Source organism: Crocuta crocuta, unplaced genomic scaffold (assembly GCF_008692635.1).
Source record: "Crocuta crocuta isolate KB4526 unplaced genomic scaffold, BGI_CrCroc_1.0 scaffold235, whole genome shotgun sequence".
NCBI classification, from domain to species: Eukaryota; Metazoa; Chordata; class Mammalia; order Carnivora; family Hyaenidae; genus Crocuta; species Crocuta crocuta.
This window is the reverse complement of record NW_027531285.1, coordinates 10483559-10555647: the sequence shown is the minus strand read 5'-3', so window position 1 is coordinate 10555647 and position 72089 is coordinate 10483559. Positions and strand designations below refer to the sequence as shown.

Sequence of the window (72089 nt, the reverse complement as noted above, 5' to 3'; positions counted from 1 at the left end):
TACCAGCCAGTTGTGGTCTGGCTGGGCAAGATAAGCCTGGCGTTCAGAATTCTCTCTTGAGAGAATGAAGTTGCTAGTAACAGGAGCAGGAAAGGAAAGGATGCCTAGAAAGACTGAAGACAAGTTAGAATTGGGGCCGCAAATGGTAACAGCAAGTCAAATTTTGAGCAGAACAGATGCACACAGAGAAACAATGTTGCTATAAGAAACAGCGACAGAGTAGCCCAAGAAAAAGAAAGAAAAAGTAGCTTTGGTTCCTGATGGCTTCCTAGTTTCTGTTAACAAATATCTTTATCATAAATACCCTTTATCTAAGGACTTGAGTGAGTCTTTGTTTCAGTCAACCAAAGGAGCCTGACCAAGACAGCTGGCCATGCCTGTAAACAGACCTCTAGCTGAGAAACAGTACACTATTGCTGTATCACAAAATACTCCTCTTCCAGAAAGGGACCACAATGTGGGCATAATCATCTTAATCACCCTAAGGAACCAGAAAGTTGCCTTTACTTTAAAAATAAATTTTGTGGTATGTGAATTATATCTCAATAAAACTGTTGATTTTAAAAAGTGTCTTTTAAAGGGACGCCTACATGGTTCAGTAGGTTAAGCATATGACCTCAGCTCAGGTCATGATCCCGCGGTTCATTAGTTTGAGCCCTGTGTAAGACCATGAGCCTGCTTTGAATGCTGTGTCTCCCTCTTTCTCTGCCCCTCCCCTGCTTGTGCTCTGTCTGTCTGTCTCTCTCTCACACAACTAAATAAGCGTTAAAAATTTTTAAGTATTTTTTAAATTTTTTAAAATGGTTTATTTATTTCTGAGAGAGACAGCATGAGCAGGGGAGGATCAGAGAGAGAGGGATATATAGAATCTGAAACAGGCTCCAGGCTCTGAGCTAGCTGTCAACACAGAGCCTGATGAGAGGCTCGAACCCACGAACCATGAGATCATGACCTGAGCTGAAGTCGGACACTTAAGCGACTGAGCCACCCAGGTGCCCCCAAATTTAAGTATTTTTGAAAGAAAGCTAATGTAATACAAATTATTGAGTTTTTTGAAGGTACCAGGGAAGTCATTAAAGACAAATGTAGGGGACAGATTGAGTCTGCCTTTAAGAAACAGAAGGAGCTTGGGAGTGTATAGCCACATGCCCTGGGTCATTTGGATTTGTGACCTGAGGGCTTGGACAGTCCTGGGGGAAACCTGAGGGGACCAGGATGGCCCCTAACTGTGATATTAAATAGTCTGAGCCGCAGCTGTCTAGTTAGGTTGTATTGACAAGCCCTCCCACTCAAATGATCTTAACATCTGCTGGTGTTAACATCCATTAGGATGGCTATTAACAAAAGAATAGAAAACAGCAAATGTTGGTGTAGATGTGGAGAAGTTGGAATCCTGTGCTTTGCTGATGGGAATGTAAAATGATGCAGCCACTAGAGAGAAATCACTATGCTATTTTCTATAGAAAAGGAAATCCAGTTACATGGAGGTTGGTGTCCTAAGTGGTGAGTGTGGAGTGGAGAATGCCTAAGAAAGAATGCAGTGAAATTAACCCAGAGAGGGCCTTAGATGACACCAGAAGCAAAATAAGGCTTTTTCCATGTAAGAAAGCATTTGGTCTTCCAATAAGGCTGATTTAGGTCACTGTCTGCAACCTCCTTACCTCTTTTGCTGATAGGGAAACAAACTTTAATTTGTGAAATAAAAGTGACTTATCCAAGACTATGTGGGTAGGGCCATCTCTGCCTCTTTTTATGGAATATTTTGCTACACTTCCAAACAATCTGAAGTTGTGTATCAGTAGGTCTTTATAGAGATTCTTCTTTTCTCTATTTTCTTTGAATTACCTATATCCAGCACCCTGAATGATTATAGAATGCATTCTTTCCAATTCAGGAAGGGGGTTCTAATGTTGCCCATTGAGTTGAGGCAGTTTCTCCAATAATGATGCCCTTAGTCCAATAGTAGCAAATAATGGTGGCCATGTGGCCTTAGGACTAGTGGTATATACCTCAGAGATGGTTAGAGAAGCAAAGACTTCAGCTGGGAACCATGCAACAGAATAAACATATTTAATTCTACAGCTGTGGTCCCATTAGCATCTTACCTAACCAACAAACCACACACCAGACAGAATATGCTTCAACCTCCTACCCAGCAACTTTCAAGATGCCTTTGCGAAACTCTGTATCAACAGACACAATTTCATTGCTCTGTGATGTATGTATCATTCACGGGTGCCATTTACTTTAAGAAGCCAGACAGGCTGTTTAAGCAGTTTCCACTATCAGTGGAATGTGTTGGACACATTCCAGTAAAATTAAAACTAATACGTGTTAAGTGCTTGCTATGTCCCAGGCACTAAGTGCTTTTTAATTTTTTTAAACATTTATTCATTTTTGAGAGACAGAGAGAGAGCATGAGTGGGTGAGGCACAGAGAGAGAAAGAGACAGAATCCAAAGCAGGCTCCAGGCTCTGAGTGTTGGCACAGAGCCTGAGCAGAGCTTGAACTCACAGACTCCAACTGAGCCACCCGGGCGCCCCTCTAAGTGCTTTTTATATATTTATTCATTTAATTTTCAAAACAACCCAGTAAGGTAGAGGCTATTATTATTCTGATAGAGCAGGTGTAGAAACTAAAATAAAGAGCTGTTAAGTCACATGTCTAAAAGCAGCACCTGTGGGACACCTGGGTGGCTTAGTCAGTTAAGCGCCTGACTTCAGCTCAGGTCATGATCTCACGGTTCATGGGTTTGAGCCCCGTGAAGGGCTGTGTGCTGACAGCCAGCTCAGAGCCTGGAGCCTCTTTCAGATTCTGTGTCTCCCTCTCTCTCTGATCCTCCCCTGCTCATGCCCTCTCTCTCTCTCTCAGAAATAAATAAAACATTAAAAAAATTTTTTTAAAGCAGCACCAGAAAGTGGCAGAACTGGGGTTTGAGCCCAGAAAATCTAGAGTCAGAATCTGTGCTTTTAAATCTTTACATTATTCTGCCTCCCCTGTACTATATGGTTTAATATAATGGATAATTGTACATCAAAACCACATTGTCTTCCAGTCTCCTGAAGGACATTTTGGCCTTCTTTAGGGTTGACTGGTTTAGTTTTATTTTTCCCCCCACCCTTTATCAAGATGTCATTGGTTAATATCCTTTCTGGATCCCAATGCTTAGTGTCAGTTCTATAATTTGTGTTGCTATGGAAAAATTCTGGTTGAATGCAGTTTTTTTACACTGATTAATAAATAACTTATAACTTTTTCAGGCAATGAGTTTCTGGAAAGGAATTATTATTAAGTAATTTCTACACCCAAGATAGGACTTGAACTCGCAACCCCTAGATCAAGAGTCACATGCTCTACCAACCGAGCCAGGCAAACATCCCAGAAAGAAATTGTTATCCCATCTCTCTAATCCCCTACTTGGAGGTGAAGCCTGGTGGGCTGGCCTGACCCAGAGTGGCCTGGGCAGTCAGCTTGAAGTCTCACCCATGACTATGAAGTTGGAACCAAGACTCTCAGACAGATTGGGGACATACAGACAGACAGACAGACAGACAATGAACTCAGGAGTTTTATTCTAGAAGAGTCACCTAAACAAGGTAGCGTTGAGGTGAGTAAAAAGAGCTAAAGCAGAGAGGAATGGGTTGAGAAACCTAGTGAAGACAGGAACAGGAAGAGGCAAGCCAAAAGGAATCATTAGAGGGCTTTCCAGGCAACTTTGAACAACTCTATGCAAGATCAGAGAAAGGAAGTTGTTGCCAGAAGCACTGCCGTGTTTGAATAAACTTCCCAAATTTCAGAGAATACCTAAAACTCTATTCAAATCTTTATTAATTTTCATATCCCTTAAATATGCATGGAATCAGTATGAACAACTCTGTGAGCTCTTTTACTTAGTGTTAATAAAGCATTTCTAGGGATCAACACAGTCCACGTTCTTGGATCATTTATGCCATTCCTTTCTATTGCTCTTTGGCCATTTCCTTACTCTTGAAGCAGTTCCAGTATCTTTCTCTACTGGGCAATGCTTGGCAAGTTGCTGTGGACCTGCACCAGCTAAAGCAGCATTCTCCTACGCACGTGTACACCTGGGCTCGTGCTCATCATGGGCATAGAATCCTGAATCCTGAATGGTCATCCAGGTCTACCATGCCCAGCTAGCTACCTCCAACAATAACTCAGGGTCTCATAAAAACCATAAAGAATTAACTAAAAAAAGACCAAACCCAGACTACAAACGAAGAAAAACTTATTATATACCAGTTATCCTACACATAACCAGATATCAGATATTGTCTAGAGTGATTCTGTGTTCACTTTAAGAATCCTCTGGCCACGGTTAACACTTCTGTCCCCGCAATCCAAAGTGATTCTTCTTCCACTTCTGTCTCCCTAACTCTGTTGATTCCATTCCCTTGCTTAAAACCCACCAGTGCGTTCTGCTACGCTTAGCAGGAAACCCAAGATCCCAACTCTGGTGGACAGAATCATGGCCCCACTGAGGTTCACATCCTAATCCCTGGAGCTTGATTATATTATTTTACATGGCAAAAGAGACTTTGCTGATGCAATAAAATAAGGATCTTGAAACAGGAAGATTACCTTGGATTATCTGGGTGGGCCCAACATAATCATAAGGATCCTTATAAACGGGAAACAGGAGGACCAAGAGTCAGAGAAAGAAGATGTAAACAGGTAGCCTCTAGAAGCAGAAAATTGAAAAAACAGATTCTCTCCTAGTACCAGAACAGAAGAATCGTGCTGAGGAACATTTTTGAGTAAGTGCCAAGGTTCCCACATTATCCTCTTTGATGTCATAGGATTACAGTCTTCAGAAAAGCTGTAGACATATATCAGCCACAATATTTATTAAGTGCTGTCTGTGTACAAAGATCTCTGCTTTAGTATGTAATTATAGTTGGTTGAATAGTGGTGCCCCCAAAATATGTTCAAGTCCTAACCCCTACAACCTATGAATACTACCTTATTTTGAAAAAAGTTCCTGGGGCACCTGGATGGCTCAGTTGGTTAAGTGTCCAACTCTTGATTTCAGCTCAGGTCATAATCTCACAGTTCATGAGATTGAGGCCTGTGCAGAGCTCTGTTCTGACAGTGCAGAGCCTGCTTAGGATTCACTCTCTCCCTCTCTTTCTGTCCTTCCTATGCTCTGTGTGTGTGTGTTCTCTCTCCCTCTCTCTCAAGATAAATATATAAACTTTAAAAACAAACAAACATAAATTTTTTAAGAAGAGAAAGAAAAATATTCTTGCAGATCTAATATAATTCAGGATCTTAAGGTAAGATCATCTTACCTTAATGAAGAAATTGAAGTGGCCCTTACTCCAATAACAGATGTCCTTATACGAGAAAGACAGAAGGGGGGGCATCTGGGTGGCTTAGCTCGTTAAGCGCCAACTTGGGTTCAGGTCATGATTTCATAGTTCATGAGTTGGAGCCCGGCGTGGGGCTCTGTGCTGACAGCTCAGAGCCTGGAGCCTGCTTCGGATTCTGTGTCTCCCTCTCTCTCTGCCCCTCCCCTGATCACAGTCTGTCTGCCTGTCTGTCTCTCTCTCTCTCAAAAATAAACATTAAAAAAATTTTAAGAGAAAGACAGAGGAGATTTGAGGCACAGAGACACACAGGGACAAGGCCATGTGAAGAGAGTGGCAAAGAGTGGCATTACGTTGCCACAAGCCAATGAAAGCTTGGAGCTGCTAGAAGTTGGAAGAATCAAGAAATGATTCTCTACTAGAGCCTTCAGAGGAGCACAGCCTGGCCAACATCTTCAGAGGGAATCTGGACTTCTGTCCTTCAGAACTGTGAGAGTCACTTTCTGTTGTTTTAGAGATGGTTTTGTGGTCATTTGTTATGGCAGCCACAGAGAAATACTACGACCTTCCCTACACTTCTCTATTATGCTGTAAGCCGCTAAGATCTTGTTTGCCTATCACACTACAGACAAAAGACACCTTTCCATCCTGCTCCTTCCCATCCCTCCATGCTTCTGCTTGTGGTTCCTGTCTCACCTCTCCTGTGCTTTAACGACCTGTTAGTACACACTTCTCTGTGTGACTTTGCTTTCAGCACAAAAAAAAACGTTTGGCAACCTGGATGATGCAGTGCTGACCAGCCATAATGGACTCTGGCTGCAGTGATGGGGCGAAGTCCAGGAGGCCCCTGCTGTGTCAGGCATAACCCTTTTAGGTGCTGGATCATGGCTAGCAGATATTGGCAAGAGTCCCGATGGGAATTCTTGCTGTGTACCCAGAACTGTGCTAAGTGGCCTCTCTCTCTGAAACCCCACCACAACTGGATGGGTGAGGAAACTGAGGCTAAAGAAGGTTCAGTGATGTGACGTAGGTCACTGGTTAGCAAGCAAGTGGCAGAGTGAGGGCTGGAAGCCAGGCAACTTGACTCGAGCTCTGTTGTGGAGCAACTGAGAAACTGCATGTAGCGGGTCATTTCTCTACTGAGTAGGGAATAGTTGGAAAGAAGTGACATCCAGTCTGGGACCCTCAGAAATAGGAGTTATTTTTTCAGAAAAACAGTATCAGAGGGGATACAAGTTCACTCATTATTCAGTCTCAGTTGGAGCCTCAGAGCCAAGGAATGCATCAAACCCAAGGGAAAGTGGGCAGAGGTATGGAGAGCTCTCCCATTGGTGCCCCAGGGAGAGGTGAGCTCCAAGCTCATGATACAATCATGGCAGAGAACTCAAAGTACATGGAAGGCTGAGGGGCTTCTGGGGAAGCTGGGAATGACAGCCAGGACCCCAAAGGTGGGAACTCGGTAAGATTCCCTGAGCTAATCCTGTGAAACCTTGACATGGAAGGGACATATGCACTTATGTGAGCAATCTCAGAGACTGGGTAAAATAAGCCAACCTTTGTCTCCAGCCTTGGAGTGGAGAAGTGAAGCCAGAGATACAATGGGTGGTGTTGCCCTTGAAAGAGGGAAGGGCCCTCAGCAGCCCAAGGCCTGCAGTAGAGAAAATGGAGAACCAGGGAGACCTACCTCAGCCTCAGCCACAGGCATAGCCCCTGGGGCTTCACTCAGTGTTCCCTGCACAGACAGGTGGAGGAAGAGTAAAGGGGGCCGACTTAAAGCGAAGAACAGCTGGTACCATGGAACTTACCAGTGCATGACCTCCTTGCTTTTATTCCCCAACCCCCCATATACTGATGGCTGTTTTGCTGAAAGTCAGTGGCCCTTTCTGGTACTGCATAGGTAGGTGGACCTTACAGGAACTTTTAAATAAACCTAGTCCCAAGTGATTCATTACTCTATTACATGAGTTAGTTGTTGGCAGATCTGTCACACCATATACAAAAGCTGAGCTATTTTGGTGCTTGTGCCTATGAGTCATCTTGCCAACTTTCTGTATATATTTTCTACCACTGTTCTATAATCACATTCTTTCATTCACCGAATACAGGTGTTAATTATGTTTTTACTTTCTCCTACATTCTTTTTATTCCAAGACCAAAAGAGCAAAAACAAACAAAAATATCTTTCCCATCTTTATGTCTTTAATATCCCATGGAGATTTCTAAAACTGACTTTGATACCAGTGCTGCAACTTAGATCTGAAGTTGCAAATAAGCTACTGTAAATATTCGTCTGAGATATACAATAAGCAAAAGTGTATCTCAAGATAGCCTTGCATTTGTGGGGCCTGTCATACTGTGTGCTCATCTTACCAAATGACTAAGTCTTCAAAAATTCTTTTTTTTAATGTTCATTAGATCTGCCCTGTCCATCATTGCTACTGAATTCTAAAAAGTTCATCTTGAGCCCTTAATATGTGTTTGCACCAAGGGGGTTGAGAGAGAGAGGGAAAAATATACAGTGATCAAGAAAAGATGGATTTGTACTGCAGAGAAGACTACAACCCATGCGTTTCACTTACTACACTATTTCTGGAAGGTGTCCCTTTGGCAACTTTAAAAAAAATTTTTTTTCAGGGGCACCTGGGTGGCTCAGTAGGTTAAGCATCCAATCTCGACTCACGGTTTGTGGGTTCAAGCCCCATGTCAGGCTCTGTGCTGACAGCTCAGAACCTGAAGCCTGCTTCAGATTCTGTGTCTCCCTCTCTCTCTGCCCCTCCTCCACTCACTCTCTGTCTCTCAAAATTGAATAAACATTAAAAAAAATTTTTTTTAATTTTTTCAAGATTATTTGTTTTTGAGAGAGAGAAAGAGAGAGAGAGAGAGAGCACATGTGCAGGGATGGGACACAGAGAGAGGGAGAAAGGGAATTCCAAGCAGGCTCCCTACTGTCAGCACAAAGCCTGACCCAGGACTCAATCCCACCAACTGCAAGATCATGACCCAAGCTGATATCAAGAGTCAGTTGCTTAACCCACTGAGCCACCCAGGCACCCCTATCTTGCCAACTTTTAAGTGTTGTTATATCATTTCTTGGAGGCTTCTCTACCTGTTCAAATTTGGTGAAAAATTGAGAGAATTGTAATATGAAGGTAAGGGAAGGTCTGGCTCCTTTGATTATAAACCGTTCCTCTGTTTTCTTCTTTTATGTCACCTTGAAACCCTGTTTAGTTGACTCAGTCACACTGGCTGGAGCTGCGTTGCATATACTTGAAGGGACACACACTTCCCCATTCATATGACCACATCGGGAAGTTAGAAGCGTAACTTTGACTCAACAGGAATTTTTCTGTCCACATACTTTCCATATCCGAGCTGTCAGGCCTCAGATGAAGGTCTTTACACTATGCCAAAGTTTATTTTCATGGGCATTAAGCCCAATTGCTCAACAGATAGGTTTGTTGTTGTTGTTGTTGTTTGTTGTTTTCTAAGTAAACTCTACACCCAACATGGGGCTTGAACTCACGACCCTGAGATCAAGAGTCACATGCTTTACCAACTGAGTCAGCCAAACACTTCTCAACAGATAGTTCTAAGAGAAACTTGGACCTCAGAGAGCTTCCCATGGTCATTTGTTTAGGCCGATGTCCTAAAATACTGATGTCCAGAAGTCAACACTTAAGGAATGATGTTCCTCAACAGCTGAAAATCTGGGATGTTCTCAGTTTTTTTTAAATGTTTCCTAGATGTTGCGGATGGTAATTTTGTTCTGCAGCCATAACAACGGGGGCCCAGACCACACTTTTTGTGGTAACTATTCTCAATATATTTTTGGCTCAGTTTCACCTTAGTTTGAAGGGAAAATATGAGAGAACTGAAAGTAGTGCAGAGTGGCTGGATCATTGTTGATATTAATTAATAATAATCAGTCTTTTTGTTGAAATCAACGGAAAATCCAATTTACACTGATATAACAAAAATTTATTGTTTCGCCTAAAAGGCAAGAGGTTGTTCAGGCCGGAGATGGTTCAGGCTATAGATAAGTCTTGATGGTCTTGATAGATAGGTCTTTTCCTCACTCTGTTCTGGCTTTTACTACAGAAGCAGTATCCCCGGGGCAGACTTCCTTCATGGTTGCAAGATGAATACCAACAGTCCTGAGGTCATATGATTCCTTGTTCATGTCATAAGGAGAGAACATCTTTTTCTTCAATGATCAAATAAAACTCCTGGCTTTCATTTCAGGAATGGGACCAGTTACTGGATCCAGGAATATGGGGTAGCAGGCTGGACAAACGTCAGCTCAGCCCTGTAATCACACCTAAACTGTTTTTGCTAAGAATGGGGTAGAAATGCTTATACAGAAGAAGATGGGGGCAATGTTTTACCAAAAGTAGAGTATATGGATACAAAGAGGGAAAAATAACCAACATCCTCTATTGAGTGTGTTGGGAGGAAAACTGTAAACTATCCAGAAAGGTAGTCATACTGAAGGGCTTTGTTAAGGAGTCTGAACCTGATGTCCTTTGAAAGGTTTTAACCAGCAATTATCACCCAATATCTACAGAAAGCTCTCCAGAGCCATTTAATGAAGTTTTTTTGTGTGGTTGTAAGAGTTTGATGTCTGGTTAGTAAGTACATGGATGCCTATCATTTTCGTTTTTGTATTCTTTGTTATATTTAGAATATTTGACAATTAAAAAGTGAAAGTAATGTAAAGGCAGTAGACATTACCGGTGCTTACCAATATACCATTTTTCTCCTTGCCACATAACCAAGAAACTACATTTCCTTGCTTGCCTTGTGCTGACCAATAGGCTGCAGGCAGCCTATACGATATCTGTCCCTTCCAGACTGAGGTAGAGAAAGGTCCTGAGCAAACTTTCAGTTCTGCCTTCTCCTTTACAGTGATAATGATGGCCAGATGTTGAGATGATGGAGCCACAAGAGCAAAGCAGCTGCCTTGGAAAGTGGTCACATATCTGGTTACCAATTTCTGTGAGCCAAATCACTTACTGGCTTAAAGCAATAATTTTGTATTATCTCCTATGGTTCTGTGTGGGCTGAGTGGATTCAGCTTGGCCATTCTCACTAGTGGCCTCTCATACTGTTGCAGACAGTTGTTGGCTTAATCTGCAGTCATCTGACCACTCACCTGAGTTGGATATCCAAAATGGCTAGAATTGATGCTATCAACTGGGTGCTCTGGAGCTATCAACCACAGCACCTATGTGTCTTGGCCTTCTTACTACATGGGACCTAGGTTCTGAAAGGAAGCATCCCAAGACCATGTGTCCCAAGAGACCCGGGAGGAATTAAAAGGTTTCTTATGACCTATCCTTGGATGCCCCACATCATCTTTGCTGCCATATTCTATTCATCAAGGCAAGTCACCAAGACCAGTCCAGATTCAAAGCAAGGGAAATTGGACTCCTACATTTAATATAGGGAGTAGCATATGGTATAGGAAGGGAAAATATTGAGAGTGGCCATCTTTTATTATCTACTATATCTGACCTACAGTGAACTTCGGATGAGCAAAAAATAAATTTTATGTGTTAAGCCATTGAAATGTTGGGGGGTGTCTATTACCTTAGCATAAGCCTCACTTAAGCTATCAAATAGAATGGGAATTATACAAAATATGAAAAAGTCCAAAAAAAGAGAATGGGTCTGATTAACCTTTCATATTTCCTTCTCCTCTTTTATGCATATTTTTAGATAGTTACCATGCCATGTTGGATATGTTTATAGTGTTTTTCCCACTTAGAATTATAATATAAATATAGGTCTTTCTTAACCAGAAGTCTTAGTAAAGACTTTAAATTATTATTATTTTTTAAAGATTTTAAGTAATCTCTACACTCAACGTGGCGCTTGAACTTACAACCCTGAGATCAAGAATCACATGCTCTATAGGCTGAGGCAGCCAGGTGCCCCAAGATTTTAAATTACTGAATAATATTTCATTGGCAAAGCACTCAACTGCTTCCAAATACACATTTAGTGTTTCCCCCTTTTGTTTAATGTCATAAATAATGCTGCCATAAATATCTTTGTGCATAAAGCATTATTTCTTTTTGATAAATTATATTCATTCATCTTCAGATCCTTGATTTTGGAAGGTTTTATCCTAATGAATATCTTGACATCATCCCTAACTGTATTTTCTATGGACAGTGCCCCAATTTATATCTCTAGTCCAGATCTCTCCACTTACTCTAGACTTGACATTCCTACTTGTGATTACTAATAGGCATCTCAAACCAAATATGTCAAATTATTCTTGATTCTCCTTCCACTTCTCAAGCCACCTCCTTTCCCAGGCATCCTTGTCTCAGTCAATGAGGCCATGATCTGCTCAACTGCTCAAGCCTAAATCTGGGAGTCACTCTTCATTCCTCCCATTCTCTTGCCTTCTTGTAGCCAGTTAGCAAGTCCTACCTGTTTTATCTCCAAAGTATACCTCGTTTGTCTACTTCTCTCTTTCCAAAGCTGCCCAAATGGCCCACGCTATCATCACCTTCCTTTGAAATACTGCAGTGTTTTGCTAAGAGGTCTTCCTGTTTCCATTTTTGTCTTCAATTCTGAACTAAATCTGTTAAAACTGTAAATCAAATAGTGTCACTCTCCTGCTTATAACCAGGCCCCTCTGGTTCAGGCCAGAGCTCTTCTGGCTTCTACCTACATCATTTAGCTCTTGACACCTGTTCCTCCCCTGCCACGCTGATCTTTCTAGTCTGAGTTCACTATAAACACTATAAACTCTTTCTGCCTCAGGGCCTTTGCATAATGTTTCTTCCTGTCCTAGAACACTTTTCCCTACCTTTTCCAAGAGTTGCCTCTTTCTCATCTTTCAATTCAATTGTCATCTTCTTAGAGAAGTTGTATGGACTGTTCTATTTAAAATAGCCAGTCACTTTCCATTAAGTACTCTGTGATGGCTCCAGAACTTTTATGGAAGAATAGTTTAGGGGCAATAAATAATTTTGTTGAGAATGTGTGATGGTGGGAGGGGCTAGGGCACTTGTCTTGAAGATTCATTTACATAGTAATTTACATTAGATTGAAAAACTTTCAGTGGTTTTCTCAAAGACCAGTAATAGTGGTGATAGAGTTGATGAATATTATGGGGATAAAATACCTCCCACTCTAAACAGTCCTGGGTGTTGTCATTGTACTTACCATGTCTGTTTCCTTTACTGCACTGATCACTGTCTGTGATTATCTTATTTTCTGTGCTTTCTCCCCTTGCTAGAATCTAGGCTCCTTAAAGACATGGCTCTTGTCTGATTTCCCTCCATACCTCATGTCATCCCCAACCCTAAGAACAATATCTAACTCATAGCAGTCAATATATATATTTTTAATAAGTTAATGAATTGCTTTATAAATAAATAGGACTAATTCACTATGTTTTATATTTCCATCCCAACCTTATCCTCCAGTAGACTTCCATGGATTATTTTGGTTTTCAAATCCATGATGTACATATTTATGTTTCTATACATCTACAGGACACTCCATTTCTGGGAAAGTAGAATGTGTGTCAGGATTCCTCAAACAGGAAGGCAGAGGCTAGGAGAAAATAAGGTAAAGATATCCTGGAGGTGATATGGGGGGAAAAATGACAGTAAAAAGGGTCATTACTTGAAGAATATGGGAAGATGGTGCTGTATGGTAGAAGAGACCATTCACACCTTTGCATTATCATTCAAAAGCTATTCGGCGTTTTCCAGATCAAAATATTCTTTCCAACCTTTAGGAGTTTTGACCGCAGCTATAGAAATAGTCCTCTGTACCACATCCTAGGATCTCTGTGAGCCTGTCTCTTGACTGTGTTCCCGGTTTCTTGGCTGGTTTCCTGCCTTGCCACTCAGTTTCATTTCCAAATTCGGGTTTCCTTATGTGTGAGTCATAGTGCAATAAACAGTGGTTGTGTGTGCTGAGGCTCAAATGAGGCAGGGCAGGGCTACCACTCTGCAAAGACTTTGGACATTTTCTCTAGAGTGCTTTTGGTCCAGACACCTGCCCCTCTTCTAGAAGAACCAGGGGCCCTGTTGTATCTGGCCTTGCCTGCCTGTCCTGGTACCCACCAGGCCTGGTGGCTGAACTTGGGCTAAGAAGTGAAGAAACATATGGGTGGGTTTGGGTAGAAGTTGGGGACTGAGATGGGTGCTGGGGGCTGCTCCATACAGAGCCAGAGGGAGACTAGGTGAGGAGTGCAGTTGGGTGGTTATAGCTGAATGATGGCTTGTTTTCATAGGATTTCTTCTGCTTGTGAACATTCCTTGTTTGCTGTCAATCTAGAGTGTATGAAGAGTCACTAAAGAGGCACAAATATGAAGGAAGGACCTTTGCAAGAAGTGGCCAGAGATCTATAAATCAGGCATGTCGAGGTTTAATATACTATTTCCCACCTTGTCACATTAAGTGATTAACATTTATATTTTATTAATAATTTCAACAGCAACAACATAACCACCACATCCAGTCTTTACTGAAGACCTACTATTTTCCAGGCACCTACTATTTGCTATGTGCTTTGCTTATATTAGCCCTAATCTTTATAATCCTAGGACATAGGGGATTCTTTTCCCATTTTTACTGATTTTTACTAAGAAGAAAATTGAACAGAGCAGAACAGTTAGGCCATTTATACAAGGTTATAAGCTAATAAGTTGCAGAATCAGAATTTGAACCCAGGTCTATCTGGCTTCAAACTATGAAAGTTTTATTTTTATTTGAAAATGAATTTTTAATGAAATCATGCTTAAATTTTTTCTCTTTCCATGAAAGTATGAACGACCTATTTATACTACTATTCCAGAAAAGTATATTGCTTTTTAAAATAGGTTCTTTCGATAACGTTTGGATTTAAAGTTTCTGTTGAATTTTGTTTAATCTAGCACNGCTTTTGGGGATGTGTCAAGTAAGAAGTTGCTGCGGTAGAGGTCAAGGAGGTTGTTTCCTGCTTTCTCCTCTAGGGTAGCACCAGCTTTTAAAAACATAATACAGTATTCTCATTTTGTAGGTTCTGTACTTATTTGAAGCTAGTTTAGGGGTGCCTGGGTGTCTCAGTCGGTTAAGCGTCCGACTTCAGCTCAGGTCATGATCTCACGGTTCATGAGTTCAAGCACCACATCGGGCTTTGTGCTGACAGCTAGCTCAGAGACTGGAGCCTGTCTTCAGATTCTGTGTCTCCCTCTCTCTCTGACCCTCCCCTGCTCATTCTGTCTCTATCTCTCTCTCAAAAATAAATTTAAAAAATTTTTTTAATTAAAAAAAATAAGCTAGTTTATAGTAGGTAAACTTTTTCAATAACTGCTTGTGGGGGGTAACATTTTGTCATTTACAGGAGTTAATGTTGAGAAATAAGGCATTTGTTGTATAATTCCAGTCTACTGGTAGGGAAGGTTATGTGTAAATAATTTAGGAATTTTCTACAGAGAAAGTAGCCATTGTGCCTTTCTGTGTATGAGTACTTGAATATGATTTTTACTTCATTGAAAAACTTACCCATGATTGTGCCTTGTGGTTTTTTTAATAAAACAATACATACTTATTATAGAAGATTGGTAAAACACAGAAGAAAAAAGAATCATATATAATTCTACCAAAGATAAAAAATTAATGTAGTTGTATATTTTACATGTCTTTTTTATACAAAAACTTACATATTTTACATATAATTTACCACCCTACCTAGAATTTATTTCAGAATGGGTGTTAAGCCTATATTTCTAGAAAAACAGATATGAGCATGGGACTAGTTCTTTAGTTTCCAATATGACATGATGTTCTTGTTGGAAGTATATAAACTTAGTTTGAAGTGAGACAAATTCTTGATCAATTTATATCCACTGTTGGGAAAATTCACAGGATTCTTGATGTATCCTAGATGTATATGTTAAAACCCCCAAGATCAAGATAAAAAAAATTTTTATATTTATTTATTTATTTTGAGAGAGAGAGTGAGAGCACATGCAGGGCAAGGGCAGAGAGAAAGGGAAACAGAGAAGCCCAAGCAGGCTCCATGCAGGGCCAAGTCTGACGTCCCAAGTGGGACTCAATCCTAGAACCTTGGAATCAGGACCTGAGCTGGAATCAAGAGTCAGACACTCAACTGATTGAACCATCCAGGTGCCCCAAGATCAAATTTCTGCCAATAAAATTTATTTTTTAAAAGATTAATAAGCTTCATTGTTCAAATTTAAATGTCATTTTTTTTATTTTAAAAAAATTTTTTTTAATGTTTTATTTATTTCTAGGAGAGAGACAGACAGCGTGAGCAGGGGAGGGTCAGAGAGAGAGGGAGTCACAGACTGAAACAGGCTCCAGGCTCTGAGCTGGCAGTCAGCACAGAGCCCGACGCGGGGCTCGAACCCACGGACCGCGAGATCATGACCTAAGCGAAAGTCAGACGCCTAACCGACTAAGCCACCCAGGCGCCCCTTAAATGTCATTTTTGAAGGGCACCTGGGTGGCTCATGGCTGATTTCAGCTCACATCATGATGCCAGGGTTGTAGGATCGAGCTTTGTGTTGGGCTCCGCCCTGAGTGTGGAGCCTACTTAAGATTCTCTCCCTCTCCCTCTGACCCTCTCTCCTGCTCACGCTCTCTCTCTAAAACAAAAAATAATAATTTTAAAAAACCAATCATTTTTTGATTCTGAGGGAAGATAGCTTGACAGATGGTTAAAAGAGGAGTAGTAGAGAAATACAATTTACAATAAACCTTTCAAGAAATGAATTAAAATTCCATCCAAAAAGCTTCTCAACTCCCCAACCTTAAATTCTAACCTTTCCAAGAGAACGTAGGCAATATTTTTTCCTTTTGCCTGGATTTTATTTTTTAGAGCAGTTTTAGGTACACAGCAAAACTGAGTGGAAAGTACAGAGAGTTCCATAAATCTCTTGCCCTTATACAAGCACAGCCTCCCTCACTCTCAACAGCCTGCACCAGAGCGGCACGTATGTTACAATCGATGAACCTACATTGACATGTCCTTATCACCCAAAGTCCATAGTTTATATTAAGTTCCCTCTTGCTATTGCACATTCTATAATATTTGACAAATAATATAGTGACATGTATCCACCATTATAGTATCGTATAGAATAGTTTCACTGCCCCAAAAATCCTATGTATCCTCCCTTTCCCCCCAATGCCTGGCAACCACTGATCATTTTACTGTCTTGCAATATTTTTGAGAGAACTTTCTATGTCATTTAATTGGGAAACATTTCTAAATGATCTTCTAATAGCTGACTATAAGGCTCTCTGATAAAACAGCATAGAACTCGAATCACGGGGCCCTTCTGCTTTAAAGGAAAAAGTGAGCAATGATGCAATTAGGGGATGTGGTTATACCTTGAATTATTTGCTTCACATGATGAAGTTTTATAGGGAATATAGTATCTGTGCCCACTTCCTGCAGCGCAGGATCTGCAGTAAATGCGATTGTGTCAACCTGTGTCGATTTGTACGACACCGTGGCCAGCAAAGCCACAAACGTCCCATATTTAAATGTTGAGAAAGACCCAGTGTGTATGATAGATTATAGCCAGGGAGCATCTTGTCTTCTGCAAGAAGAAGAAAAAAATTTCACTTTTTGTTCACTGATGAATTAGAAAACATAAAATATACTGTTTTTTAATCATGTTGCTGTCAGTCTGGATCTATTTTGAGACTGGACACTTAAGACGGCTATCCTAGTTTGTTTTGAATTCTTTAGTATTGTGTCTTTATTATATATATATTTTTAAACTTTTGAGGGGGGGGCCTTGGGGTAATTTCAAGCTCACAGTTTGCACAAACAGAAATTATACCAGGAACACCCATAAATTCTTTACCCAGATTCACCTACTAACATTTTACTCCATTTGCTTTATCAGTTATGTAAGTTATTTCTTTCTTTTAGAGGTAATATTTAAATTATATGTTATGTATGAAATGTTTTCTGAATCATTTGAGGGTATATTATAAACCTCATTGTCCTTTACCCCTAAATACTTCAGTGTGTATATCCTAAGAATAGGGACTTTCTCTTAAATAACTAAGACAATAAATTTAACTTTAATATAAGACCTTTATCTACCTTCCTATTTATATTCCAATTTTTTCAATTGGCCCTTATAATATCCTTTGTAGCATTCTCGCCTTCCACTACACGACCTAGTCTAGGGTCAGGTGTTATAGTTAGCTGTCATGTCTCTTTCACCTCTTCTATTTATTTTTTAATTTTTTAAGTTTATTTATTTATTTTGAGAGACACAGTGCAAGCAGAGGAAGGAGTAGAGAGAAAGGGAGAGGGAGAACCCCAAGCAGGCTCCACACTGTTGGTGCAGAGCCCAAAGTAGGGCTGAAACCCATGAACTGTGAGGTTGTAATCTGAGTCAAAACCAAAAGTTGGACGCTTAACAGACTGAACCACCCCAGGAGTCCCTCACCTCTTTTAATCTGGAACATTTCCACTGCCCTTTTTAAGAAGATAGCCCCACCATCCCTTTCAAAAACAGAACATTATGCTTTCAGGTTTGTCTGGTATTTTCCCAGAAGTCTAGGGAAATAGTCCCCTCTGATCTGAGCTGCCTGTTTGAAGCTATCCTGGAAAATAATGATTTCTCCCTTTCTTCTGCTTTTCAAGTCTCACATATGTGTCTCCATTGGTGGGATTTAACCTGGAACCATTTAAGGAAAAGTCTTCTGGAAAATAGAATTTCAAGCTTTCTCCCACAGTGCAGAGAGGAGTGGCAATAGTGCTAAGCTGACCATAGAGAAGCTGGGGATAGAACAAAGAAGACCATGAACTCCCTGTCTCGTGCAGCTTACTGTCCCCAGGAAGATCTGTACCTGCCATGAGGGAAACCCAGGGCTGTGACCCAGAATAACAGGGGCACTCTCTCAGGGACCGAGGCCTGAAAGATGACAAGAAGCCACAGCTATGTGAAGGGTGGGGTGCAATGGGCTTGACTTTCTAGGTAGAGAAGTGGCCAGGACAGCAGATCCCCTAGAAGAAAAGAGCTTGGTATATTTTGAAAACAACAGGAGAGCTACATGACTGGAATTTGGTGGAGCTTGGCATCATCTTACGGTGGAGAGGATGGCAGAGGCTGGATAGTGCTGGGTTTTATAGGACTTAGTGATGAACTGGCATTTTGCTCTTAGTGAAATAGAAATGTTCCTACCCCATGTGGCACCTTTGGGCCAAATTAGAAAAGAGCATCCACTCCTCTAAGCATTTCCATCTTGTTGGGAGACTGTTGTAAAATACGTTTAGTAGAACAAGGCACTTCACTAAAATCTGTCAAAGAATGTTTGTAATAAATACAAAAGGTAAAATGCTCCAGTGTGAAAGGCAGTCTTCCAAAGGGTGGGTTGTTCTACTACAACCTGTACAAGGAGAGGAGAGGATTTCAGATGAGGCGTTTTGGAGGCAGAAGCAAAAGGGCTGGATGAAGGAGACGGGAAAGAGGATGAGATGGTGGTGGCTCATCAGGCTTGAGGGTGGCTGTGCCATTTCACTGAGATGGGCACAACTGGGAGAAGACCAGGGCCTACGGGTGGGGAGAACAAAGAAATCAAGGAGTAATTAAAATCCAGGTGTTTGCCATCTCCCCTTGAATCCTCCACTTTCAACTAAAAGTTCACCAAACTATTAACTTTTTTAAAAAATAAATATCCTTGAAAAACTTACGCATTAGAATCAAGGACCATAATAAGATCTTTGCCTTTCAGGTTTATCAAAGTGGGTAAAACTCAGATTTTACCAATATTTTCAAGTTCCTCTGTGTTTTAAGTACTCTGCCAGAGACTTTACACACCTTATCTCATTTCCTCTCCTCAGCAGTCCACGAGGTAGTTCCTATTTTTATCTCCATTTTATACAGGAGATGTGAGGCTCAGAAAAAGATCTTATCACTCAATTTGAACATGGTGCCATGGTAACAGGTCCTAGTCACAAGCTGATCCTATTGTCTTAGTCCCTTATTTATTTCAGTATTGTCAGTACTGTCTAAGAGTACTTTCTGCAGGGATGGAAATATTTTACATCTGCACTGTCCAGTAGTCATGTGACTATTAAGTACTTGAAATGCGGTGTGACTGAGGAACTGAATTTTTAATAAAAAAGCCACTATATGTGGTTAGTGGCTGCCATATTTGTCAGTACAGCTCTAAATCAATGAAGTCCAAATCGGGTTGGGCACAACCCAGGGAAGGTACAGAACATTCAGAGTGCAGAAAGAAAACACACACAATGTTTTACATGATTACTTCTGATTTTTTGTGTGTAGGGTTTATAATGTACCTAATATATTAGGTATTAATAATAGATGTATATCTGCATACCATATATTATATATATTATTACATATGTAATTAATATATATCCTATAACAATAATTTTTATCTAGCACTTACATAGCATTTATCATGTACCAGGCACTATGCTTTACAAAATATTAACTCATTTAATCTTCATAATGATGCTGTGATGTAGATACTTTCATTACAGTTCTTCTGGCTTCTAGTTCCATGAGTTTTAGGATAAGCTAAAAAAGTATACCAGGAAGGGAGAGTGTCCATATATGTTCACTGATGGCTAAGTGACTAAAATGTTTGGTGACTAGATGTAGTAATTCCTGATCTCAAAATTTAAAGGGGTTTTGGAGATGATCAAGCCCATATTTTTTTCCCACTGATATGATGCTTTGCATGTAGAGAGGGATGAGGCTGAATGAAGGTGGGGTAGGGTGATGGTTGAGCCAAGTGTCCTGGGGACATTCATACTTGTCTACAGAGACAACCACAGCTAACACATGTGAAGATTTGTGTCATGATCCTGAAAGTTTCCTTGGGCATTAAACACAGTTCATCCTTGGGCACCTTGGGGCATCTTGGGGCTCAGTAGGTTGAACTCTGACTTTGGTCAGGTCATGATCTAGTGATTTGTGAGTTCGAGTCCCAACTGACAGTTCAGAGCCTCAAGCCTACTTCAGGTTCTGTTTCTCTCTCTCTCTCTGCCCCTCCCCCTTGCTCGCTCTCTCTCTCTCTAATAAAAAATAAAAATATTTAAAAAATTTTTTAAGTTCATCCTTGCTAGTTTTGTTCTAGTTATTAAGTTTTTTAAAAAAAATGTTTCTGATATGTTGAAATAGGAGAGGTATAGGACCCAAAGACCTGGAGAAGGGAGAATTCCAGATCAAAAGAGAGCAGATCAGGATCAAGACCTGCTCAAGTTCCCTTGGTGGGTGCTCATTTATGTGCAGCTTGGATGCTGGCGGCTCTAATTCAAGAACTAGCAAACAAAGGTTAAGTATTCTTGAAATAATACCCAAATCTAATTTACACCTACACATTTTTTGTGTTGAGTACGCTGTCCTCTTCCCCCATACCTTGTCCATTCTCAGCTTTGATATCTCTCCACGTACCCACCAGCGCGCTTAGCAAACAGTTGCTGCGGTATGAGGAAGGGCGGGTTTAAACTCATATACTATCATCACTGTTTCCAAGTAGGTAAGTGAGGTTTTGCAGCGTCAGAGAAAAGTTCTGGGAAGAACAGAGTTCTAAGGCAAGCCATAAAGGCATGCCCTTAAAGGGCTATGCAAAGTACATGCGGGTATGTGTTGTAACCGCAGTTCTTTCGGTTTCAAGAGGTACGGGTTTTAAGGAGAGCAAATGAAAGATGTGATGTGCAGGAACGCCGTGCTAAGTGGTGCTAGCGAACAGACGTCAGTCCGGACGCCTTTGTGCATCTACATCCACAAAGCCTTTCCTTCCCGCCTGCAGAAAGTTCTTGAGTTCCCTGGGGAGGCCCATTCGGTGGTAGGGGAAAGGGAACCAGCCTTCCTTCCATTCTTCCTAAGAACCTCGTGAAGAGACGAACAATCCTTTCCAAAGGAGTACCGGAGCCAAGTAAACCAGGTAAGGCGTACCACGAGAACCCAGGGGCTCCAGAAAGCCTGTGCGCACACGGAGCAGAGGAACGAACCCGCTGCCTGGGACTGCCTAGGTGGGCGTGTCCTCCGCAGACGCCCCGCCCCCTCGATCACGTCGCGCGGGCCGCACGGGCGGGGCGAGGGAACAGGCAAGAAAGGGCGGGGGAGTGAGCGGTGTGGGTGTGCTCGTGCCCGAGCGCTCGCGCCTGGCGTGTGGGCGGCGGCGCGCCCGTGCACGCGCAGGGGAGAGGCCAGCNAGGTCGGGCGTGAAGGAGGAGAAGTTGCGCGGCGTGAGGACTGGGGTCCGGTTCGCGGCCGGTAGCGTCCGAGGGCCCCAACGTTTTTCTGTCTGAAAAGTTTGCAGCGTCTGGGCATCAGGGACGTTGTTAAGTTGAACAGCACATTTTTATGTGACTTGGCAGAATATGGCACCGCAAAATTTGCTCGGATAGAAGCGTTGGCTCCAACGCGTTGTTTATTTCGAGTCTGTTAAAGTTGTATGGTCTTCTGCCGAATTTATTTTTTCTTTTTAAAATGTTACCGAGGGCCAACAGCTTGCTGCTCATGTTGCTTGAATTCCCTTGTGTGTTCTTTCAATATAGCAATCACTCGTGAGTGTGCGATGGCACTGGTAGTATTAAGGTTACAGATAACTAAGCCCTTTTGAAATTCGTAGACTCACATGTAAGTTGTTAAATAGCTGCTTTGTTGTGTTTTATAGTACGTTACCGAAGACTTAGGAACTTTGCGAGACTTAAAGGCATGTGTCGTAAGGTGAAGTGATCTTGCCATTACGAAGTTTTTTTCCTCCTTTTCATTTTTCTAAAGGTGCATGCCTGGCCTGTTTAGAGCATTTACCTTTTTTATCTGTATTCTGGTAGCTCATGGGGTCCCCAGGTCAATTCCGTATTAACGAAGGCTTCTATTTTTAATCTCTTTGGGTCCTGACAGCACTGGAGGTGAATGGTATTAAGTTTCTGCCCTTAATTGGAAAGCACATGCAATCGCCTCAAAAAATAAAACTGGTGTACTCACCATGGCATTAAAAAAGATTCAGCTTAAGTTACCCCAGTAAATGAATATAAATTGATGTCTTTAAATAAAGACATTTTAGCTTTAAAATTCTGTTAAGTCACCTGAAGGGACTCTTAGCTACAACTAAGATAAGCCCTAAAACATGTCTTGGAGAACTTCTCTTCTTAATCTAGAGATAGGGTTTCTGCTTTGGTTGCTAATTTCCTCAGTTCTTAAAAAAATCCTTTTTGTTTTGTTTCACTGTCAAGTAAACACCATTGTACACATTTGTTTTTCTGGATGAAGAGTTAACCTAGAAATGAGGTGACTTAACCAGCTTCACAAATCTAGCAGCCAAACTGGTAATGTGAGGTCTTTGGGACTCTGAAGCCTTCTTGTTTTTCCTACAGCATAACTTTGTAGACTGCCTAACTCACAGTTGTGGAACAGTCCGTGTGCAGCTTGTTAACTCTGGCTTTGCTGCTCTTTCTGATTTTAGTTCCTCAGTATCCTTATTTCCTAGAGAGCTGATTTACAAGGGTTTTTGTGAAATTTTCACCTGAGCCTAACTTTTTGAAACTTTCCCTGTGCTGCTCTCCTAAATCACACCCTCCTTTTCTCTCCAAGAAGAATTCACTTATCCCGTTGCTATTCCAATAAATATTACATTGATCTGTCATGGCACGTCCTTGACCACAGACACTGCATGGGAAATCTGATTTATGTCTTCATCCCCCATGTGCTGAGGACATAGCAGATGCTCAGGAAGGGTTGGAACAGATGAAGACACATATGTTCCTTATAAATATACTGCAGGAATTTCTTATTAAATTGCCCGTTCCATGGGCATAGAAGTTAAATCTTCTCTAATGCTTTTTTTTTTCTTTCTTTGAGAATTTACCTTGTTAACTCCATAAATTTTGGCTTAGGGATACAGAACTTGAATACTTACGAAATTTCCAAGAAGATAACGGACTGAAGTATAATCAACAAAGAAGAAGCAGTGTGTCAGCAAAAGAATAATAATCATTAAAATGATTATTTTAATCATGTGTGATTGAATTTATTTGTGCTAGTTGGAAATAGAGGTAATGCCTGATAAATTTGAAGGTCATGTTTATACATTGAAGCTCTTTGGTAGGGCAACTCTCATTTCTATGTCAGTTTGTCAGAATTGTCTTAAAATTTTGGTTTAGAATGCCTTAACAGAAAGCATATAAAAATTGCTTTTCTTTTGATAAGCTTATCTTTGAGAACCAGCTTTGTATGTGAGCTGCATGCTTAATAGCAATGTTCTTGTTGGCTTAACTGAATAAAGTATATTTCATAGATATACTTTCAGGGTGCCGTTTTAAGTTGCAGACCTCTCTAGGTGAAGGTGTTTAGTAATTCTGTAATGAAATTACTGTAGAATTTGGGGTCAATTTTCTGCCCTCACCCAAAACTTTCTCTCCAGTCAGTCCATAAACCACAAACTGGTATGCCCAATTTGGGAGGTCCAGGGAGGGAAATCAAAGGCATTCAAGTAGTTGCTGTGAGTGCTAGAGAAAGCAGGTTGCTTGTACGGTGGACTGGAACAAATAACCAGCATTTTGATTCCTAGCTCTCCTCCTTCCTAGCTTGTGACTCCTAAACAAGTTGCTTCATTTCTCTAAGCTTCACTGGACTCAGTTTTGAAACAGACACAGAAATACTTGCCTCCAAGTGTTGTGAGGATCTACTAAAATATGTTTGTGGAAGTACCTGGTGCATGATACTCAGTAAGCTATATTAGCAAATGAACAAAGTGGCTGTCATTTACATAGAATTACAGACTTTTAAAAGGGAGCCACATTTAAAAATATGTAGTTTAGTTCTCAGCATTGCCAGCACATTAGAATTCCCTGAGGAGCTTCTTAAAAATACTGATGCCTGAACTCCACCCTAGATCAAATCAGAATTACTGGGTTTGGGGTCAAGGCATAGGTAGTTGTGCGTGCATGCATGCGCACGTGCGTGTGTGTTTTAAACCACCCATGATTTTAATATGCAGTCAGGGCTTGAGAATCACTGATTTAATTCAGTATCGAGTCTCCTTATTCTCTTCATTTTGTGGTTGAATAAAATGCAGAGAGAGGTTAAGTGCCACCCAGATTCCTATCTGTCATCCTAGAAAGGATGTATCTAAGTCAAAGAATAGTGAAGGATTATAGTGGTTAAAGTAACAATTATATTCATTTCAGACCAGAAAGGTGGGCCACATTTCTAACTGCAGTTCACTAAGTCCAGTGACCTTCACCTCTACTTTACATCAGCAACCTACATGGACGACTGAGTTACTTAACCTTGTCATCATTCTTAACTACCTCAAGTCTTAAACTCACCAGAGGTGATGATGACTCAAGAGCCTGTCTTTTGGCCTTTCTTTTGTTTCTGTTTTCCATCATACCTGATGAACCAGCTCTGTGTCCTCATTGTCACCTCCCAGACTATTTTTCTTCCTTCCTACTAGTGCTGAACCTTGTAGTTCATATTCTGTGAACTCACTAGCACCTCATATTCCTCTCCTTGACCTTTGCTTTGTGTAACTGGTCAATTCTCAACCTGTAAATACTACCATTTCCTTTTTCTGCCTAGCACTCCTGATAAAAGTCACAGCTTTGGTAGCTGTTAAATATTTCTTGTCCAGCTGCCTGTGTACTAGTGGTTTTCTAATCCTTTTCTCATCACAAAGTTGACTTAATTTCTCTGTTGTGTTTTTACTTTAACTCAGGTTGCTAACCCCAATCTTGAAATTGTTGACTCTTAGAGGTGAACGTGCTTCCTTCTAATATGATTAAGATTTTGTGATGTGAATTTTCTGCTTTCCTCCTTGCATCAACATTTTCATCTTAATTTTTTTATATTTTTTATAAGTGGAGCTATCCTTAATTCTTTATACGTGTTTCATTAAACAGTAGTTGGGGGAAAATTAAAAGATCTCTGTATTGCTTTTTCATATTTTTATCATTTGTCCCTATAACAAATGTGTTTTACATTTTGTAAATGTAAAACATACAAATTTGTGCATTTGTGTTTTTACACCTATATTTTTCTACATGTTCTTTGTGTTTTGTTGCTTAAGAAGCTTTTTTTTTTTTTAAATCAGAGAATATATGTTCATTATAAAATAAGTAGGCAGTACAGGAGTGCCTGGGTGGCTCAGTCAGTTAAGTGTCTAACTTCGGCTCAGGTCATGAGCTCATGGTTCATGAGTTTGAGCCCCCACATAGGGCTCAGCGCTGATAGCTCTGAGCCTGGAGCCTGCTTTGGATTCTGTGTCTCCCTCTTTCTCTGCCCCTCTCTCACATGCTCTCTGTCTGTCTCTCTCTCTCTCAAATAAATAAAAATATTTTTAAAAAATAATGATTAGGCAATATAAGCATATTTTACCCTGGGTCTCAGAGACAACCAGTACTAAATTTTTGGTGTGTATTTTCTAGACTTAAAAAAAAAGTTTATATTATATGTGCTGCTTAGAAACCTTTATTTAATAAGCTGCCTTATTTAACAATTTTTCACATTAAATATTAATTTGTTCTGTCAAAAAATCCATTATATAGTTAATGCCATAATTTACTTACCCAGTCTCCTGTTGTTGAATGTTTAGGTTTTTTTCTGACTTTACAATCTTATTAAGACAAAACCACAGTGAACTTCTTTATATGAATAACTTTGTAAATTGGTCTAAATTTTTTTTTTGCATATATTCTTGGAAATAGAATTTTTGCATAAACTTTATCTAAAGTGCTTCTGTTGCCAAAAATGGCAAGAATATGAGTGTCCATTTTCCCCATATCATGGAGAGGTGAATAATACATCATTTTCCTTTTTATTTCTTTGAGTAGCACTGAGAACCAACATTTTTCTATTTACTGGTCATTTTTATTTGTTTTGGAAATTGCAATTTGTATCTTACCCATTTTTCTTTGAGGATATTTTCCTTTTTTCTTACTGATTTAATTACACGGGACTTTTTTTTTTAAATGTTTATTAATTTTTTTTTCATGTTTTATTTCTGACACAGAGAGAGAGAGACAGCGTGAGCAGGGGAGGGTCAGAGAGAGAGGGAGACACAGAATCCGAAACAGGCTCCAGTCTCTGAGCTGGCTGTCACCACAGAGTCACAGGACCTTTTTTTTTTTAAATGTTTATTAATTTTTTTTCATGTTTTATTTCTGACAGAGAGAGAGAGAGAGAGAGAGAGAGCGTGAGCAGGGGAGGGTCAGAGAGAGAGGGAGACACAGAATCCGAAACAGGCTTCAGTCTCTGAGCTGGCTATCACCACAGAGTCACGGGACCTTTTTTTTTTAATGTTTATTAATTTTTTTTCATGTTTTATTTCTGACAGAGAGAGACAGCGTGAGCAGGGGAGGGTCAGAGAGAGAGACACACACAGAATCCAAAACAGGCTCCAGTCTCTGAGCTGGCTGTCACCACAGAGTCTGATGCAGGGCTCGAACCCACGAACCGTGAGATCATGACCTGAGCCGAAGTCAGACACTTAACCGACTGAGCCACCCAGGTGCCCCTACATGGGACCTTTATATAGTAAAATGTTAACCCTTTGTCATAGGTTACAAATTTTTTTCTTAACATTAATGCTTTTTCCTTTCAATGTTGAAGTTTAAAAATTTTATGTGGTAAATGTTCTCTTTTGAGATATTTGCTTTTTCATGTTACATTTAACCGTTCCTGTCTATGGCTAGGAATTTAGATTCTGTTTAGAGTTAATGCCAGAGGTAAAATATTTTATGCAGAGATGTGTCCCCCTCCCCCTGCCCCCTACCAGAGTTTCTTTCTCAGGATAACTTTCTGTGGCAAAAGTTCCAGGGTCAAAGGGCATTGCTTTCTGAAGTATTTTATTATTATACATTTCCATCAGCCCTCGATTTTTCGCTTCACTGCTTATTGTGGCCTTTTGGCACAGTAAGGTTATTTAGTCCGTGAGACTCGGGAGACATGTGAAAACATGTTGAAAAGGTGCTTTGTGTTCTCTTTTCTCCCCTTCTCTCTTCTCTTGCTTGTCTCTTGCTTTCTAAACTAGGTGTTCCCAAGAGTTCAGTCCTTTGCACTCTTCTCCCTTCCAGAGCATCAGTCAGCGTCTCTACATGAATGGCTACTCCATCTTTTTCAGTCCCGGAGCTCCCTGCTCATCCTAGTGTTTCTGTTTGTCTGACAGATGTTTGTCTTGTGAATGTGCTAGCGTTGCTTCAAGATAAATATTTCCCAAACTGATTTTTTCTCCCTCCTGAAGCAAAACTAGCACCTGCCAGTGGCTTGCGATTAGACCTTGGAAGTCATCTTGCACTCACTTTTCATCCACATGGTCAGTTGGTCTTTAAATCCTGTCCTCTGTACCTCAGTAAGTCTCTCTTCTCCTTATCTCTGCTGTCAGTAATTGTGACTCCGGCTTTTGTTACCTTCTGGGTTTTCGCTTTGTTTTGTTTGCCTTCAGTCTAGCTTCAGGAGTCCCTCCAGTCCATCCTGTGTACTGCTTTTGTATGCGGGTGACATTTTCCTATTTGAAGGCCTTAATCTTCCTGTTGCCTGTGTAATAAAGTCAAAACTGTTCAGTCTGATGCTTACTTTCTTTGCAGTTTGGCTCTTCCCTATTTTATCAGATTTCTATTCAACCACTGTACTTTCTCCTGGCTCTACCCCCTCCAGCCTGGCCTCTACTGGTTCTTCTCTGGGAACCATGTTTGCACACCATCGTCCCCCTTGTCCTCTCTCCCTCTCCCCTAAATAGTTTGACCTATTACTCTTGCTTTAAGACCCAGCTTGAATTTCTTGTCATTATAGAGTTGTTTCTAGATGCTCCTCCTGTCCACAGTTACCTCCCAACTAAATTTTTGCCCCTGGGCTTCATCAAAATATTTTTGGTTTGCTCTCCTCTGCTCCTTTATTGTTTTATAATGTTTAGTATTTATTTTTGAGAGAGAGAGAGAGCGAGAGAGAGCGAGCAGGGGAGGGCTAGAGAGAGGAGTAGTCACAGAATGGCTCCGAGCTGTCGAGCCATCGTGGGAGTCAGACTCATGAACCCCGAGATTATGACCTGAGCTGAAGTCTGCCACCTAACCGACAGAGCCACCGAGGTGCCCCTCTCCTCCACTCCTTTAGACTGAGTGTACAGATTTAAGTTAATCAAAATCATTATTAGTTTTGAGTACTTTAAAAAAAAAATTTTTTTTTTAATGTTTATTTTTGAGAGGGGCAGAGAGAGGGAGACAGAATCTGAGGCAGACTCCAGGCTCTTAGCTGTCAACACAGAGCCCAGTGCAGGGCTTGAACTCACAGGCCACGAGATCATGACCTGAGCCAAAGCTGGACATTTAACTGACTGAACCACACAGGAACCGCTAGTTTTGAGTACTTCTGTCTTTTATTACTACTTTGTACAAAGTAAGTGGTCAGTAAATGTTGGCTACTCCTTCATATTTATTGGAAATTAATACTGGTTTTACCAGCTTCCTTACTGCTTAGACCAAAAATTTGTGGATTTAATTTCAGCTTTATTCTTCCATATCTAGTCAGTCATAGCAATTCTGAACCTGATCTCTATTCTTTCTTTTTCTGTTGCAAACTTCACTTTTATCAACTCTTTTATCAGAACACTCCCTCCAGAAACTTCAGAAAGAGCTCTCAACAACCAACAAAAACTGGTCTTATTTTTTTCTCCCTGGTTTTTCAACTAAATAACTCCCTCTAGCCTCTACTGCAGCCGTACTTGTGGATTTCTTTTCTTTTCTTTTCTTTTTAAATTTTTTAATGTTTACTTTTGACAGAGAGAGACAGAGACAGACCAAGCATGAGTGGGGGGTGGGGGGGGCAGGGAGAGGGAGACAAAGAATCTGAAGCAGGATCCAGTTTCTAAGCTGTCAGGGCAGAGCCCAATGCAGCCTGACGCAGGGCTCAAACTCACGAACTGTGAGATCATGACCTGAGCTGAAGTTGGACACTTAACCAAATGAGCCAACCAGATGCTCCATGTGTGACTTTTTTTTGGAACAGATATTTTCCTATAGAGCTTTGTGCCTTTACCATTGTTTTGCCTTTTGAGGTTCCACATATTGTTCACACCTATTTCAAGTGTTCAAACTCTACATTCTTCTTTTTCTTCCCAGAATTTTTAATGTTTATTAATTTTTAAGAGCAAGAGAGACAGAGTGTGAACAGGGGAGGGGCAGAGAGAGAAGGAGACACAGAATCTGAAATAGGCTTCAGGCTCTGAGCTGTCAGCACAGAGCCCAATGCAGGGCTCAAACTCACGAACCGCAAGATCATGACCTGAGCTGAATCCTGAGCTGCAGCGCCGCCCAACCAACTAAGCCACCCAGGCGCCCCATCAAATGCTACATTCTTTTTTTTTTTTTTTTAATATTTTTTTATTTATTTCTAGGAGAGAGAGGGAGACAGCGTGAGAAGGGGGGGGTCAGAGAGAGAGGGAGTCACAGACTGAAACAGGCTCCAGGCTCTGAGCTGGCAGTCAGCACAGAGCGGGGCTCGAACCCACGAACCGCGAGATCATGACCTAAGCGAAAGTCGGACGCTTAACCGACTAAGCCACCCAGACGCCCCTCAAATGCTACATTCTTTAAGCCATACCTTAACTCTTTCTTTTTTCTTCCTTACTACTTTGTTACTATTTTTATCACAGTATATACCTTATTGTGCTTTTTATTAAAATTCTGTGGTACATGTCTTAATTCCCAGTGTTTCATTTGTTCTTCTTTCCCTCTAACACGAAACATAAAGCCTTGAATGTGGTAAGCAGATTATAACTGCTTTGAAAAATACTAAAGAAAATTTATTAGGGATGTGATGGAATAATCAACTCCACAGTATTTTAGTTGAGCTTAGTAGCTGTATTTTTCAATATTATACAGTGGGTTTGTTGTTTTTGTTTTTCAGCAGTCAGCACTGTACAGCTGCCCCTGTACAAATACTTTCTGAAATGATGTACTTTTTTATCTGAATTTTGTTGATGGTAAAAATATGCATACATCATCATTTTTGTTTGCTAACTAAACAGCTGTGCTTCTTGGCAAGAGAAGAAATAATTTTTATATATTATCATGAGATTGAGGGTTTTTTTAAAACAGGATTTGCCATGCTCAATACTTAGACTTCATAATTAGATGCTAGCTAAATGGACCTGAACATTTGCTTGTAAATTTAAAATCTGTGAGTCTAGTTACACAGTTGATATGTAGGGTGTGGTTCCTGTTTTCTGTGAATATTAGTACAGATGTCAAAAATGAAGTCTTTGATTTTCTTCAAGCTCTAGGTTGAGAAGCTTCTGCCACTTTTAACGCTGGTCATATTCACCTCAGTATAGATTTGGTGGCATATATATGCAAGCATTTTTGTAGATGTTTGGGGGACTACAGAGTTGTAGGATATAATATTTTTGTTTCTAGGATCCTCCAAATCTTTTAGGGAAAAGCAGGTATACAAATCTTTATAAAACCTAATAGAACATAAGTGCTGTGAAGTGGTACAGATAAAGTGATAATGAGGATTTAAAGATGAAGCAGTATCTCTGGCTGTGAGGCTGCTGAAGTGATTGCATCTTGAAGAATTGGTAAGATTTCAGAATGGCAGGGGAGAGGGGCACATATTGGGCTCAGAGGTAGGTGAGGAAGCCAGAGCATATTCTGGGAATAAGTGATAATCTCATTTGGTTATTATAGAACATATAGAAAAAGGTAAAACTGGAAAGATAGACTGGGGACAAGCTTAGGCATGATGTGATGGGCTTTGAATGCCAGGTTAAGGATTTTAAATTTGATTTGTTTGGCCAGGGAACCTTTGGTTTTTGAATAGGGAGTTACCTGATTATAGTATAGTTAAAGAATATTAATCTTGCCTTGGATGGTTGTATGGCTTAAATGCTAGTTAAAGTCTGGAGGTCTTGTTTAAAACTTGAGGTCCATATTCTTCCCTCTATCTCTGACCTATCTAAAGACCTTTTGTAACTTCCAGTGTCTTTATTCTGGTTTTCCAAATTCTTTAAAATCCTCAACTATGGCTTAGCTCTTACACGCCATAGTGAATTTCTCTACCAACCTAACCTATTTGAAATGTCTTTACTGATGCCCTATAGTATTCACACCTTTTACTTTTTACTCTCTTGTAGTATTTGAGTGATTACTTTTAGCATTTTTATACTTATTACCATGTTTTAGTTCTTTTCCTCAGTGGCTTTCTCCAGATATATAATAAGGTTCACATAAGTGAAATATTTCTGTAATATTTATTTCTGAAGGTAGTAATGTATAATAAAAAATCGCATTTTTATAAAAACTAGCTGTGAGACAGTGGGAAAATTGCTTAACTGTTCATGACTCAATTTGCTTTTTTTGTAAAATGTATGTAATTACCACTTAACAAAATTGAGATCATTAAACAAATAGTAAAATGCGGAAATGCCTAACACTTGTATAGGTGTTGAGTACATGTTAACTTTTCTTTTTTCCTTTTCTGGCTAAGCCTGTAGAATAATGTATTTGAATCTACTCTTCAGTAATAGGCAGATTTGGTGCCTAGGAGAGACTTTTTAAAAAATTACTATGGCTTCTCTCTACATGTGGTTCAAAATTTTGGTTTCAGTTCGTCTCAACTCAGCTTTATTTGAGTTTAAAATTAAAATACAAAAGTTTGTCCATTTTTCTTTCTTATCTAAGATATGTACTTTTTTAAAAAAAATCTCTACTAATTTCTATAATATGTTGTTGGAAGAGTGTTCAGGATGATGGCATAGGAACTCCCTCCTCCCATGGACACACCAAATCTATAGCTACCTATGGAACAGTTTCCTCTGAATAAAACTTGAAAACTGGCCAAACAACTCCTTCACAACAGACTGTTAAAAGGACCACATTGAGACAGGTAGAAAAGGCAGAGATGCAGTCTTGCCAAAAACCCCACCCTCATTGTGGGAACCCACAGTTGGGATGGATCTCACAAATGGAGCTTCTCCCTGAGGAGCCAGGGGGTTCTGCCCTGATAAAGTAATGGCCATAAAGATGCTTGCAGAACTTGGGAGAAGAATGAACACAGTGAGAACTTCAACAGAGATAGAGAAATAAGTACCAGACAAGTCACATAGCAGAAGAATACAATAACTGGACTAAAAAATACTCTAGAGCTGTTCAGCAGCAGACTAGATGAAGCAAAAGAAGGGATCAATAGCTAGAAGTCAGGGAAATGTAACTCACCCCAACACAGCAGCAAAAAAGGAAAAGAATTCTAAAAAATGAAGATAGTTTAAGGGACCTGTGGGATTATATCAGGCAGAATTAATATTTGCATTATGGGGTCCTAGAAAGAGAAGAAAGGAGCAGAAAACTTATTTGAAGACCTCTAACGGCTGAAAACTTTCCTAACCTGGGAAGGAAACAGACATCCAAATCAAGGAAGCTCAGAGAGTTCCGAATAAGATGAACCCCAAAAGATCCTTACCAAGACACCTTTTAATTAAAATATCAGGGGTGCATAGGTGGCTCAGTCAGTTAAGCTTCCAGCTTCATCTCAGGTCATGATCTCACAGTTCATTAGTTCAAGCCCCACATCAAAGACACCAAAAAATGAAAAAATATTCCATGCTCATGGATTGGAAGAACAAATATTGTTAAAATATCAATACTCGCCAAAGCAGTCTACATATTCAAAGCAATCTCTATCAAAATAACACCAGAATTCTTCACAGAGCTAGAACAAACAGTCCTAAAATTTGTATGGAATGAGGAAAGACCCCGAATAGCTGAAACAATCTTGAAAAAGAAAATCAAAGGAAGCCTCATAATTCCAGACTTCAAACTGTATTACAAAGCTATAATCATCAAGACAGTATGCTACCAGTACAAAAACAGACTTAGATCAATGAAACAGAATAGAGAACCCAGAAGTGGACCCACAAATGTATGACCAACTAATCTTTTGACAAAGCAGCAAGGAACATCTAGTGGAATAAAGACAGTCTCTTCAGCAAATGGTGTTGGGAAAACTGGACAGCAACATCAGAAGAATGAACCTGGGGGTCGCCTGGGGCGCTCAGTCGGTTAAGTGGCTGACTTCGGCTCAGGTCATGATCTCACAGCCCGTGAGTTTTTGATCTCCACATTAGGCTCTGTGCTGACAGCTGAGAGCCTGGAGCCGGCTTTCGATTCTGTGACTCCCTCTCTCTCTGCCCCTCCCCTGCTCACATTCTGTCTCTCTCTGTCTCTCAGAAATGAATAAACATTAAAAAAAAAAAAAAAAAGAATGGAGCTGGACCACTTTCTTATACCATATTCAAAAATAAACTCTAAATTGATGAATGACTTAAATGTAAGACAGGAACCCATCAGAATCCTAGAGGAGAAAGTAGGCAAAAACCTCTTTGACCTCAGCCACAGCAACTTTTTACTCAGCATGTCTCCCAAGGCAAGGAAAACAAAAGCAAAAATGAACTATTGGGACCTCATCAAGATGACAAACTTCTGCACAGTTAAAGAAACAGTCAGCAAAACTAAAAGGCAACCCAGCAGAATGGGAGAAGATATTTGCAAATGACATATCAGACAAAGGGTTAGTATCCAAAATCTATAAAGAACTTCTCAAACTCAGTACCCAAAAAACAGATAATCCAGTGAAGAAATGGGCAAAAGACACGAATACACACTTTTCCAAAGAAGACATTCAGATGGCTAACAGACACATGAAAAAATGCTCAACATCATTCATCATCAGGGAAATACAAATCAAAACCTTAATGAGGGACACATGGGTGGCTCAGTCGGTTAAGTAGCCAACTTTGGCTCAGGTCATGATCTCATGGTTCATGGGTTCCAGCTCTGTGTCAGGCTCTGTGCTGACAGCTCAAAACCTGGAGCCTGCTTTGATTTTGTGTCTCCCTCTCTCTTTGCCCCTCCCCTGCTCACTCTCTGTCTCTCTGTCTCTGTCTCTCTCTCAAAAATAAACAAACATTAAAAAAATTTTAAATCCACAATGAGATACCACATCACACCAGTCAGAATGACTAAAATCAACAACTCAGGCAACAACAGATGTTGGCAAGGATGCAGAGACAGCAGAACCCTTTTGCACTGTTGGTGGGAATACAAACTGGTATAACCACTTTGGAAAACAGTATGGAGGTTCCTCAGAAAATTAAAAATAGAACTACCTTATGAGCCAGCAGTTGCATTACTAGGTATTTATCCAAAAGATACAGATGTGCTGTTTTGAAGGGGCATATGCACCCTAGTGTTTATAGCAGCACTATCGACAATAGCCAAAGAATGGAAAAAGCCATTGACAGAAGAATGGATAAAGAAGATAGGTATATACAATGGACTATTATTCAGCAATCAAAAAAAGAATGAAATCATGCCATTTGCAACAACGTGGATGGATGAAACTAGAATGCATTACGCTAAGCGAAGTAAGTCAGAGAAGGACAAATATATGACTTCACACATGTGGAATTTAAGATACAAAACAGATGAACATAAGGGAAGGGAACCAAAAATAGTATGAAAACAGGGAGGGGGACAAAACATAAAAAACTCTTAAATATAGAGAACAAACTGAGGGTTGCTGGAGGGGTTGTGCTGGGGATGGACTAAATGGGCAAGGGGCATTAGAGAAGACACTTGTTGGAATGAGCACTGGGTGTTATATGCAGGGGATGAACCACTGGATTCTATTCCTGAAATCATTATTGTACTATATGCTAACTAAGATGTAAATTTAAGATGTATATATGTGTGTGTGTGTTTTAATGTATATTTACACATATATATTTGTGTGCATATATATAATGGTACAACCACTTTTGGAAAAAAATTAATTTGTAGGCAAGTCAGGCTTGCAGTAAATCAGGAACAAGGCCCAACTACAATCATATTTATTATTTTTTAAAGACAGAGGTGTTTTACAGATTATTTAAAGTGGTGGTGGCTGGTATCCACCTGCCCTAAGCAGTTAGGTAATTTTTACGAAATCTCTCATTTTAGTGCCTGAGCTTAAAATCCAGGGTTTTTGGTTCATAGTTTATTGGGTTTTCCAACTATAATGCACAGTTGAATATTGAAGTTCATTGATAACAGGTGTCATGGGTATGTATAAGTAATTAGATGACTTTTTGTTTTAAACTCAACTGCAAAGATTAAATAAGAAGTTTTGATTTTCAGTAAGAAGAACTGGGCCATAGTATTCTGTGACTGTTGAGCTCTCTTCTCCATTGTAAATAGTATTGTCTCTCTCTCTCTCTCTTTTTTTTTAGAGGAGTTTTTGCTTCTTCTAGTGTTACATTTTTAACAGGTGGTAGACACTCCACTGAAGTATAAATTCAGAAAAGATGCTACCAAAAGACTGGGGTGGAGCTTATACAATTGAAATGTAGTTCTTGTCTACAGTTGTAAAGAAGATAACTTGAAGCTTTGGATTGTTTATTTTTTTAATTGGTATATAAATCTGGCTTTATGAAAGTTAAAAGTTTTTTGTTTTGTTTTGTTTTTGCCTTAGTTCTTCCCTTTGTAACTAGGAAATAGTGCTGCCAGACACTATTTGCTGAAAAAGAAGACAATGGGGAAGTCATTTGGAAAACTGGGAATTTATAAAGTTCTGTGAAATGGCTGGGCTTGGGGGAGAAAAAACTGAAATGTCAGTAGTTTTCTTATCAGTAGTAATAACAAATTAGAAAATACGATGGAGAGAAGATTAGGCTCAGAATAGCAACAAAACGTATGAAATACCTGGGAGCCTACTAAAGAAATGTGTCTTGTTAGAAGAAACCCACAAAATATTGGGCTACCAAGGAAAATTTGAAACCTTAGAAGAGAGATTATGAACCTGGCTAGGAACAATAAAAATTTAGGATGTAGGGGTGCTTGGCTGGCTCGATCAGTGGAGCATGTGACTCTTGATCTTGGAGTTGTGAATTTGAGCCCCATGTTGGGTGTAGAGATTGCTTAAAAATAAAATCTTAAAAAATGATGGAAGATGTGAACTTATTCTAAATTAATAGATGGTTGTAGTATGAGTTCCATAAAAATGTTAGTAGATTTTGTTCTTTAGTTACAGTCATTGAAAAATGGTTCTAAACCTTAGCTGCACTTGGGGCACCTGGGTGGCTCAGTCGATTAAGCATCCGGCTTCGGCTCAGGTCATGATCTCGAGGTTTGTGGATTCGAGTCCCGCGTCCAGCTCTGTGCTGACAGCTCGGAGCCTGGAGCCTGCTTTGGATTCTGTGTCTCCCTCTCTCCCTGCCCCTCTCCTGCTCACGCTGTTTCTCTCTCTCTCTCAAAAAATAAGTAAAACATTAAAAAATTTTTAAAAAATAAAATAAACCTTAGCTGCACATTAGAATTACTTGAGGATAGGCACCTGGGTAGCTCAGTTGGTTAAGCAGTTAGGCATCCAACTTTGGCTCAGGTCATGATCTCACGGTTGGTGGGTTCCAGCCCCACATCAGACTCTGTGCTGACAGCTCAGAGCCTGGAGCCTGTTTTAGATTCTGTGTCTCCCTGTCTGCCCCTCTGTCACTCATGCTCTGTCTCTCTCTCAAAAATAAACATTAAAAAAATTTTTTTAATAAAAATAAAAAATAAAGAATTACCTGGGGAGCTTTAAAATATTCCCGTGTCCAGCCATACCTTTCATACTCCAGACCAATAAAATCAGAATATTTTATTTGGGAGGAGGAACCTAGGAATCAGTATTACTATAACCCTTTATGTTTATCATCAGAGTCCATTGGTTTCCATTTTGGTTTTTGAGTGTCTGTTTTAAACAACTCAAATTGTCTGTAGTAATTGATGTTTTGGAACTTTTTATTATTTCTTAGGGATCTGCAAAACAAAAAAAAAATTCTTAATAAAAAGAATAAGGGGTGCTTGCGTGGCTCAGTTGGTTGAGCATCTGACTTTTGATTTTGTCTCAGGGCATGATCCTAGGATCGTGGATGTAGCTCCATATTGGGCTCCACACGCAGCTTGGAGCCTGCTTGGGATTCTTTTTCTCAACACAGGATCTTAGTGATCTTGCTTTTCTACATCTTGAAGCATTTCACTATTTCAGTGTCCTGTCAAACCTTGCAGTTTTATTATGGCATTGCCCAAAGTACTGCATCATCTTTCAAAGAGATACAAAAAGAGTTTGTAGATACTCATCCTTCTTATTCTTTTGTTTGTTTTAAACCTTTATTTAACATATTTGAGAACTTAGATTTTTTTAATTTTCAATTTTCCATCTGTATTTTTTAAATGTTTTCATTTATTTTTGAGAGAGAGAAACAGAGTGTTAAGCGGGAGAGGGGCAGAGAGAGAGGGAGACACAGAATCTGAAGCAGGTTCCAGGCTCTGAGCTGTCAGCACAGAGCCTGACATGGGGCCCAAACCCACCAACCATGAGATTGTGACCTGAGCTGAAGTCAGACACCCAACCAACAGTCACCTAGGAGCCCCAATTTTCCATCTTTAACTGCAAAGAAAAAAATCAGAAAAGGTAGACATTTCAGAACTGCTAGACAAGTAGTGTGTAAAGAAACAGCAATACTTAATAATGTTGGCAAGTCATTATAATGAAATCTCTCAGTGTTTAGATGAATTTTCTCAAACTCAGAATTAATAAGCAGTATGAAAAGTAGAAATGAATATATTATAGGGGCACCTGGGTGGCTCAGTCAGTTAAGCCAATGACTTTAGGTCAGGTCATGATCTCATGATTTGTGAGTTTGAGCCCCGCATTGGGCTCTGTGCTGACAGCTCAGAGCCTGGAGACTGCTTTGAATTGTCTCCCTCTCTCTCTGCCCTTCCCTGGCACGTCCTTGCGCGCGTGCCCGCTCTCTCTCCCTCTCTCTCTCAAAAATAAACATCAAAAAAAATTAAAAAAAAAAAAATGAATATATTACAGACTCATGCATGATAAGTTATGAGCAATTAGTTGCATTCAAAGGATGCTGTTTTTATGGATATATATACACCTTCCGTAACAGAAATGCGGAATAAGAAATTTGCTACTTAAATTCTTATAAAGATTATTCTTAAAATCATTTTTTTACTATTCCTTTATTTCTATAAATTAGTCATAAAATGGCTTAAAATATTAAAAATACATAAGAAGGGTATTTTGAACTTTGTAAATTGAGATGGCTGTTTTTTTAGGTGTACTGAAAGTTAATGCTTTCCTGTGGTTCCAGTGTGCAGCTAAGCTTGAGAAGTACTGTTCTAAGTAGATTCTACCTGGACATATAAACAGAGGAGATTAGGTAAGATGTTTTTAAAAGGTTAAGTAATGGGGATAGCCTGGACTAGTCCTACCAGATGCATGGTACTCACACAAGAATTAGAAAACAGCATAATGGATTAGGCCAAACAGTCCAGAAGCAGATGTTAGAATATCTAAAAGTTCACTATGAAGAAAGTGTTCTAAATCAGTAGCTTAGATTAATGCCATTAATAAGTGCTGCCACTTGTTGACTACTTGCTGAACATTTTATGTGCGTTATCATTTAATCCTCTTCCTGACAAAGCTGTTGCTACTACTATTCCCGTTTACAAGTGAGGAAATCTGAAGTTACTTAGTATTTTGTAATTCTAAAGCAGTGGTTAGCTCTTTTAGAATGCATATATTTAAAAAGAAAAGGAATTTTTTACCTACTTCAGAATAAATTTCAGGTAGATAAAAGAATTAAGCATAAAGTTCATATCATAAATATAGATAATAAATACAGGTATCCCCCCACTTTTTGAACTTTATGAAAGACCTACATTAGTACCTGTTTTCACTAGCTGAAAGAAGCCCAAAGTGGATTTTCATTTTTACCGAAAAAAAGGTGAAATGAAAATAGTGTTTGTTTTGCCGCACCTGGCTGGCTTAGTCAGTAGAGCGTGGAACTTTTTTTTTTTTTTTTTTAACTAGGCTCTATGCCCAACGTGGGGCTTAAATTCATGACCCTGAGATCAGGAGTTGCATGCTCTACTGATTGAGCCAGCGAGGCACCCCAAGCATGCAACCCTTGATCTCCAGGTTGTGAGTTCAAGCCCCACGTTGGGTGTAAAGATTCCTTAAAAATAAAAAAAAAAAAAATAGGGCCACCTGGGTGGCCTAGTCCGTTAAGCATCCAACTTTGGCTCAGGCCCCGATCTCACAGTTTGTGGGTTCAAGCCCTGCATTTGGCTCTCTCCTGTCATTGTGGAGCCCACTTTGGATCCTCTGTCCCCCTTACATTTCATACCTCCCTCCCTCCCACTCTCTCTCTCTCTCTCTCTCTCTCTCTCAAAGATAAACATTTAAAATAGAGAAAGAAAAAAGAAAATAGTTATTTGTTTCGCAGCAAGCCATTGTAGAGTTAGTATGTACCCCAAGCAGTGAGAGTGGCACCACCTGTCCTGGAGTTCAGCATCCCTGCATCAAGCTGCCATAGTTTTGAATTGTGTCTTAGATAAAGCATCTTTGTTTTATCTTTATTTATTTTTCTATATCCGTTAGAAAAAATTGTCCTGAGGTATGAGAAAAACCTGAAAGTGGGGGATTTTTTTTTTTGATCTGGGAATCCTCAAAAAGGGTTCCATGTAAATTAATCGGAATTGCTTTTTTGCTTTTAGCCTTTTCAGTTTATAGAAGGTTTCCTGGGAAGCTCTAACAGCAGAGGAAACCTGTAGGTGCACCTCATATCTGGTTAAGGAGAGCTTAGAAGTAATGGAAGACAGATCACAAAGGAAAATGTCTAAGTTTAACTAAGAAACAAAGCTGCCTCTGTGTCAACCACCATAAAATACAGTTTAATATACTAGGAAAAGCAAAGAAATAAATGGGTCAATAACCTTTATGTGTGAAACACTCATACAAATTAATAACTCGTAAATATATAAGCTTGGAAATACAGGTGGTTAATAAACACATGAGAAAGGGGCTGGCTTCACTAGGTAGCTATGAAATAAAACACTGAATTAAATTAAAAGAGTAAAAGATGGGCATTGAGGAGGGCATTTGTTGAGATGAGCACTGGTTATTGTATGTAAGTGATGAATCATGGGAATCTCCCCCCAAAACCAAGAGCACACTGTATACACCGTATGGTAGGCAACTTGACAGTAAAATATATTTTTTTAAAAAAACTATATTCTTTTTTGTCTCAGGGCCGTTGTCCATAGTATTAGGTCCTTTGCATGGCTGACCTCCTTATCCTTTAAGGCTCAATGCATTGCACCATCTCAGTGAACCCTTTTTGAATTACTTAGTAAATGAGTTTTTCCCTGTATTTTGACACCCTGCTGATTTACTTCATTGCATGTCACCTTTCAGAATCACCTGTTTACCGCCTTTCTCCTTCAGTAGATTCTATGCTCTGAGAGATGAAGAATATGAATGCCATCTAAAAAGTGTTCACTAAATGTTAAATAAATAAAAATGTAAATGAAATTAATAGAGATACCATTTTTGACATCTATCCTGTTAGCTGACATATTTGAAGAAAAATACATGAGACAAGATTAGATAGGTACAGTCATTGTGCTGCTTGGTAAATTGGTGTTACCTTTCAGAATGGAAATTTTGTAAAAGGTAACAAGAGCCTTAAATATTCATGCCTTTTGACCCAGTAATTTTACTTCTTGGAAACTGTTCTAAAGAAATCATCTGTGCCAGAGGATGGGGAAGCTTTCTTACTAACTCTTCCTATAGTCACTGGTATTGCTTCCTAAGAAAAGTAGATAAAAATTTAATTAGGCCATGGCTTAGAGTTGTGTTCTCCTTTTTCTGTGCCCCTCATTGAGTAAGTTATGCAAAGGACTCCTTCCTTGGCTGGGCTGAGTAATCTTCTATTCTTATGTTCTCACAAAAGTCTCTGAGAGTTCTTACTGCTTAGGGCACCTCATTGTGCTTGCGGTAGATTTGGGCCTTGGGGGGAAGGCAGAGGCTCTATTTAGGCCCTGAGCAAAAGAGTGGTACCCTAAGTCAGTTTACCAAAGAGCCTTGCTTTGGGGTATCTAGCATAATCCAGCTAAAAGTGGTATTTTGATTTCCCCCTATTCTCCCATCCCTCTATGTGCTGTCCCTGCTAGACACCCTCCTATTTCGTGTGTGTGTGCGCGCGCGCGCGCTCGCATGCGCCCACAGGGCATTTGTGTATTACTGGGTTTTTTAGCTCAGTGCTTCCCTTCTTCATGTCAGACCCATACAGGAAATATTTTAGGGCCAACAGGGATAATAGAAAGGTCTTTATGCTCATTGTTTTTCGAATGTAGGTCACAATCCATTAGTGAAATCAATCAAGTGGGCTTGCAACTATCATTAAAATAAATGAAGATAATAAAATACATTATTGTTGAAAGAATTATGAGTATGTATTTGTAATCTTGCAGTATGAAATATATTTTTTATGTGGGTCACTGTCAAACTCTGAAAGCTATTTGTTCTAGCCAAATATCAATTAATGATGCCCAAACATCTCTTTTGTTTCCTCATTCTTAAATGGGGCAAGATTTATGAACAGAGATTCAGGCTTCAAATTGTAAAATTTGAAGAGTGATCTATTCAGGAGACTGGCTAAATAAAGCATGATGACCTATCCTTTCAGGTTATTTGCTCAAGTTAGTTTTCTCTTTCTTCTTTTTAGGGTTTGTAGTGACAGTCCAGAGGTTAGCAGTAGCCCTCTTAGTTCTTGTAGAGTGAGTGGAGCCTTAAGAAATAATTAGTGGACCATAATATACTGGTAACCACACAGAGGAATCACATTGGAGCCTCAGTTCTGTGCAGCCTTGGACAGCATTAACTCTTATATCTGTTTACTCATCTATAAAATGGAGCTAATAGTGCATTTCTATTGTATAATTACCCTGAATAGGATATATGGTAATGCATGCAGTGCTCAGCTGGTTGCTTGGACTCCCAATGAGTAAAATAATTTCCAGGCTGCTTTACCTTGGACATTATTGAATCTCTGTCTTTGCTTTGTGCCTTAGTTTCTCCTTCAGCTCACATTTCAGCTAATACTATTAGATGCTTCTTTGGAAGATGTAAAAACTTCTTTATTTCACAGGAATTTGAGACCGTTAAAATCAGAAAATAATGCATGTAAAAAGTACTACACGAATTTGGATGGTATTAATAGGAATAACAGGAAACCTGTTTGCACTGCATTTGAGCTGATTAATAACTGTATGTCCAAAGAAGTAGACTCTGCAGTTGATTTAGGTGGGAATAAATAGATACTTTCAGTTCTCTAAAAGCACCAATCTCTTTCTGCCTTAGGACCTTCACAGTTACTCCTTTTGCTTGAAATACACTTCTCTGTATCCACACCGCATGTCTATATATCTAGTTACTCCTTATCAGCTGAAGAATACCACTTTAGAGAGGCCTTCCCTGACCATCTAGTCCGAGTAGCTTCTCAGTTGGGGTTTGTTGTTTTTTTTTAAATTTTTTTTATGTTTTATTTATTTCTAGGAGAGAGAGAGACAGCGTGAGCAGGGGAGGGTCAGAGAGAGAGGGAGTCACAGACCGAAAGAGGCTCCAGGCTCTGAGCTGGCAGTCAGCACAGAGCCCGACGCGGGGCTCGAACCCACGAACCGCAAGATCATGACCTAAGCGAAAGTCGGACGCTTAACCGACTAAGCCACCCAGGCGCCCCTCAGTTGGGTTTTTTAAAAATCACTTCAAGGGCCTGAGTGGCTCTAAGCATCCGACAGCTGACAGTGCAGAGCCTGGAGCCTGCTTTGTCTCCCTCTGTCTTTGACCCTCCCCTGTTCACGCTGTCTCTGTCTCTCTCTCAAAAATAAAACATTTTTTAAAAAATCACTTCAAAAAGTCAGTACATTAATTTATTATTTGGTTCTTGATTTTGTTTTCTGTTTACCTTCTTACCAACTAAAATGTAAGCCTTGAGGAGCAGGGACATTGCCTGGTTGTATATTATTTTTTCTCTTGTACCTAGATCACTGATTAACAAAATAAATACTTGTTGAATGTTTAAAGATAGTGTAAAGTATGAAAATTATCTATAATTGTACTTCTCAGAGATAAATAACCATTGTTGACATTATGGTATATAGTTTTCTAGCTTTATTTTCTATGTGTGTGCTTACTTATTTACAAGTGCCAATGATTGATTATATGTTAAACTGTATTTCATTGAGTGTAAAGATGAGCATGTTTTACTATATGTCTCTGAAATTGGGATGTCATATAATCAGGGGTATGCCATGATATAATTGTCAGCATTTTTCATTTTTAGTGGCACATAAAATGAGGATGTGTCTTACAGCAGCTTAGATTTGCTGAAACACAGTATATATTTGAGACAAATGAGATTATGATGTTCAGCTCTTTCCCCACCTAAATATCTTGAGCATCTTCCCATATCACTATGTTTAGACCTATCGTTATTAACATATCTAGCATATTATTATAGGTATATCATAAATTGTTCAGCCAGTTTCTCTTGGACATTTGGAGTTTTTCCAACTTTTTTGTGTGTATTACAAACAGTGCTTTGTTGGATATCCTTGCACATATCTTTATGCACTTGACTGGAATTTCTTTTGATAAAATACTTAGATCAGTGAGTATATATATTTTATGTAGTATACAAGAGTGCCTATTGCCCTGTATCTTCAGTAATACTTCATTTTAGGAAATTTAAAAAGTTTTTGTTAATTTGATTAGTAAAAAATATCCTAATATATATCATTTAATTATGAATGAGATTGAGCCTCTTTCAGTGTTAATGAGCTGTTTTTATGTCCTCTTCTGTGATGCACTGTGCATAGGACAGTAGGCCTTTAATTGGCTGGCACATTTGACATTTGCTGCAGTTAGAAAAAGAAGTCCTCACAGTTTGGAGCCATGCATTATCATATAAATTCTTTGGAACAACTTTCAGGGCAGAGACTACCCTTGTGGAAGGCAAGAGAGTTTTATAAGGACCCAAGATTGGAGGAGAGACAAATTCAGGAATAATCAGAATCTTTGTAATGGAGGCCAAAAAGGGGTACAGTATCATCAGTTTGTGAACTAAATACTGGAGTTCAGACTGACTATGTTCTTAGTCTTTAAACTCTAAATGCTCCTCTTTAATATAACTTGATTGTGGTAGTATTAGGTTAGTAAATTTCAAATAGGGAACAACTCAAGGACTTGAATGAAGTCAATATCGGATCTAGAGATTAAATCTATGGTCATTTAGGATTAGATTAATATGAAATGCCAGAATGTTCTTGTCGACATTTTTGAGCACCTTTGCTCTGCCGGAGGGTGTCATTTTCAGAGCTAGATATCAGATGGTCTCTATCTTTTAGGTTTTATTGTAGCCTTTGAAGGAGATTTCATCCTTTGGTAAGAATGAAACCAGAAGGTACATGGAATGTAAAGAGCACGGAGGAATGTGTTTAGTAAAGTTTAAGGGAGACTTCTGCATTAGATATTACCTAAACTGAGCCTTGAAGAATCACTAACAGTTAGCTCTGAGTAGTAAGTAGTAAAGGATATAGAACAGCATAAGAGAAGGTATGTGCGATGAAACGGACTGTAAGTAGTAAGATATTCTTAGAACACGAAGGTTGAGGTGAAGAATGACTTCTGATGAGTCTAGGAAGATAAGCAAGAACCAGATAACGAACATGACTTATATGTCATGGTAAATATTCTGCATTTTGTAGATCAAGTGGAGTTCTTTTGAATAACAACATGTGAGATTTACACTTGAGAAATCACTACCTGAAGATTGATTTAGGGGGCAAGACCAAAGGCAAGGAGACATGTTCGCAGAGACAGTCTGGTAATCCAGATGAGAAGAATAAGGCTCAATGGTAATAGCTTACCAGAAAAATCCTCTTAAATAAAAATAAAAAAAAAATTAATTCCTCTTAGTTTTTTACAGAATTTGGCCCTCTTCTTCAGAACCCCTCTGAGATTAAATTTCATGGGGCTGGGATTATTATTTTGCAGAGATGACTTCTCTTTATCATCCAGTTGCTTACGCCTTTATGTCTATAAGTTTATACTTTTTCTAAGTACCTACTTAACTAGTATAGTGCTATATTGAGATGGTTAACCGTTTTGGTATGCTTTGTGATTATCTTAGAGGGAAACAATTTTTGGAGTATTTTGCCTGTAAGTAAAAGTAAGGATTTGTTAGTTAAATTTAGGTTATATAATCTTTAACTTATGTGAATTTCAAATTTCTATGTGCTAATTTCCTTTTTCTTTCTTTCTTTTTTTTTTTTTTTTTTAAAGGCTACTAGCAAAAGATGGTGGATCGCTTGGCAAACAGTGAAGCAAATACTAGACGTATAAATATAGTAGAAAACTGTTTTGGAGCAGCTGGTCAACCCTTAACTATACCTGGAAGGGTTCTTATTGGAGAAGGAGTATTGACTAAGTTGTGCAGAAAAAAGCCCAAAGCAAGGCAGTTTTTCTTATTTAATGATATTCTTGTGTATGGCAATATTGTTATCCAGAAGAAAAAATATAACAAACAACATATTATTCCCCTGGAAAATGTCACTATTGATTCCATCAAAGATGAGGGAGACTTGAGGAATGGATGGCTTATCAAGACACCAACTAAATCATTTGCAGTTTATGCTGCCACTGCCACTGAGAAATCAGAATGGATGAATCACATAAATAAATGTGTTACTGATTTACTCTCCAAAAGTGGGAAGACACCCAGTAATGAACATGCTGCTGTCTGGGTTCCTGACTCTGAGGCAACTGTATGTATGCGTTGTCAGAAAGCAAAATTCACACCTGTTAATCGTCGCCACCATTGCCGCAAATGTGGTTTTGTTGTCTGTGGGCCCTGCTCTGAAAAGAGATTTCTTCTTCCAAGCCAGTCCTCTAAGCCTGTACGGATTTGTGACTTCTGCTATGACCTCCTTTCTACTGGAGACATGGCCACGTGCCAGCCTACTAGATCAGACTCTTACAGTCACTCATTGAAGTCTCCTTTAAATGATGTATCTGATGATGATGATGATGATGATAGCAGTGACTAAGGACATATTTTGAAATATTTAATTGGGTGTGACTACCTGAGAAATCAGCTCTGGGGGGAATGTAGAATTCTGAGCTTTCTCTCAGTTTTGCTCTAGCCATGAATTTGCCTGAGAAACTTTTAACCTATGTGCCTCGATATATTCTATAGAAAATAAGTCCTATCATTTTTTTCCCCACCCCTGCCCAACTCCCCACTCTTCTACAGGGATAGACTTTTGCAAATCTATCAGATAAATTTTTGGTTTCTTATTCTTGTTTAATTTTAGATTATTTTGTTGGAAGGCTGGGAAAAAATTTTCTTTAACAGATCATGTACTACATTGATGTTTACTATATGTTCTGTTATATGGAAATCCTAAAAGCAAAAAATGGTGGAAAAAAATTAATAGAACACGGTTAGCTATTATTATTTGCTTTTTTCCTAACCATCATATCTAATGGTTAAGACACCAGTAACAAAAAAACATGATTTGAAAATTCTTCTTTGGCTTTTTCATATACCAAGTGGTGCCTTATCTTAGTAGCACTGTTACATGAAATAAGCCCCTACCTTCTCACTTTGTTTTGAAAATACACTGGTGCTCTTTGAGGTGATAAAGTGAGCGTTTGTGAATGAGTGTAATTAGAAAATACTTCTCATCTGCAAGCTACAAATAACTAAATTTAGAGCTTCTTCGTTCTATATGAATAAGTATTTTTCCATAAAATAGTTGTGATTATATTTTTATGTTTTATAGGTACCAAATTATAATTGTCAACTATATATTTTAAATTAATAGGTTGTCATTCTTAGGAATATGATTTGAAATTTATCAAATACAGAATTGTCACATTGCATTAGTTTCTACTTTTAGTAAAGCATATTTGTAGGTATAAATTCATCTGCTTTAACATTATTTCTAGAATGAAAAATCGTATAAAACCTTGGAAATTAAACAATCTCTTTAAAAAAAATCCCATGATAGAACATAGATCTACTTAGGCTGAAGACTTGGAAGAAATAATGTGTAAGAATGGTGAAGACGGACCAGTTAATTTTGACTAGACTTTATATTGGTGGAAGTATTGTCTATTTCAGTGTGAAACTATCTTGAATTTGCAAATATAGTGTTATATTTTATAAAGTTTTATAAAGTTCCAAACAATATTTCTATTTTTGTAAAACAATTATATGTTTAATCTGTTGTTAAAATCATTTTGCAATCTATAGAAATAGAGTAGCATTTGATCTTTCTAAATTGTAAACTTTATTGAGTCCGTCTAGATTGCTTTTGAGAATTAGTAATTTTTTACTCTTTGCTTTTGAGGCAGTCATTTAGGTTGAAAGTATATTTATCATATAAAACTTGATGCATTTTGCACTATTCTCTCCATTTGTATGCTGCAAATAACTACAGTCTTTCAAATATGAAAAAAATCAGCCTAAAGTTTGTTTTAAATTTCAGTGTTTTTGTTCTTAAATATTTAAATCTGGATATATTGCAAATGTCATGACTATTTGATTCAGTAATGTGATAGAAAATTTTGGGGTTTGATTAAGGCACTAACTTTACTGTTAAATTGTGAAAGCATCTGAGATACAAAGATTTCCCTGTAGGAAATGTGAAACAAAGATACAACAGTTTTTTTGTTTTAATATCAGATGGACATTTGTTTCCAAGCAATATATATGTATAATTAATCAACATATCTCAAAAAGACCATGAAACCTGAGAAGTACTCATGGGGACTTGCTGGTACATAGGAACCTAGCAAATTCAAGAACCAAGGGGAAATATTCTGGGATGACATTTGCATTGTCAACCTCTGTTGACTCTGTTTTTACAATAAAAAAATATTTTACAACTTAACTCTGTTCCGTGCATATTGTGACTTGAAATATTTTCCCCCTTTCTAAGGTAATGAAGATATTTGGCATATTTTGCCTCTTTCAGTAGCTGTAAGGTGCCTTTTATGTGCCACTCCCTGTTCTAAGCGCTAGGGACAGAACAGTAAACAAAATGTCTCTCCTTTTAATGGAGTTTACATGTAAGTAGAATCCAAGATGATATGTTTTCTTCCAGAATTTGTTCAGTAATTTTCAAAACTTCTGTAAATCTTTGGTGCCTGTTTCTCATGCCATTCCTCTTGAATGAATTTTACTTGGACTATACTTGCAAAAAATTGGTAACTTTTGATGTAAAGGAAGCAAGATTTCGTAGATGCCAACCAAAAATATTAATTGAATACAACTTAGTACAGTACATAAAATGTCCATAGTAAAGTCATTTTGTTTATATATCTTTATTACCTTCATGCAGACATTCTTATATTCAATTGTAATATTCAATTATAAGTATTTAATTGTATACCTAATGATTCTTGAAAGGTTCTAGTACTTTTGCGACACTCTTTGCTCTCAGCCTAATATTGTTCTCAAATACTTGTAGCTTTAAAGAGTATAGTAGCAATGATTTGCATATCTACACGTATTAGGTTGCTATACATTTTACAAGGTAAATAAAAATAGTGAAGCCTAGGATTAAAATACATGAAATTGTATTTATTGTAATTTTAAGGCTTTATTATTTTTTAATTATTTTTAGAGAGAGTGCATGCCAGCAGGGGAGAGAGGGAGAGGAGCAGAGGAAGAGAGAAAGAGAATCTCAGGCAGGCCCCACACTCAGCCCAACAAGGGGCTCGAACCGTGGAACCATGAGATCATGACCTGGGCCAAAAATCAAGGGCCACTCAGGCACCCCTAAAATAACTTAGTTTTGAAAGAAGCCTTGGGGCACGTGGGTGACTCAGTTGGTTGAGCGTCCAACTCTGATTTTGACTCAGGCCATGATCTCAGTTTGTAGGATTGTGTGTGGCTGCAGGCTGACAGGGTGGAGCCTGCTTGGGATTCTCCCTCTCCCTCTCTCTCTCTCTGCTCCTCCCCCGCTCGCACATGCGCTCACTCTGTCAAATAAATAAACCATAAAAAAATATAACTTTATTTTATATCATTCATTTTTAACCATGTCTTCTGTCAGGCTTCATAGATTTAGTGTTGGGTATTCTATACTTTTTAAAGGCACATTTCTGTAAAGTATTATCAATGGCATTCTCTTAAATATCAAGTCAAATATCTTAAAAATTAATTTGTACTTAATATCTGGACTAATTGAAAATTTTTTTTACAACATTATACTCATATACAATTCCTTGGCATGATAACCCTATCATCTTAATTTATCAAGAATTGAAAAGTAGAGGAAGTTAGTTGAAAATATTGCTAACACTGTCTTTGTCTTCAGCATCCAAACCATTATTGTTACATTATTTACACTAGTTAAAATGATTGCAATTTTCTCTAATAGTTTATCAAGAAAAAAGTAGCAGTAAGTACTGCTTTAATCAGACTTTGTATTTGCATGCTCCTGTTATTGTTTAGAGGAAATACATACTTTACTATTCTTTATTTTTAGCAGCTTTGAAATATAACTCACATACCACACAATTAACTGATTTAAAGTATAAAATTCAATGGCTTTTGGTATGTTCTCTGAAACCATGCCACTATTTCCAGAGCATCTTCATCACCGCAAAAAGAAATGCTGCACCATTAGCAGCCTCTCCCTGCTCACTCCCCAATCCCCTGACCCTAACTAAGCAGCCACTAATCCGCTTTCTATCTCTGTAGATGTGCCTTATCTGGACATTTCACAAATGAAATCATACATTATTTTGTCTTTGGTGACTGGTTTCTTTGTATGTTTTTAAGTTTCCTTCTTGTATCAAGCATGAGTACTTATTCCTTTTTATTGCCAGATAATATTCTATGATATGGATGTCCTATATTTATTCACAAGTTGACATTTGGGTTGTTTCCACTTTGGTACTGTTATGAATAATGTTGCTGTGAACATTTTGTGTTCAGGCTTTCGTGTAGACCTGTGTTCCTTTTTCTTGGGTATATACCTCGAAGTGGAACTGCTTGGTTTTGTTATCTCTATGTTTAACCTTTTGAGGAATTGGCAAACTTTTCCAAAGTGGTTGTACCATTTTACTTTCCCATCCGCAGTACAGGAGGGTTCCAGTTTCTCCACATCTTTTCCAATACCTGCAGTCTCTGATTTTAGCATGTGAAGTCTCTCTGATTTTCATTCACATTTTCCTAATGGCTAATGACTTTGAGGATCTTTTCATGTGCTCATTGGCTATTTGCTTATCTTCTTAGAAGTGTCTATTAAATCTTTTGCTCTAGGTTGTTATCAAAGAGTTGTAGGAGTTATTTATGTAATCTGAATATAAGACCCTTATCAGATGCACAATTTACAAGTCTTTTCTCCCATTCTGTAAATTGTCCTTTAGCTTTCTTGTTGGTATTGTTTGAAGCACAAGAGTTTAATGAAGTCCAATTTATCGATTTTTTTCTTTTATTGATTGTGCATCTGGTGTCATTGCCTAATTTAAGATCATGAAGATTTACTCTGGTGTTTTCTTCTAACTCTGAGTCTGATGAGGACTCTTGGGTTATTGATGCCCAGAGTATATCCTTAATATTACCTCCCAAATTAGAGTTGGAAATGATTTCCTAGTACATTAGATCATTCATTAGCAAATTTCCAAGCAAGTGAAACAGCAGTGTGTTCCTTTCTGCCTTTACTTTCAAGTCAGTAGGGTAAAACCTTCTGGATGTACTGCAGGCAGAATCAGAAAAATATTATTCCATATGCTGATGACATGGTTCATTGTTATTTGGACATGCCTTAAAATATTTGGCTTTGTACTCCAATTACTATCAGAAAGAATTCCTCAAGATAAACTTTTTTTTAAGTTTTTTTTTTTTAATTTTCAGAGAGCGTGAGTGAGCAGGGGAGGGGCAGAGAGAGGGAAAGAGAATCCCAAGCAGGCTCTGCCTTGTCAGCACAGAGCCCGACTTGGGACTTGAACTCATGAACCATGAGATTGTGACCTGAGCCGAAACTAAGAGTTGGAGGCTTAACCAACTGAAATACCCAGACATGCCAAGATAAACTATTATGACTTACGATAAACTACTGTGAAAGTAATAGGGTAAAACTGTTAAATTTAAATTTTTATATATTTTATAGGAATATTTTAATGACTTGAAGAAACCAAAATATTTTAATGACTTGAAGAAACCAAAATATTTTAATGACTTGAAGAAACCAAAATTACAGAGCTACTTAAGGTAACCTTTGTACCTCATAAACATTTATTGAGCACTTTTAATGTGTCTACTACTGTTGAAAATAATGAGTTGTTCACTCAGGATTCTCATGATTTTCATGACCTTGATTTTCTAAAGATAATGTACCAGTGATTTTGTAGGATGACCTTCAGTCAGAATTTGTCTGATACTTCCTTATTATTAAATTAAGTTATGCATCTGTGTAGTTGTGTTTCCTCATCACATCAGGGGGTGCTCAATTTCAGTTTGTCCTGTGACTTAGGTTCCTTTGATCACTTCATTGAGTGGTATAGAGAAGACTTTTTCATTATTAAGTTACTTTCTCTGGTAAGTATTTTGTGAAGTGGTACTTTGGAGATGATGTAGAAATTATATTCCTCATCAAACTTTCATTTTATTCATTTCTTTAATGGACTCATGGTTTCTTAGTCCGGTGGTTCTCATACTTGAGTATGTATGAGAATACCTTAGAGGGCTTGTGAAAACACACTGCTAGGCTCCATCTCCAGAGTTCCTGATTTTGTGACCTGAAAATGTGCATTTCCGACAAGTTACCAGGTGCTGCTATTGCTGCTGGCCCAGGAACCGTACTCCATTACCCTTTATTTTTATACTCCTATTGTCCCTAATTTGGTCAGTGGCAAGTTGGCTTCTGTGGCCTACTGACAAATCATTTGAATCCTTTACATTTTTGCTACAACAGGATCTTCTAGACTCATCTTGAATTTTCCCTGCCGCAGCCCAGGAACTGGCCATTTTCCAAAAAGCCCTTGTGTCTTTGAGTGAGAATGCTTAAAAGCCAAGGTCTAGGCATTAGGTGTGCCTGTCGCTTTGGGAAGAGTACCACTCTCAGGCTCTTTTAGGAGACAAATCTAGGAAATGTGTATATGTGTGTGTAGATAGAAATCTAGATTTCTACGTGTGTGTGTGTGTCTAGATTTCTTTCTATCTCTGTTGAAATCTATGACTTCATACTGATACTCCAAACATAACAACACAGTAGGGTTTCTCTCTTCTCTGACCGTGATCGACTGGGTCTCATTAGCTTTAGTATATTTAAATTCTTTGGTCAGTCTCCCTGTATGTAACCTGTCTCTCATCACCAGTGCTACCTCTCTCTCACATGGATACCTCTACCCCCACTCAGGCTCTGATGCTTCATACCAGGCTGTACCTATCATGGATGCCCCTCTTGCCCCACTTAAGCTCCAGTACCCCATGCCGGGCCTCCCCCACTCCCACCCCTCTGTGGCCGTCTTCACCCTGTTTATTCTCTAACACCTCATCCTAGGCCGTCCTCACATATGAATATCCTACACAGTTGGGTTCCAGTCCTCATCAGTGGACCCCTTTTCTGTGGGGATACTCTTGTCACCCTGCCTAGCTCTGACATCCCACTCTGAGCCACCCCCACACAGGGACACTTGACCCTGCTTGGTCGCTGACTCCCTCATACCTGAGCACCCTCCTCACCCTGCTTGAGCTTTGCCAGCAGGCCCCCTGCCTTCCCCCTGGGTGAATGCCCTTTTCCCCACGCTCGGGTTATAGAACTATGCTGCCCCTGTGGAAGGACACTCTCTCTCATTGTGCTCAGGTTCCAACCACCATGCCAAGGTGCTCCCCCATGTGGACACCTTGCTGTCTTTGGGCTCTGACTCCTTGCACCAGCTATCTACCCTCCCCCCACACACACCCCCTCCACACTCTCCTCTAGTCTCTGACACCCCCCACCAGCTGCTCCTCTGCACAGATCCCTGCTTTGTTCTGGCCCACCTAACGTCTGTAGGACTGAAATGTGCAGATGGAGAAGGGAAGGGCTGCACAGTAATAACTCCTAGCAAAGAAAGGGAGGTGGAGGAGAGAAAAAAGAGAAAGCAAGCAGATTGGTAGCATATACAAATAAGACAGATAAAAGGAGAAGTCCGAAGGAAGGGTTGGAGACCCAGGAACCAGGCCCTCCCCTCACTCTGCTAAGACCCCAGGGGATTTGGAACCTGTTAAGTCAGTTGACATTTGCCATAACATCCACGTGCTAGGTTTCCCAAGATAACCCAAGTTGTTCCCAGTTGTTCTTATTAATAATGATTAAAAAGTAAAGGCGTTAAATTCTTTTCAGAGCTTTAGTTTAACTTATAAGTAAATCGCAAATCAACTTGCTTTAGGACCCTGACATAGAGTAAGCTTGAGGTAGGAGACTTAGACCTCAATCAGGATGAGGAATTCATGAATGAAATTTATTAAATTATGAGAGAGTTTTAGTGAAAAGGCTTGAAGCAGAGTTGAAGCACTCAGTTTTCCAGAAATTACTTGAAAATATATTTCTGTGTTTTGAAAAATAAGTGGCCACTATTATATACAATCCTACATTTGCGCTTGAGCCAGTATGACACATCATGGTGTGTTTCAGAAAAAGAAAATGTGTACATAGAAACTTTAGTATTCACATGTACAAAAGGAATGTTGCTAAATAAATGAAACTAATTATACAGAGCAGTGTGTCAAGAAATAGAAAAAACAGAGCAAGCTGCTATAGCAAGGGCAGTGAGGTTAAAAGAGATTATATTTTTGAGTAGCTGGCTTTTTTTGAAACCAGCTTACTTTTAACTTGGTATAATAAGCATAATGACTCCCAATTTTATAGGCTTCTATTTTTTTAAGAGCAATTCTCAGGGCTATTTTATCTAAATCTGCCATTATAGAAACTAAAAAAAAGAAACTAAAACCTGTGCTAATAAAAATGGAGTTTTTCCTTGTGGCTTTGCATGAATAAAAGAGTGAAAAGCATGTCTGATATATAAATATAAATCATAAAATTATTAATGATTTCCTAAGATTTAGATTCCATTTATAGAGAAGCATCAGTATAACATCAAGTTTACAGTAATAGTTCGACGTTTTACGTCTAATGGTTTAGAAATACGTCTGGTGACTTAGAATATTTTGGAGTAGCTTTTAAGGTATTAAAACCAGAAAGAATCAATGACAAATATTAAAAGCAGCTTTCACTTGGGGCGCCTGGGTGGCTTAGTCGGTTGAGCATCCGACTTTCGCTTGGGTCATGATCTCACGGTTCGTGGGTTCGAGCCCCGCGTCGGGCTCTGTGCTGACTGCCAGCTCGGAGCCTGGAGGCTGTTTCAGTCTGTGGCTCCCTCTCTCTGACCCTCCCCTGCTCATGCTGTCTCTCTCTCTCTCCTAGAAATCAATAAAAACATTAAAAAAAAAAAAAAAAGCAGCTTTCACTTGGCCAGTTACTGAGATGCCACATTATCTTAATTCCAACCAAAGCAAGTTGTAAAGTCTAGATTAGAAAGTGTAAATTAATATATAGTTGGCCATTGAACAACACAGAGGGTGGGGTGCCGATCCCTACATGGTAGAACATCTGTGGATAACTTTTTACTCCCCCAAAACTTTACTAATAGCCTACTGTTGACCAGAAGACTTACGGATAAAATAAAGTCAATTGACAAATATTTTGTATAAGCATTTTATACTCTATTCTTACAACAGAGTAAGCGAGAGGAAAGGAAATTATTAAGAAAAGCATAAGGAAGAGAAAATGCATTTATAGTACTGTGCCGTATTTATCAATACTGCAAGTTTATACCATCAGTCTGTCATCTGTCAGATGAATCATCTGTCTGTCATTACCTATATCAATATTGTAGCTGTTATATGTATTATTAACACTAGGCATCAAAAATGAAAAGATAATATGAAAAAGAAATTCTTGTGTACAAATATAACAATTCATGCACTGATAGTGAGGAAGCAGCAATATGACTAATCTGTGGCATCCTACTGTAATCAGTAGCATTGCTTCACAGTAGCCTAGCTTATACACTAATGAATGGTTACAAACGTTTTATGGCATACAATATTACAGTCCTGTTTATAATACAGTATTAGAAACATTGTTACATTTTTTAAAAACCACCTGCCTGTGATGACAGGCTCACGTGTAATTGCTCCAGTTATGAGAGAGGCACATTGTATGGTAATGCACTTCTCTGAAAGCAAGGTTATAAAACAGATAACTAACATATTACTAATTTTATATTAAATGTCACTCAGTTTATGCCTGTGTAAGGATAGGCTATCTACTTCCATATGAGTCTTGCACATGATGTTCTCCACGATGAATACTTAGGCAGTGATGATGGCACCAAAATGTCTCATACAGTTCTTGCTGCACAGTTATCAGGTTTTCACACAAAGACACACACATACACAACAGATAGGCTTTTTAGCTGTACAGCATGATGATTATTTAGTATTCAGTAAGCAGAAGTGGATCATCATAAAGGTCTTCATCCTCCCCGTCTTCACGTAGGTTGAGGAGGAATAGGGGTGGTCTTGCCCTCCAAGGAGTGGGAGGGACACAAGACGTGTTGGGGGTGGAAGTGGAAGCAGGTGAGGGAGGCACACTTCATGGAACTTTATGGAAGCACATCATCATTCCTGACTTTCTCACTTTTTTATTTCTCTAAAATTATTTCTATATGGTACCAATCCTTCTTCCACCATTTGCTTTGGTTTCAGTGCCCATATCTTAGAAGGGTCCATGTCATAACAGAAGTCAAGAGCAGTCTTGAAAAACCAGAACCCTTCCACCAGATTGTCTAATGTCAGTTTGTTTTCTGGGACTGCTGCTTCTTCCTCATCATCTGGCCCTGGTTTGGAATAACTCATCTCCACTGGGTTATCTTCTGTTAATTCCTCTGGTGTGGTGTCTGTTAGCTCTTAAATTTCTCCAAAATCCGTATCTTGAAACTTTTCACTCCCCACCCAACTTTTTTTTTTTTTTTTTTTGCTATATCCACAATCTCTTTCATCGTTTCCTTGATTGGTTCAGTTGTAAATCCTGTGAAGTCGTGCACAACATCTAGACACAATTTTCTCCAGCAGGAATTTTTTGTGTCAGGCTTGATGGCTTACATAGCTTTTTCTGTAACAACAATATCTTCAATGGTGTAAGTCTCACAAATTTTCCTACTGTTCTGTTGGTGTTCTTCTCCATATTGCTGACAATTTCTTCCACAGAATACCATGTGTAATAGCTTTAGAGGTCCTCATGACTCCCTGATCTAGAGGCTGAATTAGAAATATTATATTTGGAGACAAGTAAATTATTTTGACACCTTCGCTTTTGAACTCATGGAGCTCTGGGTGGCCAGAGCATTTGTCCAATATCAAAAGAATTTTAAAAGGCAGTCCCTCAATGACAAGGTACTTCCTGACTTCAGGGACAAAGCATTGATGGACTAAATCCAGAAAAGTGTTTCTCATTGTCCATGCCTTCTTGTTGTACAACCAAAAACCTGTCAGCTGGTGTTTTATCTCTTTCCTTCAAGGTCTGGGGTTATCAACTTTATTATAAATAAGGACAGTCCTGATCATAAACCCATAAACTGAATTTGCATTTGCCTATCCCTTCCTGCCTTAAATCCTGGTGCTCACTTCATTTCTTTACTAATAAATATCCTTTGTGGCATTTTTTTTCCAGAATAGGGCATTTTGATCTGCATTAAAAATTTTTCAGGTAGATATCCTTTCTCCTCAGTGATTTTCTTTTCTTTTTTCTTTTTTGTTTCGTTCTATATATAGAGAGAGTGGGTATGGGGTGTTGGGGTAGAGGAGCAGAAAGGGAGAGACAGACAATCCCAAGCAGGCTGCACACTCAGCATAGAGCCTGATGCGGGGCTCGATCCCACAACCCTGGGATCATGACCTGAGCTGAAATGAAGAGTCAAGTGATCAACTGACTGAACCACCCAGGTGCTCTTCTTTTCTTTTAAGTTTATTTATATATTTTTCTATTTTTTAAATGTTTATTCATTTTGAGAGAGAGAGAGTGAGCAAGCATGAGTGGGGGAGGGGCAGAGACAGAGGGGCTGTCAGCACAGAGCCTGACTCAGGACTCAAACTCACAAACCATGAGATCATGCCTGAGCCGAAGTCTGATGCTTAACTGACTGAGCCACCCAGGTGCCCGTTTCTGCTTTTTAAAATGTATGTTTGTTTTGGTTTTTAGCTTCTACATATAAGTGAAATCATATGGTATTTGCCTGACTTATTTCACTTAGCATAATGCTCTCTAGGTCCATCCATGTTGTCAAAATGGCAAGATCTCATTCTTTTCTACGACCAAGTTATACTCTATTTTACATATATATAATATATATATAATGTGCCAAATGTCACTTACAAATGGATATTTTCCTTCTTTTCTGTGCATCTTTGGTAACTCTAGTAGGAGTACAGGAGACGCAAAAGGAGAGTAAAAAGGAAATTTTAAGAAATCATGCAATGCTAATAAAATAGGAATACATCCTTATTTCTGAATTTCTATAGTGCCAATAGGAAAGAAAAAAGAAATTTATGTAAAGATATGCTGCACTCTAAAAACCTTCAGACCAGAATTTAGCAAGTTGGAATCAAGTGTAAGGTGGGTTAGAGCAGATTACTCCGTGCTGTCCCCAGAGATCCTGATTCAGTAAGTCTGCATTTCTAACAAGTTTCCAAGTGATACCAACACTGCTGGTCCGGGGAAGGCACTTTAAGAAACTGTTTGTGGCTGTTGTTTCAAATGCTTGGTTTGAAATAATATATATTATATATATAATACGTCACATCTCCTTATCCATTCACTATCAGTAAATCCTTAGGTTGCGTCCATATTTTGGCTATTGTAAATAATGCTGCAATAAACATAGAGGTGCATTTATCTTTTTAAGTCAGTGTTTTCATTTTCTTTGGGTAAATACCTGTAGTGGAATTACTGGATCATATGGTATTTCTATTTTTAATTTTTTAAAGGAATTTCCATACTGTTGTCCACAGTGGCTGCACCAATTTACATTCCCACCAACAGCGCACAAGTGTTCCTTCTCCACGTTCTTGCCAACATTTGTTATTTCTTGTCTTTTTGATATTAGACATTCCAACAGGTGTAAGGTAATAGTGTTTTTAATTTACATTTCCCTGATGATTAGTGATAATTAAGCATCTTTTCATGTGTCTTTTGTCCTCAACAATTTTCTTATTGGTATCTGGGATGTCATCTGTTGCCTCTTGGTCATCAGAAACTGTGTCTCCTGTTTTCTTGACATTTTTTGAGGCAAACCTCTTTCTAAAATTATAAAACCATCCTTTACTGTCATTAAATTCTCCAGCTTTAGTTCACATTTCTTTTGCTTTAAGTTGTCATGTAATGACTTCGCTTTTTCTCGAATCATATTAGAGTCCAGAGGTATGCCTTTCTTATAGCAATCCTGCACCCACATGAAAGCTGCATTTTCAGTATATGACATAAAATGGTATTTTGCAAAAAGTGCGTGGTTTTTGCACCTGCTAGCATAGCTGTGGCAACAACTTCATGAATTTCCTTTTCTTTTTTTTTACAAGGATCCTTACGCTGGATTCGTTTATCTTGAAATGACGGGCAACTGCAGGCGCAGACTTCAGACTATGTTACGTACCTTGCGATTCAACTTCTTGTAATGTCACAACTTTTCTCTGCTTCTTGGAAGCTCTTGCGGCTTTACTAGTGGCACTTCATATGGGTCTCAGGATGTTATTCCAGGTTTATGGTACTATCCTAACATGATGAAACATATGTGGGAACCATGAGAGATCAGTGTTCACCGTGACACACAGTCACTGGAAAGAAACTCTTCATGGGGATGATTCGCATCACATGACATTTTAAATGGATACTCACATTTGAGCTCAGTTCAATAGCAACAGGAGGTAGCTGTGAAATTATTTCAGTAGCACGGTAATTTTATGCAATTGTGATTTAATACCACATCTTTACATTTGTTTTCATTTTCTCAACTGGGAATAGCACCATGTACAATTTGTGTTTGTGTGCATACATTTTGATACACTTTAACTTTTTATAATACGTATGTGTACATTTTATGGTAGTAAATGATAAAAATAGCCTAGAATCTATACATGACATACGTAATTTTCTTTGGTATTTCTAGGCTACACAGTTTGTAACCTTCTCCAAATTATCACAAATCTCCAAAAACATTCCCAATATATTTATTTTAAAAATTTACATATAAGTGGACCCATGCATTCAAATCCACGTTGTTCAAGGATCAGTTGTATTTTGGATACCACTTCTACACATAAGGATGGATATAGGAGAGTTTGTTACTTACTTTAAAAGGCCTTGTGAGCCTGATAAAAGGTGCTGACCAAGCTTGGGGTCTAGCCTGGAGATGATTAGTATAGAATCAAACTATGTCAAAGGGGAACTTGAGGTTGACCACACGCTAGATAATTCCATTTAGAGACAGTGGAAGACACACAGGTGTGATTCAAAACTCTTGAGTGCAGTGTGATGTTGAGAACACTGGCCTAGATGGGAGTGAGAAAGTGCAGGCATGAAAGGTGAACGAGACCAGTTGTCTACAGCTAGCATACAGTTAGGCAGATTGCTCAACAGCATGACCACATTAGGAGGAGGTGGGCAGAGTTGGGCTTGCCTGAAGGGCATACAAAAGAAAGCGGAAGAGGAACAAATGTGTTGTTTTCATTTGTCCGAAAGAATGAAGGGAAGAGTTTTGGGGGGGGGGGGGGTGGAGGGGAGTGGATACATAAGAGAATGGGAGGTTTCCTGGAAAAGCTTCCAGGAGAAAGTAGAGAAGATAGATCTCAGCTTGGTGTGGGTGTTGGGAGGATGGGACAGATCACTTTCATGACAGTGAGCAATAAAGATCAGCAGCAAGACATAGTAAGTAGGAGAAGATGGCTCTTAAAAGGAAATGAAGGGACCATGACTCTCTTCTCCTAAGCCAGCAGAGGAGGAAAAGTAGGGAGAGGAAACCACCCAGGGGAATTAATACGGGAAAGGTGAGGTAGGATAAGAATAAGAGATTCACTGTAGAAATGTCCGGTCTCCCAGAAGAGAGATGTTGAAGCATAGAACTGGAGATGCCAGTAGAACATGAGATAAAGGCAGAGCAGGAGAAGCAGGATATTAACATTCTAACACTTGCGTAGGGGTGCGACCATGCTACTTAAGTAGGCAAGGAATGAGACATTCTGGAGATGGGGCCTCTAGATGGAAAACTCCAATGTGATACAGAGAGGGCCACTTCCTGTGCAGAGAGACAGTGCAGGGGGTTCTCTCCAGCCACAATGGGTTATTTGGGAAAGGAGGGGCCCTTTGGGTAGACTCGTGTGTGATCTGAAATACATAACAAGAACTTCCCACACCAATCCGAAGGTGACACTTGCTGAAGCACAAGGTCCTGGAGCCCTCACACTGTGCCCGGACACAGGAGGTAGGGGAAGATATCCTAGAGGAAGGGCTGGGAAGAGCCCATGATCGGGGACCAGGGTGGCAGGTATTCATCAAACCAGTAGGAAAGTACAGTAAACTGAACAATAGTGTGATAAGTGGCAATAGTGTATGATAAGTGGCGGCCAATATTTAAACACAAAACACAGGCCTCACTCTTGTGAAGTTAGTTAAGAATAGTATTTTTCAGGGCTACCTGGGTGCCTCAGTCGGTTAAGTGTCCAACTTCAGCTCAGGTCATGATCTCACAGCTCATGGGTTCAGCCCTGGTCAGGCTCTGAGCTGTCAGCACAGCCTACTTCAGGTTCTGTGTCTCCCTCTGTCTCTGACCCTCCCTGCTCACACTCTGTCTCTCTCACACACACAAAAATAAAATAAAACGTTAGAAAAGAAGAAGAAGAAGAGGAAGAAGAAGGAGAGGAAGAAGAGGAGGAAGAAGAAGAAGAGGAAGGAGAAGGAGAAGATGGCTGAGTTGGTTAAGGATCTGACTCTTCATTTTTCTGCTCAGGTCAGGATCTCGCGGTTTGTATGTTCGAGCCCTGCATCCAGCTCTGTGCTGACTGTGAAGCCTGCTTGAGATTCACTCTCCCTCTCTTTCTGCCCCTCCCCTGCTCTCTCTCTCTCAAAAGTAAATAAACTTTAAAAAAGAAGAAGATTTTTCAAAATATTTTCACAAAAAGCACACATGATAGAGAAGCTTATTCTGAGCCCAGCTGACCCCACACTGAACTGAACAAGCAAATGATCCCCAGGCTGTGAGCTGACTAACCTCGCCCCACCCCCAAGATAGGAACTACCGCCGGCTTGGAAGACAGGTGCCCCTTGCTGCTTGTGTGACACATCCCACCTCTCCCATGGAGGGTACTGCTGGGTTTTGAGGGAGCGAGTGGGGCACAGCCATGCTGGAACTTCCTGAGAACGACTGCTTCCACCCAGTACAAAAGCACTAAATTTCTAAGGTTTAAGAGCATAGTTTGAGATATAAAGTGTAGAGGGGAAAATTCTGTTATGACATATGAAAAGTAAGAATATTGGCAACTGCCCCTCCCTTTCTCTCCTAAATAGTTGACAACGTATGTACCTCTCTTCTATATAAAGTAACTGGAAGGGAGTTTCAGAGGGACCTTTAGGAAAGTGGTTTGGCTGAAGATAACCTTACACCCATTTCTAAAGCCAAAGCCTTAGGTCACTGTGTGAGTAGCGGAGTGAGAATCTCCCGTGCCCCGTGAAAAGGGGGAGTTGACGGAGAGGAGCTGCCGCTGCAGACCCATCCTGGTGGGGTTACAAGGCGTGGGAGACTGTCCGCGGGTGGGTGTGTCGTGTGGGTGGGAACTGAGTGGAGTCGGGGTAGAAAGGAGCGGAATCCAGCCAGCCCGTGCACAACAGAAGAATATTCAGCTCTTGCACAACTTGGAGGAAGGTAACGACTTTGATCCTTCCACTTATATTTTCCGGAGGGAATCCAGAAAGAACCTGGCGTGGGCGAGGCGTCACGTTGGGACCCATCTGACGTGCATGCCTGTGCCTCTCCAGTCCTGCCAGGGCTCTAGGGGTCCAGGATGGGCCAGCCTGCGGCAGAGGTGAGAGTGATCGCGGCTGGTAGAGGCCGTCAAGCCCGGTGGGCGCCCCGGCCTCTAGGGCCCCTGCAGCAGGGAGGGCTGCAGGGGGCGCTGCGCGTGGCTGGGCCGCAAGTGCAGGCACCTGCGAGGAGGCCCCGCGTGCAGACGCGCTACCCGCCCTGCGGGGGAGGCCTGGGGAGCGTCGGCCTTCCTCTCCCAGCGCCCCGGGGCGAGGCCGGGCTTTCCACGGTTAGCTGGGCGAGGGGAGTCTTGAGAAACGGCGTTTTGTTGTAATCGGGTGTGTGCCACTCCCCGGCCCCGAACCGAATGTGCAAGAAAGACTGGAGGTTGTGAAATCCAAATCGGAAGACGCTGCCTTACTGAGGCTCCTGCGGTAAGAGTGGAAATGGGGGCCTCAAAGGCCCCGGGGCGGGGGGGGGAGGTGTCAGCGTTACGGAGCACTTGGCGAGCGTGTGTTACCAAGAAATGCAAAGTCAAATAAAAAGACAAGGGAAGGTCCTTGAATCTCTTCAAGGAAGTACAGAATGGTAAGCAATGTTTCTCAAGTGTTTTAAAATAAAAACACTTAAGCAGAAAGCCAAAGAAAGGTCTTAAACAGCAAGCAGGTATATGGATGCGGAGAAGTTGAAATGAAAGGCATAGGTCAAAGCAGAGAAGGCAGAGAAATGACACAGCAGCCAGAAAAGTGCAAAGCCAAAGGATAGAATGAGGGAAAGGCCTAGGGGGTTTTAGGAGAAATATAAAAGGGAACAGAGTGTCTTACTCCAAGAAAAAAAAAAGCACCAAGTACCAGATACAGGGATGACGAATCTGGTCATCAGAAATATGGATTCCTACAAATGTGTAAGAAGCTGCCAGAAACAGGGGGAAAAAATTAACATTGTAGAAAGGGGAAGGTGTGAGCATGAAATGTTTTATTCGGCCCCTGGTAACGCCCCCCCCCCAAAAAAAAACTGCCACCGGTCAACCAGAAGATAGCCCTCCCTCAGGCGATGGCGTGACCACCTTACAGCCATGGACTTCATGTGGGGGGACTCTAGGATGTACTGACCTGATTGCAGCGAGGGAGGGCGCTCCAGAGCACCGCAGGAAGGAGGGAAGTGTCTTTCCTCAGGATTCCAAGGAGGGTGTAAAGGAAGGAGCCACTTCCGGATTGATTGCTGTTTCTCAGGCAGCATTGGGAGAAAGGGAGATTAACTAAGAATCGAGTGCTGTTTGTGGCTGAGCAATGGGCTATCCACAGTGATAAATGTAAATAGCGAGGTGGGTGAGGGGGCGTCATTGATACACATCAGCATTCACAGGGTTATTGTGGCATTTTAAAGCCTTGACAGAAAAAATATTTTCTGTTTATTTTGCAGCTGGCCTTATCTGTCTGTCTTCCCGGTGTGGTTAAAGGTAGGGCTGCTTTTTTTTTTTTTTTTTTCAATTTGAGCTAGTTTTCACTGTGAAGTATCAGTCAGGTGTTTCTCTTTCAGTCCCATTTTGGCCAAGAGCAGACAATGTCAGCCCATAGGACGGTATTCTGTGAAATCCAGATCTTCCTCATAATCTGGGTTGATCTAAAGGCAGTTCAGAGAACATAACCCAAAGTCAGATGAAAGGAAGCTTCTCATTCCTTCTGTTGCCCAATACACTGTTGCTTATCTGACAGGGCAATGGCTGTACACTAGCATCTGGCCTCTGGAGGTCACACATTTGAATACTGCAACACAGGTAGTAGCAGAAGAGATTATGATCAGGGTGTGTTATCCATTTCTAAACCAAGAGCCAATTTACTCAAAATTATGCCAAGAAAACAGGTTCCATCCCCACTCTGAGCCTGTAGAACCAGATACAGGGGTATTAGCAAAATTACCTAATCTCCTGATTTCCATGTTTGTCCCTCAAATCTTTTTAATAATGCTGAAGATTCTAAAGAGGCCTATAGGAAGGCAGGTACAACACTCTTCAAAGATGACCTGTGTTCTACCTTGAGAGGCCTGTGTGGTTTCTAGATGGCTCCATTCTCAACCACTGCCCGTCTGATTTTATGAACCTCCTGAATGAGGTTGTCCATCACCTTAGCGACAGTGTCTCCTTCTCTTGCGATTCTCTGAGCCAGGGCTCATAGGCTTTTTCTCATTCTTTGGGTCTTTTGTAGAGTATGGAATGAAAAGGCATGGGAAAAGATAGCCCTAGATTCCTTTTGAGTAGTGAAAGCTTTTGAACTCAGATCAAAATCTAGTTTTTCTCATTCTTAGAATCACATAATCTAAGGGAGTTTTATGGGTCAAGTGGCCCCTGGATGATCCTGAAGGCAAGCATTAGTTTACCAAGATAGCAGATCTCTGTCCAATTTGCACGTGACAGCTAATAGGCTTTTGTGCTGCAAATCTGATACCAGTTACTAGGGGGCATCAAAAATCTGTCTCTGGCCAAAATGCTGCTAAGGAGTTGTCAGATGGTATTGTAATGTTATTGCACATTTGTCAAGTGTGATTCAAGACCAAGCAGTGCAGTTTTTAGTGTAGAGATCATCAAGTAGATCTAAACCAGAATTACTTGGACCCGAGTCTATATACTATACTTAAAAAAAGATCTATAAAAGCAAAACAGCCTCTAAATATATTCCCTCTGTTCCCCCAGTACTTTCTCAAATTCTATTTCTGTGGAAGTTTGTTATAAAAGCTCACTCCCATGATAGATACCCAAGTGCATTTACAAAAATTGGTTTTTCTGCCCCCGTCGGTCAGTTAATTACTCTAATCTTTTGAGAAAGGGTCCACAGCAGTGTTTGGTGGGTTTAGGGGTATGTGTGTGCCTGTGTGTTTACCTAGGTGTGGGGAAATAGGTTCTACTTACATAACTGGGTCAGGCAAAGATCTTACGGTGGAAAGCCACCACCATGGGGTAAAAGTGCCCAAAGTTAGATAGCAAGATATTGTAATGGGATCACAAATAACTTGTTATATCACCTGCAGGAAATTCCTTTCCATCTGACACCACTATACTATTGTACTTTGATTACAAATTGCAGTTGCCCTCCAGACCCTTTGCTTCTTACACAAACAAGTTAATGGTTACTGTCTGATTGTTTTCTCCTGTTTTCCTCACATTCACCACATATGTAAGATCTTGTTTTCTTCACGTTCACCATGTGGATTAATATCTTGTAAGCTCAATAAATGCAGAGACGAAACCCCTGTTCGGGGTTCTTGTCTCCTCCCAGACAGTAGCCTCTCTTGTATTCAATTCTGTGCCATGCTCTCTTGCTGGACAAAGGAGAACTCCAGACTCAGAGTCTGCAACACCTAGCATTCATCTGACTTTTCCTGCAGGTCACTTGTTAGAGGTGTGACTTTAAGCAAATTGCCTCCTCTTTCCTTATGTGCATAATTGGTACCTGTTGGTCCTTCACTCAATGAATATGTACTGAGAACCTACTCTGTACCAGGCACTGTGCTAAGTCCTGGGGATACTAAGTGCAAAAGAGGACTCTATCCCCCCAGAATTTATGCTTTATAAGAATTAACTGATTACTGATAATCAGATTATCAAAATAGTCACAACTGGGACACACCAAGGTACAAGGAAAGATGTGTGTTGCCCCAAGTCTGGGAGGATTGCCCAGGGGAGGTAATGCTGCCCACAAAGGATGGGACAGGAAAGAAATGCCTGCCAGGCAGAGGGAAGGCACAGGAAGGGGTGGGAAGGACATGGTGAGTCAGATGGCCTGGCTGCTGCCTCTCATCTCTGATCATTCAGCTAGTTCCTCCAAGTGTGCTGAATCTGGGAAGGACATGAAAAGGGACCCATGTCTCAAAAGTAATTAGCTGCATGGGAAGTCCTCTCCCTTCCATTCCTGGGAAAAGAAATGCAGACATTAAACAGACTCCATGGCGGCAGCAAAGCCAGCCTCAGGGGAACTGGTCCCAGAGGAGCCCTCATAGCTCCCTGCTGCCCAGCGGCCCCACTGCACCTAAGGCTCCTGCCTCCACTTCTGGTTCTCTCCACTGGCTCCTTCCGCCTGCCTGACTGCTTATTCTGACCTCCTCTGCGCCCCACGAGTTTGTTTTATGAGTGGTCTCATTTAGTAGCTCTCGGCTTCCTCTTTCCACCCCACCAGCTCCCCCTGCTAAGGGAGATGGGCTTGCTCAGTGGCCCAGTGTCGAAGCTTATCTCCCTGGGTCGGGCATGCACCTGACACAGACTCCAGGGCCCTTGACCTGGTTGTATGGGGTGGAAGTAGGAAGGTGAAATATACAGAAGACCACTGCCCTTGGGCTCCTTAGGAGGGGCAGGTACTTCCCAAGAACTTTACAACCCAGAGTAACTCCTCCTGGGAAACTTCCCCACCACAGGGGCTAGATGCCACTCCTGTCCTACTGCTTGCTTGTCCCTGTTGTACTTGCTGCTCTACTTCCTCCCTGGATGTTAACCCTCTGTCAGTTGGCCATGCAGGGCAGCCATAACAAAGCACCACACACTGGTTTCAGAGTCAATAGCTTAAACCATGTGGTAGAAAGGGCGTGAGCAGGACCAGCGTGAAGGAATGCAGAGAATAGCATGGTCAGTGTAAGATGCTTGTTTTGTTGAGCTGTGGGAAATGAAGTTGAAGGTCAGGCGCAATTCTGGAAGCCCTGAGTGCCCAGCTGAGGCATCTGGAAATTACCCTGCAAGTGACACAGCTGCCCTGAGAGGTCATGAGCAGAGGAAGAACTTGAGGCAAGTGGCATTTGAATGTTAGTGGAAAGTCTGGCATTAGACAGCTTCTACTTAAAGATGTGCGGCTTTATTAAGAATTTGAGAAAGTTGTGAATTGTGCAAGGGCGAGGGGGAACCTGCTTCTTTCTGGTCAAAGGTTGATGTTTCTCATGATGTAACATTAGGTAACAGGATCATGGAGGCCTCATTTTAAAATCGAATCCTTTAGGGGAACCTGGGTGGCTCAGTTGGTTAGGCATCCGACTTCAGCTCAGGTCATGATCTCACAGTTTGTGGGTTCGAGCCCTGTGTCGGGCTCTGTGCTGACAGCTTGGAGCCTGGAGCCTGCTTCGGATTCTGTGTCTCCCTCTCTTTCTGCCCCTTCTCCACTCATGCTATCTCTCTCCCTCTTTCCCTCCCTCCCCTCCTCCCCACCTCAAAAATAAATAAACATTAAAAAAATTTTTTAATAAAACAAAAAAATTAACTCCTTCAGAGGTACATGGGTGGCTTGGTCAGTTGAGCATCCAACTCCTGATTTTGGCTCAGGTCATGATCCCAGAGTCGTGGGATTGAACCCTGTGTTGGGCTCCATGCTGAGCCACTGAGCCAGGAGCCTGTTTGGGACTCTCTCTCTCTCTCTCTCCCCCTCCTCCCCCCCCTTAAATAAATAAAATCAGTTCCTTTTATGAGATAAAAAGGTCATTTTCTAAGAGGTGTAAGTCACTACTACCCTTGCTTAAAACTTTTAAAGTGTTGCAGTCATTCCGCTGGCCTTCTGGGAGATCCCAGCAAGTGACTCTCTTCTTTTATTGTTTTGATTTCATGTGGTTACTTTGCCCTGCTCACACTATCACTGATCTTTGTTTGTCAGAGATTCTCTTATGGTAATTGACAAAAAACAAACAAACAAAAAACCAAACCCTAAAGCTACCAGTTAAAAAGCTTTCTAAGCCCAAGTCACTAGAGAGGAAGGGGTGCAGGTGGCCTCAGTCATGCTTGCAACCAGGAACGCCAGTCTTTCACATGTGACTGGCTGCACAAGCCCCACAAGAGGAGAGAGGACCCTTCCTTACCAGAACCAACTAGAAAATTCTAGGGAAACACTGGTTCATTTACCCACCCCTGCCCCAAGAGAGGCTTATGATTGACCTGGGAAGGAGAAAATCCCTCCTCAAAAAATGGGGTGCTAATCTAGGCTGATAAAATAATAAATGTTTGGGAGCCTCAAAGAAATTATTTTTATTTTCAAGCATTTTGAGGCTGTTTGGTCCTGGTGACCCCATAGCCTGAATTTTCCTGGATGGTTCCAATTTCATTCAATTTAAGTTTTCCTCAATAAAGATGATTTTTAAGTATATAACTTAATATGGTTTTTGTACGCTTTTGTACAAACTTCATATGAATGAACAAATCTGAAAATGATTTGTCAAATCTTATGCCCCTGGTTTAGAAAACCTGATGCATTATTGCTCTGCTATAGAGCACACTGGGGAAATTAGCGGAAATCTCTGGGTCTTCCTTCTGTCATATGAGTTCTTTCATTTGTCTGTTGACCCACTTGAATGGGATCCTTTTGACCTTGGACTCTGCTTGTTGATCTTCCAGGTCTGGGTGTTGTGGACCTATCAACAGTTGGTGAAGGATGCATTGAGAAATAGTGTTTTATACGTTAGACTCTATTTGAGGTATGGAGCCCTTTTTGTTGGCTACCTGATAAACATCATTCCAAGTTTCTTAGAACAAGACTTCTTTGAGATTATCACGGTAGGAGTTTGGGGGTTGCAATGCCTACATCATGATTCCCCCTGTTTTGGCTTTAGACTAAACCTGAGGCTCTTGCTCTGATGGCACTCTCTAATGGCCACGGGTGATGAAATGGCCAGAAGGATGACACGAAGGGCTGGAACTTGTGAGGATGTAAATGCACACAGGACAGAAAGAATCCACACCTGGGATTAGAGGATCACTGTAAGAGTGAAAAGGAAGAGATGAGGCTGAGGGACACTGAAAGAAGAATCCATGTATTCTTGGAGATCCATAGATATATGGAGAGAAGAAGAGTGGAAAAGTGAAGATGGCTCAATAGTCTGGCTCTAGCAGCAGAGGAAGTACTCAACCATTAATAGAAATGGGGACTTTGGATAGAGTGCATGGGTGGCTCAGTCGTTAAGCATCTGACTTTGGCTCAGGTCATGATCTCAGTTCATGAGTTCAAGTCACACATAGAGTGAGCATGAGCCCCACTTTGGGTGAGCCCCACTTTGTCTCTCTCTCTCTCTCTCTCTCTCCCCCTGTCTCTTTCACCCTCTCCCTCTCTCTCTGTCTCTTTCTCAGCCTCTTGTGGGATTCTCCCTCTCTCTCTCTGCCCCTTGCTCACTTGCATCCTCTTTCAAAAAAAAAAAAAAAAAAAAAAAAACAGGTCAAAGATCAACTCACTTAGGGATCAGAACGCACCAGAAGAGCCACATAAGCCAGTAACCAGAAGTCTTCTCAGGTTATCTTCATATGCTTTTTTTTTTTTTAATGCTTCTTTATTTTTGAGAGAGACTCTAACAGAGTATGATTGGGGGGGATGGGGCAGAAAGAGAGGGAGACACAGAATCCAAAGCAGGCTCCAGGCTCTGAGCTGTCAGCACAGAGCCTGATGTGGGGCTTGAACTCAAGGACTGTGAGATTATGACCTGAGCTGAAGTCGGACACTTAACCAACTGAGCTGCCCAGGCGTCCCTCTCTTGATATACTTTTTGTAGCCCTGGCAAGATTGAGACTAATTAGCTGGAATATAGCATTTTCTTTCCTATTTTCTTTCTTTTTCATTTTTTTAAACTTTTTATTATGGAGAACTTAAAAAGTAAGCCAAAGTAGAAAGGACGTAATGAGAACATAATGTCAACACTCAGCCTTGACAATGATGATATCATGGTCCATCTCGTTTTCTCCCAACCTGCACTCACTTCTCCCTGCATTGATTTTGAGCAAATTCCAGACATCATGTCCTTCATAATAAATATTTCAGTATGAATTTCAAAAGATATGGACTCTTTTTACAAAAACATAAGCACAATACCATTATAATGCCTTAAAAATTGAGTGATATATTATTAATATCAAGTCCAGTTCAAATTTCCATTTTAAAAAAGAAGAACAGTTTATTTGAATCAGAATTCATTTTAGACCATAGACTGGGATTGTTTGATAGCATTTTAAATCTCTTTTACTCTGCGGATTCTCTCTTCCCAGCCCCACCCCTACACCACCATCCTCTCCCTTTATTTCTGGAGAAATGGAGTTCTTTGCCCATAGACTTTTCCACGCTCCAGATTTCACTGGTTATGTTTCCTTGGTGTGCTTTAACATGTTCGTCTGTCCCCTGTATGACCTATAAACTGGAAGCCCTGATCAGATTCAGACCCATTTTTTATTTTAACTGGTATACAAAAGATGCCCAGGGAAGGTGTTAGAGGGAGCCATGGCTGTGGATGGAATCAGCAAGAGGGAGGGTAAGCAGAGGGCTCCGGGAAAGGGCAGCCTTGAAGGGGCAGGCAGACAAAGAGACTCCTGGGCAGGACAGGTGACAGCAGGGAGAGCAAGGCAGAAGTGGGAGGGCCAGCTCACACCTGGGGGCTCTTGTGGGACCACGCTGGTGTCTACACCTTGGAGCGGCGGCCTTCGGGCACAGGGATATTGCTCACCCCTCCTCCCCTGCCCTGGGAAGCAGGCTGGCCCCACGTCTCTCCTCTAGGGGCTCTGGCGGCCTGGGAGGAGAAAACAGGTGGAAACAGGGCTGGGGAAACACAGCTTGGGATGCGTGTTCGAGGCCACATTTTTCCTCACTACTTGGGGCCTGGCTCTTCTTCAGAGTGCCTGCTACCCACTGTCCTCACTGCTGTGTACTGCTTTCTTGCTGCCTGTGAAGGTTATTTGTAGTCACTCTTGTTCTGGGGCCTTCCACGTTAGAACTTCGGGACACTTCCATCCTGCAGCACAGACCTGAACGAACAGTGGGTTTCACCACCGTGCAGACACACCTGGTGGATCCAGACAGCTGGTCACCTGTGTCCCGGTTATGCCCATTTGGCTGTTTTGCTCTGCCTTGCTGCAGCGCCAGGAGCGTCAAGGTCTTCTTTGTCTTGGAAAGTTCTGGCAAGAGACTGGGCCCATCACAAAGGTCTCTCTTCAAAAGGAAATGCTGGGCAGGGCTTCTGAGCCCTAATAGTAGAAACCTGTGAGCTGAGAACCGCAGTCAGTTGAGCTCCCCTTCTCCATCTGCCCAGACACTCCCAAAATCTCAGCATCAATCACAGCTTTACTTGGCATCGAAGGCCTCTGGCACAAGGTTAACTCAGTACTAACAGATACCCAATGCCACTCAAAAGGTATTATAAAATGCAGATTACATTATAAAATGTAAAGGTACTATAAAATGTAGATTACATTATAAAATGTAAAGGATACGGTGGCTGCAGCGATGAAAATTAAGATGTTTAGGGAGTGTAACAAAGGAGAGTTCAGTTCTGAGGGGGATTGAGAGGGTTCTAGCAGGGCAAGCACCCCTAGGCAGGGCTGCAAAGTGGGGGCAGCCCAGCAGGAAGGCCGTGGGCCTTAGCAAATGGCCAGGATGGGGAAGGCAGGAGATATGCAAGGAAAAGAAACTATAATTTTATTGAACATTGAGAAGGGCGTTGTGCTGGTGCAGAGATTCAAGCGAAGATTAACTTCTGGGGAAGAAGGGTTAAAGATTGCTGAGGTGGAAACCGGCATCTTTTGTGACTCCTTTCCCTTGAAGATAAAACCAGCCTGTGCTGAATGAAAGAAGACTTGAAAGAAGCGGATGTGAGGAGCAAGAAAGCCCCTCGTGACTGGCACCGAACTCTCTGCCAATATAGCTCATTGCTCAGCCTCAAACAAGGCCCAGGCGTGGGGCTGGCAGTAGGCACAGCTGGCTCTGAGGTGCCTCCGGGCATTGCTGGAGCCGAGCCCGGGACCAGGAAGGGCTTCATCCCACTTCCTTTAAGATTCCCACAGGCC

At 40.4% G+C, this 72089-nt stretch overlaps 1 protein-coding gene and 1 long non-coding RNA gene across 3 annotated transcripts; one reads left to right on the top strand and one right to left on the bottom strand.

Moving 5' to 3' along the window:
- Window positions 1–18631: 18631 nt before the first annotated feature.
- On the bottom strand, window positions 18632–20842 carry LOC144237624 (uncharacterized). Its single transcript, XR_013336906.1, has 2 exons — window positions 20683–20842; window positions 18632–18883 (listed from the first exon to the last, which is right to left on the bottom strand). It is a non-coding gene; the product is annotated as an uncharacterized LOC144237624 (long non-coding RNA).
- A 319-nt stretch (window positions 20843–21161) lies between these two features.
- PLEKHF2 (pleckstrin homology and FYVE domain containing 2) lies at window positions 21162–48138 on the top strand. Of its 2 annotated transcripts, none has more exons than XM_077771325.1 (2): window positions 21162–21251; window positions 45524–48138. In XM_077771325.1, the coding sequence occupies exon 2, from the start codon at window positions 45538–45540 to the stop codon at window positions 46285–46287; it is 750 nt and encodes a 249-aa protein (XP_077627451.1). In that variant the 5' UTR covers window positions 21162–21251; window positions 45524–45537; the 3' UTR covers window positions 46288–48138. The 2 variants fall into 2 exon arrangements, with proteins under 2 accessions (XP_077627451.1, XP_077627450.1); XM_077771324.1 differs by lacking the exon at window positions 21162–21251 and adding an exon at window positions 38457–38555.
- The last annotated feature ends 23951 nt before the right edge of the window (window positions 48139–72089 follow it).

Coding starts and splice junctions, on each gene's coding strand:
- PLEKHF2 (XM_077771325.1), top strand. CDS start 45,538: ATGGTGGATCGCTTGGCAAACAGTGAAGCAAATACTAGACGTATAAAT.